Source organism: Salvelinus fontinalis, chromosome 20, assembly GCF_029448725.1.
Source record: "Salvelinus fontinalis isolate EN_2023a chromosome 20, ASM2944872v1, whole genome shotgun sequence".
NCBI classification, from domain to species: Eukaryota; Metazoa; Chordata; class Actinopteri; order Salmoniformes; family Salmonidae; genus Salvelinus; species Salvelinus fontinalis.
In genome coordinates, this window is record NC_074684.1 from 15485640 (window position 1) to 15557728 (window position 72089).

Sequence of the window (72089 nt, forward strand, 5' to 3'; positions counted from 1 at the left end):
TTACACGTGGTCGGCCACTGCGAGGACGATCAGCTGTCTGTCCTGTCTCCCTGTAGCGCTGTCTTAGGCGTCTCACATTACGGACATTGCAATTTATTGCCCTGGCCACATCTGCAGTCCTCATGCCTCCTTGCAGCATGCCTAAGGCACGTTCACGCAGATGAGCAGGGACCCTGGGCATCTTTCTTTTGGTGTTTTTCAGAGTCAGTAGAAAGGCCTCTTTAGTGTCCTAAGTTTTCATAACTGTGACCTTAATTGCCTACCGTCTGTAAGCTGTTAGTGTCTTAATGACTGTTCCACAGGTGCATGTTCATTAATTGTTCATGGAACAAACATGCAAAACAGTTTTTAAACCCTTTACAATGAAGATCTGTGAAGTTCTTTAGATTTTTACAAATTATCTTTGAAAGACAGGGTCCTGAAAAGGGGACGTTTCTTTTTTTGCTGAGTTTATGTACAAGAGCTAGCAATATCTATACCATAATGCAGTTGTGAGCATACTAGGCATTCTATATTATATTACAACATCAGTCTAACTGAATATGGATGTTGTGTTGGCTGAATGCCAGGCAGGTTCCAGAGTTTTCTTCAGCTGGTGAACCTCGTCTTGTCGGGTAATGGAAGCTGGTGTTGCAGACTTTCACGCTGTAGCGATGTTGGCAGGGATGTTGGGTTTGGGGAGCTGTGTCTCTGGCTCCTTGTAGACAACATCCTAAGTTGTTCTGCACTCCACAGACAGGTGGACAAGCCTCTCCCTGAAGTGGTGGGTTCTGGGCTCATACACTTTCTTCACCACCCACTGTGCCGACCTCTTGCAGAAGATGTGTTTGTACTGCAAATCTCCTGGAAAGACATGAATACTGATGAGGATGTGTAAAACAAAGACTGATCATGAGGATGTGTAACCATACAAGAAACCATGTTCATCTGTAAACGGCAGAAGAAATTTGGCATGCCGCCCTGGGTCCTCTCTAAATACTACCGCTGCACCATCGAGAGCGCCCTGACCGGTTGCATCACGGCCTGGTACGGAATTGCTCCGTCCACGACCGCAAGGCCCTCCAGCAGGTGGTGAAGACGGCCCAGTACATCACTGGGACCATGCTTCCACTCATCCAGGATATCTACCTCGAAACGGTGCTTGAGGAAGTCCCGCAGCATCATCAAGGACCCCACACACACCAGACGCAAGTTGTTCTCTCCCTTACCGTCAGGCAGATGGTATCGGAGAATGAGGTCTGATAGAAACTCTCTGAGCCTGTTGATATCTACAAGACTGCTGAACACCTAAACTTGACTGACCACCTGCTTTGATTCTCTGCACCTTTGCACACATCACAACTACTGCTACCAAACTCTTATTATACTGCTCAATGTATACACTTGCCCCTCACCCCCCCCCCCCTTCTCCAATACACATGTAAATATTGTACTATAAATTGTGCCTTCCTGTATAAGACTTATGGTAAAATGTTTATTATATTCTACTGCCATTTACTTTAGGTTTGTATTCTTATTTTTTTTTACAATTTCTCATGATTGTTGCATTATGGAACCTGCAAGTAAACATTTTGTTGGATGATTTATACCATGTGTATCCCGTACATACGACCAATAAAACTTGAACCAAAAAAGGATACAGTAGACTGGTACAGTATGTGTTCTGTTAGAGTCAATAATGGGGCATTGAGATGGACTGTTAGCAAACATGTGAAACGTTTGATGGGGGCTTGACTTGTAGACAGTCCAGTTGTGTATTGTTGTATATGAGTGCCTACAGTTGTGCTGTTGAGTAGACAAGCACTGCCAACAATACAGTAAATATGTTGGAAGAGTACACTAACAGCCCCTCTCACCCATGCCAAAGAATATGTAGGAAACTCAGTAGTCAGTGATTAGCCAACATTTTACAAATGTGTCCCCCATCAATACACACTCAAACAAGGTACTATATCCACCCACCCCCTCACGTCAATAGATTAACCTTCACACACACACACACACACACACACACACACACACACACACACACACACACACACACACACACACACACACACACACACACACACACACACACACACACACACACCATCCCCTCCATACTAATACCTAATTTTCTCCAATGTAGACTTCAAGCCTTGTATGAACAATCAACTAAGCCTCCACTACACAGAGAAAACGACAGTAGAAGTTGTAGCCTACTTGTAAACAAACTAGCCATGACAACAAGACGCGGACCATGTATAAGCCTAGCTCCAGAATATTTATTTACTCATCATGTTATCATTGAAAGATTTATCAAAGGTAACTTACACTAGTTCCTGGTGCTGAGCTTGATGTTGATGCCGCTGCAGATGTTGATGGGATCGAACACATAGTCACGTTCGCCTCTACGGTACTGTTAGTTAGCTAACTAGCTACGATCCGGTAGACTGTAGCTAACGTAACCTAATGTTGCTTGCAAAGTTACAAATCACTTTGCCAGATAGCAGCTAGATTATTACATTACTTTGGAATGTCTAGCCAGCGTATTATGAAAGCTAGCTAGTTAGATTTTGGTTTAGATAAACAAACGTAGTTGGCTAGTTAGCTACGCTATCTCAGCTCGATTTATTTTCTGCTGTGCTGATGGGTTACCTTTCCTCTTTGATGTGAAGGGGGAAATCAATGGAATAGCATCACTTTAAAACGTTCGATGTCATGGCAACCTCATCAGTTAAGACTTCAGGTCCATATCGAAATCCTTCGGCTGAAAGTGCTGGCTACAAACACAGACATTTAGACATTTCTCCACGGGAGTATTCAACTGGATGCAACTCCACTGAAATCGCTATGAATTCTGGATATTGTGGTTTGCTTACAACCAAGAAATGTAGATGACCCATTTATACCAATGAGATGCAGAAACACTCATATTTGCGTGTAGTGAGGAAATTCTCGATTGCTATGACACATAATATGTTAATAACATATTAATGGTCATCCACAGCGTAATTGAGCAGCGGTGAAATGTCCCTTTAACGATTTCTAACATGCATTGTTGCTGTATAGAGCGCAACATGGTAAATGTAGGAAACTTGGCTGAACCGTTTGCTGTTTTATCGGCCTCGAGAGAGAGAGAGTGGTGTGGTCAGCGAGATGTTCTGGACCAAACACAAATGACTAAACTCCAATTAATGACCAAACTCCAAGGGATCCACTTAAGCTCTCACAAAATTAACACAGCCAGTAAGATGTGCATATAGTCAGCCACAGTCCTCCATCCACAGAGAGAGAATACCACAGTTATTCAATCATTGAAATTATGGAGAATATGGAGAATAGACTTGAAGTGCTGTAGTATGTACAAGGTCAAGGCTGGAAATGAGTGACAGCATGGTTCAGTTTAGTTTTTAAAAATCCCCATTAACTTCTGCACATGCAGCAGCTACTCTTCCATGCACCAGCAAGGTGGTTGTCATGGCAAAGTGCTTGCTTATCCTGTGACATTCCCTGAGTAACCATAGTACCCTATTGCCTTAGGGTGTTACTTTATTATTGATGAGTTATATTGGTTGAATATGTCGGGGGAGAGTTATGCAAGGCTTTATTTTCGTAGATTGATTTATAACCACAGTGGTGCAAAGGTGAAAGTGTTTACTTTGAATCCAGTACCAAAGTTTTTGTGTATGTGTGACTGTGTGTGTTTGAGGTGATGTGTATGCATATATCGATTTGTAAGGGGCGAGGTGTGTGTGTGTGTGTGTGTGTGTGTGTGTGTGTGTGTGTGTGTGTGTGTGTGTGTGTGTGTGTGTGTGTGTGTGTGTGTGTGTGTGTGTGTGTGTGTGTGTGTGTGTGTGTGTGTCCAGGTCTATGCCCAAACAGTTCGAGCTTCTAATTTTAAAAATGAATCTCTCCAGAAACAAGTCTCTCACTGTTGCCGCCAGTTATAGACCCCCCTCAGCTCCCAGCTGTTCCCTGGACACCATATGTGAAATTATTGCACCCCATCTATCTTCAGAGTTCATTCTGCTATGTGACCTAAACTGGGATATACTTAACACCCCGGCAGTCCTACAATCTAAACTAGATGCCCTCAATCTCACACAAATGATCAAGGAACCCACCAGGTACAACCCTAAATCTGTAAACACGGGCACCCTCATAGATATTAGCCTGACCAACTTGCCCTCCAAATACACCTCTGCTGTCTTCAATCAGGATCTCAGTGATCACTGCCTCATTGCCTGCATCCGATATGGGTCCGCGGTCAAACAACGACCCCTCATCACTGTCAAACGTTCCCTAAAACACTTCTGCGAGCAGGCTTTTCTAATCGACCTGGCCCTGGTATCCTGGAAGGATATTGACCTCATCCCGTCAGTCAAAGATGCCTGGTCGTTCTTTAAAAGTAATTTCCTCACCATCTTAAATAAGCATGCCCCTTTCAAAAAATGTAGAACTAAGAACAGATATAGCCCTTGGTTCACTCCAGACCTGACTGCCCTCGACCAGCACAAAAACATCCTGTGGCAGACTGCACTAGCATCGAATAGTCCCTGCGATATGCAACTTTTCAGGAAAGTCAGGGACCAATACACGCAGTCAGTCAGGAAAGCAAAGGCTAGCTTTTTCAAACAGAAATTTGCATCCTGTAGCTCTAACTCCAAAAAGTTTTAGGACACTGTAAAGTCCATGGAGAATAAGAGCACTTCCTCCCAGCTGCCCACTGCACTGAGGCTAGGTAACACTGTCACCACCGATAAATCCACAATAATCGAGAATTTCAATAGGCATTTCTCTACGGCTGGCCATGCTTTCCTCCTGGCTACCCCAACCCCGGCCAACAGCTCCGCACCCCCCGCAGCTACTTGCCCAAGCCTCCCCAGCTTCTCCTTCACCCAAATAGCAGATGTTCTGAAAGAGCTGCAAAACCTGGACCCGTACAAAACAGCTGGGCTAGACAATCTGAACCCTCTCTTTCTAAAACTATCCGCCGCCATTGTTGCAACCCCTATTACCAGTCTGTTCAACCTCTCATTCGTATCGTCCGAGATCTCTAAAGATTGGAAAGCTGCCGCGGTCATCCCCCTCTTCAAATGGGGTGACACTCTAGACCCAAACTGTTATAGACCTATATCCATCCTGTTCTGCCTTTCTAAAGTCTTCGAAAGCCAAGTTAATAAACAGATCACTGACCATTTCGAATCCCAACGTACCTTCTCCGCTGTGCAATCCGGTTTCCGAGCTGGTCATGGGTGCACCTCAGTCACGCTCAAGGTCCTAAACGATATCATAACCGCCATCGATAAAAGACAGTACTGTGCAGCCATCTTCATCGACCTGGCCAAGGCTTTCGACTCTGTCAATCACCGTATCCTTATCGGCAGACTCAACAGCCTTGGTTTCTCAAATGACTGCCTCGCCTGGTTCACCAACTACTTCTCAGACAGAGTTCAGTGTGTCATATCGGAGCGTCTGTTCTCAGGCCGACTCGTTTCTCTTTATATATCAACGATGTCGCTCTTGCTGCGGGTGATTCCCTGATCCACCTCTACGCAGACGACACCATTCTGTATACATCTGACCCTTCTTTGGACACTGTGTTAACTAACCTCCAAATGAGCTTGAAAACACTCATTCTGTGGCCTCCAACTGCTCTTAAATGCTAGAAAAACCAAATGCATGCTCTTCAACCGATCGCTGCCCGCACCCGCTCGCCCGACTAGCATCACTACTCTGGACAGTTCTGACTTAGAATATGTGGACAACTACAAATACCTAGGTGTCTGGCTAGACTGTAAACTCTCCTTCCAGACTCATATTAAACATCTCCCATCCAAAATGAAATCTAGAATCGGCTTCCTATTTCGCAACAAAGCCTCCTTCACTCACGCCGCCAAACATACCCTCGTAAAATTGACCATCCGACCGATCCTCGACTTCGGCGATGTCATTTAAAAAATAGCTTCCAATACTCTACCCAGCAAGCTGGATGCAGTCTATCACAGTGCGATCCGTTTTGTCACCAAAGCCCCTTATACCACCCACCACTGCGACCTGTATGCTCTAGTCGGCTGGCCCTCACTACATATTCGTTGCCAGACCTACTGGCTCCAGGTCATCTATAAGTCTATGCTAGGTAAAGCTCTGCCTTATCTCAGCTCACTGGTCACGATAACAACACCCACCCATAGCACGCGCTACAGCAGGTATATCTCACTGGTCATCCCCAAAGCCAACACCTCCTTTGGCCGCCTTTCCTTCCAGTTCTCTACTGCCAATGCCTGGAACGAATTTCAAAAATCGCTGAAGCTGGAGACTTATGTTTCCCTCACTAACTTTAAACATCAGCCATCTGAGCAGCTGTACACAGCCCATCTGTAAATAGCCCACCCAATCTACTTACCTCATCCCCATATTGTTTTTATTTATTTTTCTGCTCTTTTGCACACCAGTATTTCTACTTGCACATTATCATCTGCTCATCTATCACTTCAGTGTTAATTTGCTAAAACTGTAATTACTTTGCTACTATGGCCTATTTATTGCCTTACCTCCTCACGCCATTTGCACACACTGTATATAGACTTTCTTTTTTTTCTATTGTGTTATTGACTGTACACTTGTTTATTCCATGTGTAACTCTGTGTTGTTGTTTGTGTCGCACTACTTTGCTTTATCTTGGCCAGGTACAGTTGTAAATGAGAACTTGTTCTCAACTAGCCTACCTGGTTAAATAAAAGTGAAAAACATTTTATTTTTAAATCATCCAAAACAATGTCATCCAAAACATCTATTTTTCTGTCTTCCCTCTGTCTCTCTCTCTCCTTTGCTGATTTTGCTCTTATTCTTTTACTTAGTTTTCTCTATTTTATTGGAAGCTCTACTGTGAGATAAACAAACTAACGAATTAAAGAAAATACACTATATATAAAAAAAGTATATGGACACTCCTTCAAATTAGTGGACTCAGCTATTTCAGCCACACCTGTTGCAATCTACATAGACAAACATTGGCAGTAGAATGGCCTCACTGAAGAGCTCAGTGACATTCAACCTGGCACCGTCATAAGATGCAACCTTTCCAACAAGTTCGTCAAATTTCTTTGACAAACTTTCTTTGACGAACTGGAAAGGTTGCATCATAAGATGCAACCTTTCCAGTTCGTCAAATTTCTGCCCTGCTAGAGCTGCTCTGGCCAACTGTAAGTGCTGTTATTGTTAAGTGGAAATGTCTAGGAGCAATAACGGCTCAACAGCAAAGTGGTAGGCCACACTAGCTCACACAATGGGAACGCCGAGTGCTGAAGCACATAGCTTTTGTCTTCAGTTGCAATACTCACTACCGATTTCCAAACTGCCTCTGGAAGCAATGTCAGCACAAGGACTGTTTGTCGGGAGATTCATGAAATTGGTTTCCATGGCCGAGTTTATTATTATACATTTTTTAGTTAACCTTTATTTAACTAGGCAAGTCAGTTTTAAGAACAAATTATTATTTACAATGACGGCCTACCAAAAGGCAAAAGGCCTCCTGCGTGGACGGGGGCCTGGGATTAAAAAATAATAATAAATACAATATAAATATAGGACAAAACACACATCACAACAAGAGAGACAACAAAACACTACATAAAGAGAGACCTAAGACAACAACATAGCAAGCCAGCAACACATGACAACACGGCATGGTGGCAACACAACATAGCAACAACATGGTAGCAACACAACATGGTAGCAGCACAAAACATGGTACAAACATTATTGGGCACAGTCAACAGCACAAAGGTCAAGAAGGTAGAGACAACAATACATCACACAAAGCAGCCACAACTGTCAGTAAGAGTGTCCATGATTGAGTCTTTGAATAAAGAGATTGATAAAACAGAACAGTTTGAGTGTTTGTTGCAGCTCGATCCAGTCGCTAGCTGCAGCGAACTTAGTGGAGGAGGAATAATGGTCTGGGCCTCTTTTTCATGGTTCGGACTAGGCCCCTTAGTTCTAGGGAAGGGAAATCTTAATGCTACAGCATACAATGATATTCTAGACGATTCTGTCCGAACAACTTTATGGCAACAGTTTGGGGAAGACCCTTTCCTGTTTCAGCATGACAATGCCCCCGTACACAAAGCGAGGTCCAAACAGAAATGTTTCTTCGAGATCAGTGTGGAAGAACTTGACTGACCTGCAAAAAGCCCTGACCTCAACCATATCAAACACCTTTGGGATTCATTTTTAACGCCAACTGCGAGCTAGTCATAATTGCCCAACATCAGTGCCCGACCTCACTAATGCACTTGCGGCTGAATGGAAGCAAGTCCTCGCAGCAATCTTCCAACATCTAGTGGAAAGTCTTCCCAGAAAAGTAGAGGCTGTTATAGCAGCATAGGGAGGGACCAACTCCATATTAATGCCCATGACTTTGGAATGAGATGTTCGACAATCAGGTGTCCACATACTTTTGGTCATGTAGTGTACCTCAAATTGGTGTGAGAAGAACTCATTCCTGACACACATGTTGTCTTAAAGCATTTCTCATGAACACCCGTATGCGTGTGTGTGAGCGATGAGACAGAGAGAAAGCAGGAGCAAGAGAGAAACTTGGAAGCTCATCTCTGAAGCCGCCTCCACACTTTGAAACAGCCAAGACGTCGTCAACAGTTTTTATTAGTTATATGGACTTTAGTTTACGAACACAATATTAGTGTTTACGGAATTGTTTTCACTGAGGACTTCATATTATTCTTCTCCAAGACACTAACAAATATTTAGAGATTTCATGGCCTTTGTGTTAGTTGCTGTCTTACAAATATTTTGTATGTTTATAGTCATATGGTTTCCTGTTCAGAGAAGATAGGCTTGGTTAATAACTCTTACCTCACAGACACAACACAAAGGATTGAATGAGAGCATTATCAACATTAAATTAGACAGATTGACTATGTGTTTGTGGGGTGTTGAGCCATGGGTGCATGGAACCATTCAGGGTTTGGATTACTCATTGTACGTTAACTAATATGGGGTGGAACAGGGTACCGTGGTTTGTTATGGGTGTACCCAGCACTCATGGGTACACCGGTAATTCAGAAACTGAGACCAGAGCTTAAGAAACGATGCACTATGAAAAACCAATCAGTGCAATGAACAGCTGGTGAACATCAGAGAGAATATTTCAGCCCTCTGGTTCATAGACAGAGAGCAGGTCAAAGTAGTTTATTTCAATATTAATTTGATTCATAAAGAGGGGAAATATGGATGGAATATGTTCTACGCCAGCACAATGATGGCAGAATTGCATATTAGTCACAACGCTGGTCCTGGTAAATGCATGTTATTTGGACTTGTAGATTGTGATCAACAGTGCGACTGGACTTCATGAATGTATTTTCTAAAGATCTTAGGCCAGTGACATGGGTTAGGGCTGGATTGGTACTGTAGTGTCACAAAAACAATATTTTGGTCATTTGTGAATTAGCTGACCACTGTACTATGTGAGGCCACAAAGAATACTTTTTTTCCCTCTCTCTCTCTCTCTGATGAATTGACATACTGTAATCTAAAAGAGTAACCATGACTTCACATCATTAAAGACTGAATATGACAGTGCCGTTGGACATTTACAGTCATCCTGCATTTGATAAAACGGGATATAAAAATGAGAATGCAAATGTAAACCGGGATTAAATAATCGATAGTGGAGGGGAATGTGATGACTTCATGTTAAGGAACTCCAAGCAGATTTGGGGGATAAATTACATTATTTGGGCATAAATGTTTTTACAGAAAGAAATGATGGATTTCCCTTCAGGTTTGGACAGAGAGAGATAATGTAAAAGAGATCCTGCATCTCCAGTTGTTTATGTGTTTACCAAATTGGCAGAGATGCTGCAGTTTGGTAAACACATAAACAGAGAGTGAAAGGAGGAGGACGGGGAGGAGAGGCAGAAAAGTAGTCCAGGATGTCTTGCTCCCAGACAGACTAAATAACTTCTTTGCTCGCTTTGAGGACAATACAGTGCCACTGACACGGCCCGCTACCAAAACCTGCGGACTCTCCTTCACTGCAGCCGACGTGAGTAAAACATTTAAACGTGTTAACCCTCGCAAGGCTGCAGTCCCAGACGGCATCCCCAGCCGCGTCCTCAGAGCATGCGCAGACCAGCTGGCTGGTGTGTTTACGGACATATTCAATCAATCCTTATCCCAGTCTGCTGTTCCCACATGCTTCAAGAGGGCCACCATTGTTCCTGTTGCCAAGAAAGCTAAGGTAACTGAGCTAAACGACTACCGCCCCGTAGCACTCACTTCCGTCATCATGAAGTGCTTTGAGAGACTAGTGAAGGACCATATCACCTCCACCCTACCTGACACCCTAGACCCACTCCAATTTGCTTACCGCCCCAATAGGTCCACAGACGACGCAATCGCAACCACACTGCACACTGCCCTAACCCATCTGGACAAGAGGGGGGCCGTCCCAGGTGGTGAGGGTAGGTAACAACATCTCCACCCCGCTAATCCTCAACACTGGGGCCCCACAAGGGTGCATTCTGAGCCCTCTCCTGTACTCCCTGTTCACCCACGACTGCGTGGCCATGCACGCCTCCAACTCAATCATCAAGTTTGCGGACGACACTACAGTGGTAGGCTTGATTACGAACAACGACAAGGCGGCCTACAGGGAGGAGGTGAGGGCCCTCGGAGTGTGGTGTCAGGAAAATAACCTCACACTCAACGTCATCAAAACAAAGGAGATGTTTGTGGACTTCAGGAAACAGCAGAGGGAGCACCCTCCTATCCACATCGACGGGACAGTAGTAGAGAGGGTAGTAAGTTTTAAGTTCCTCGGGGTACACATCCCGAACAAACTGAATTGGTCCACCCACACAGACCGCGTTGTGAAGAAGGCGCAGCAGCAGCCTCAGGAGGCTAAAGAAATTCGGCTTGTCACCAAAAGCACTCACAAACTTCTACAGATGCACAATCGAGAGCATCCTGTCGGGCTGTATCACCGCCTGGTATGGCAACTGCTGCGCCCACAACCGTAAGGCTCTCCAGATGGTAGTGAGGTCTGCACAACGCATCACTGGGGGGCCTCCAGACACCTACACCACCCAATGTCACAGGAAGGCCATAAAGATCATCAAGGACAACAACCACCCGAGCCACTGCCTGTTCACTCCACTATCATCCAGAAGGCGAGGTTAGTACAGGTGCATCAAAGCAGGGACCGAGAGACTGAAAAACAGCTTCTATCTCAAGGCCATCAGACTGTTAAACAGCCACCACTAACATCGAGTGGCTGCTGCCAACATACTGACTCAACTCCAGCTCACTTTAATAATGGAAATTGATGGAAATTGATCAAAAATGTATCACTAGCCACTTTAAACAATGCCACTTAATATAATGTATATACTGTACTCTATATCATCTACTGCATCTTCCCATCTTTATGTAATACATGTATCACTAGCCACTTTAAACTATGCACTTTTATATTTACATACCCTACATTACTCATCTCATATGTATATACTGTACTCGATACCTTCTACTGCATCTTGCCTATGCCGTTCTGTACCATCACTCATTCATATATCTTTATGTACATATTCTTTATCCCTTTACACTTGTGTGTATAAGGTAGTAGTTGTGGAATTGTTAGGTTAGATTACTCGTTGGCTATTACTGCATTTTCGGAACTAGAAGCACAAGCATTTCGCTACGCTCGCATTAACATCTGCTAACCATGTGTATGTGACAAATAAAATTTGATTTGATTTGAGTTGAATGATTTACCCCTGTCCTGATATTTCACTATGTGGGGTCAACAGTGCCAACTCTCTCCCACTGTCTGATTACACTGTGTTTTCCACTGCGCAGTTTTCCTCCCCCTTTGTCTCTGTCACGATCGTGTACTGGAGAGAATGAGGACCAAGGCGCAGCTGGATAAGAATACATCTTCTCTTTTAATGAAACGAACGAAGATGAACATGGAACGAAAAAACACTATTACAAACAAACAAAATAACAAAACGACCGTGAAGCTACAAACGTTGTGCATAGACAGACAGGCTACAAACGTTCTGACATAGACAATTACCCACAACCAATGAGAGCCTATGGCTACCCTAAATAAGGCTCCCAATCAGAGACAACCGAAATCAGCTGTCTCTAATTGGGAACTCATTCAGGTAACCATAGACTCTCCTAGATAACAAACCAACATAGACAACGCTAGACATATACACTCAACACAAAACCATATACTCCACCCCATAACCCCTTTACCAAATAAACACCCAAAACCAACAAAAACATAAACATTCCCCATGTCACACCCTGACCTAACTAAAATAATAAAGAAAACAAAGAATAATAAGGCCAGGGCGTGACATAACCCCCCCCTTGAGGCGCGAACTCCGGGCGCACCATACACAGTCTAAGGGAGGGTCTGGGTGGGCTCCCCTCCACGGTGGCGGCTCCGGCTCTGGTCGTAGTCCCCACGTCACCACAGTACCTAACCACCTCCTAGGCTTCCTCCAAACGACCCCCCTCCACCTTAACCCCATTGCATTCAGGGGCAGTTCCGGACTAAGGGGCAGCACCAGGATAAGAGGCAGTACCAGGGTCAGGGGCAGTACTAGGGTCAGGGACAGTACCAGGGTCAGGGGCAGTACCAGGGTCAGGGGCAGCACCAGGGTAAGGGGCAGCACCAGGGTAAGGGGCAGCACCAGGATAAGGGGCAGCTCCGGACTGAAGAATGGCAGCTCCGGACTGAGGGACTGCAGCTCCGGACTGAGGGATGGCCCATGGCTGGCTGACGGATCTGGCTGCTCATGGCTAGCTGACGGATCTGGCTGCTCATGGCTAGCTGACGGATCTGGCTGCTCATGGCTAGCTGACGGATCTGGCTGCTCATGGCTAGCTGACGGATCTGGCTGCTCATGGCTAGCTGACGGATCTGGCTGCTCATGGCTAGCTGACGGATCTGGCTGCTCATGGCTGGCTGACTGATCTGGCTGCTCATGGCTGGCTGACTGATCTGGCTGCTCCTGTCTGGTTGGCGGCTCTGGCAGATCCTGTCTGGTTGGCGGCTCTGGCAGATCCTGTCTGACGGACGGCTCTAGCGGCTCCTGTCTGGCTGGCGGCTCTAGCGGCTCCTGTCTGGCGGACGGCTCATTGGGCTCATGGCAGACGGGCGGCTTTGCAGGCTCATGGCAGACGGGCGGCTTTGCAGGCTCATTGCAGACGGATGGCTCAGATGGCGCTGGGGAGACGGATGGCTCAGATGGCGCTGGGGAGACGAGCAGTTCAGTCATCGCTGTGCAGACGGCAGACTCCTGCCGGCTGAGGCGCACTGTAGGCCTGGTGCGTGGTGCCGGGACTGGTGGCACCGGGCTGGGGACACGCATCTCAGGGCTAGTGCGGGGAGCAGGAACAGGGCATACTGGACCCTGGGGACGCACATTAGGCCTAGTGCGTGGGGCCGGAACTGGTGGTACCGGACTGGGGACACGCATCTCAGGGCTAATGCGGGGAGCAGCAACAGGATGCACAGGACTCTGGAGACGCACAAAAGGCTTAGTGCGTGGTGCCGGAATTGTTGATACCGGGCTGGAGACACGCACCATAGGACGAGTGCGTGGAGGAGGAACAGGGCTCTGGAGACACACTGGAAGCCTGATACGTGGTGTAGGCACTGGTGGCACTGAACTGGGGCGGGGAGGTGGCGCCGGAAATACCGGACCGTGCAGGCGTATTGGCTCCCTTGAGCATTGAGCCTGACCAACCTTACCTGGTTGAATGCTCCCCGTTGCCCGACTAGTGCGGGGAGGTGGAATAACCCGCACCGGGCTATGTAGGCGAACCGGGAACACCATGCGTAAGGCTGGTGCCATGTAAACCGGCCCGAGGAGACGCACTGGTGGCCAGATATGTAGGGCCGGCTTCATGACATCCGGCTCAATACTCAATCTAGCCCTGCCAGTGCGGGGAGGTGGAATAACCCGCACCGGGCTATGCACACGTACAGGAGACACCGTGCGCTCTACTGCGTAACACGGTGTCTGCCCGTACTCTCGCTCTCCACGGTAATTACAGGGAGTAGGCGCAGGTTTCCTACCTGACTTCGCCACTCTCCCTTTAAGCCCCCCCCAAAGAAATTTTTTGGGTTTTCCCACAGGCTTCCAGCCTTGTCTCCGTGCTGCCTCCTCATATCGCCTCCTCTCGGCTTTCGCTGCCTCCAGCTCTTCACGAGGGAGGCGATATTCTCCAAGTTGATCCCACGGCCCCTTACCATCCAGTATCTCCTCCCATGTCCAGAAATCCTTTATGGGTAGGTCCTGTTGCCGCCTTCCATGCCGCTTGGTCCTATGGTGGGTAATTCTGTCACGATCGTGTACTGGAGAGAATGAGGACCAAGGCGCAGCTGGATAAGAATACATCTTCTCTTTTAATGAAACGAACGAAGATGAACATGGAACGAAAAAACACTATTACAAACAAACAAAATAACAAAACGACCGTGAAGCTACAAACGTTGTGCATAGACAGACAGGCTACAAACGTTCTGACATAGACAATTACCCACAACCAATGAGAGCCTATGGCTACCCTAAATAAGGCTCCCAATCAGAGACAACCGAAATCAGCTGTCTCTAATTGGGAACTCATTCAGGTAACCATAGACTCTCCTAGATAACAAACCAACATAGACAACGCTAGACATATACACTCAACACAAAACCATATACTCCACCCCATAACCCCTTTACCAAATAAACACCCAAAACCAACAAAAACATAAACATTCCCCATGTCACACCCTGACCTAACTAAAATAATAAAGAAAACAAAGAATAATAAGGCCAGGGCGTGACAGTCTCTCTGTGGTATACTTGATGATAGTGTTGGCCTTACAGAGAATCCCTCTTTACCACACCTTTTGCATAGGAAAGTCAGAAGAGAAATAACTAGTAAACACTGGTAATTAAGCAGCACACGCAGTCGGTATTATCTAGGAGTTTGCCTTCTTTTCTGTGTTCTACCACTAATTACTTGATGTGATAACTGATCTGACTTGGATAGGTGAAATCATTATGGTAGAAAACAGGATTTAACCCATCTCTGATTCAAAGGATGCATATCTTAAAGTGATGTCCCAGAACTTTTGTATAATTTCAGCCAGTAGTTTTGAAAGTGGTGCTCACAAGCTATAATGGGTCCCTGTTTTCTTGTGTACTACATCATATTTCGTATGTTATTTCCTGTTTGTTTGTTGTAATTCGTATGATATGCTAATAATCCAATTCGTGGGGCCTCCCAAGCGGCGCAGTGGTCTAAGGCACTGCAGGACAGTGCTAAAGGCGTCACTACATATCTGGGTTCGATCGCAGGCTGTATCACAAATGGCTGTGATCGGAAGTCCCATAGGGCGGCGCACAAATTTCACTAGCGTTGTCTGAATTAGGGGAGGGTTTGGTCGGGGGGGCTTTACTTGGCTCATCACGCTCTAGCGACTCCTTGTGGCGGGCCGGGCGCCTGCAGGCTCGGTCTCAGTTGAACAGTGCTTCCGGGTTAAGAGGGCAGGTGTTAAGAAGCGCGGGTCATGTTTCGGAGGACTCATGACTCGACCTTCGTCTCCCGAGCGTGTTGGGGAGTTACAGCGATGAGACAAGATTTAAATTGGGGAGAAAAAGGGGGGTAATCTAATTCGTACAATATGTTACGAATTTGTTGTGCTTAATATCGCAAACTGCATCTTTCAGCGTGAGATCAAGACTCCAGATGACATTGTGGTCTGTGTGTATCTCATGGTTTACCCAAAAACATCTGGAGTTGATATAGAATAAAACTATTACGATATGTGATGACACATGACACTAACACACAAGAAGCTGTGTTTATACATATGCTGCCAGAACTGCTGAATGGTCCTATAATCTGAAGAAAACAACATGGCAGGTAGTAATATTTCAATGTAGTTGGACACACTTTTCAGTATAGTTGGACACACTGTTTAGTGTAGTTGGACACACTGTTAAGTGTAGTTGGACACACTGTTCAGTGGGGTTTTATGGCGATGCTTGAACAAGATCCGTCTCATTGGCTTTGGTAAAGGTATATGCTGTCTGTCTCCCTCCCTCCCTCTCTCTCTGTATATCACTTATCTTTGTATATCTCCTCTGAGGGTGTTTAATTCTGAATAAGTGGTGTGGGTTGTCAGTGTGGTCCCGATTAATAAAAAAATGACCTATAATCAATGCTAACACACAGAGTATCAGCTCCTTGCAAAATGCAGCATAGTTGTTATTCCAGGTTTTAGAGGGCAGGCACCTGTTAGGATCTCACAACTAGCTACGTTTGAGCGTTTCAACTAGACTCTAGAGCAGTAACAACTGGTTGTACGTAATAATGTACCATGTTGACCTGAGATGTCTATTTAAACAGTCAGACACTGATATGAACCACCTGACTCCTGCTTTTACTATATTAACTTATAGAGTAACACTTCAAACAAACATTCTATTTTCTATACTCAATGTGTACACGATCAAGAAAATGGCTGTTGGATGAATTCCAGTTTCTCTCTGGGCCGTGACAAGTTTCCAATAGTTTAAGAGGTGATTATGCACAACATTTAGGAGGTTGTGAGTTTTCTCCCCAGATGTTCCTAGGCTAGGCCTGGGTTTTCAATGGCTCAATCTCATTCCTGCAAGGATGACTACCCCTCTATTTGCAGTCTGTAATACAGCCAATATGCTTGGAATCAATTTTCTGTGTTTTATTTATTTACTATTATATTTTATATATTTTGTGTGTGTGTGTGTGTGCAAGTCCGTTTCTGCTAACATTTGTTTTTGTAAGACAGGAAGTGTAAGCCTGTGAACAAATATAGAGATGTCTCTCCCCACTCCTTTATTCTGGTAAATAAATAGATTTGAGTTTGGAGTGGGTTGTGTTTTCGCTGGACAGTAAGCAGCTCTAGGATCCTATATAACATCAGTAAGCACTTGTCTATTGTAGCAACCACATGGATTTACTCACTGATCCGATTAACAATTTACGAATCACTAAGTTTATTTTCCTTTCTGATCATTACTGTACCAATACACACTAACCCAGCTGTTTCATATACTGCACCAATACACACTAACCCAGCTGTTTCATATACTGTACCAATACACACTAACCCAGCTGTTTCATATACTGCACCAATACACACTAACCCAGCTGTTTCATATACTGTACCAATACACACTAACCCAGCTGTTTCATATACTGTACCAATACACACTAACCCAGCTGTTTCATATACTGTACCAATACACACTAACCCAGCTGTTTCATATACTGTACCAATACACACTAACCCAGCTGTTTCATATACTGTACCAATACACACTAACCCAGCTGTTTCATATACTGTACCAATACACACTAACCCAGCTGTTTCATATACTGTACCAATACACACTAACCCAGCTGTTTCATATACTGTTCCAATACACACTAACCCAGAAGTTTCAAAGACATTTAACACAGAACCAACATTGGCATGGTAGTCAGTATATTTAAGAACCATTTCATTGTTATTTGCATACATTTTTGTGTTGATTACTGATAAATATTTTGTTATTCTGAAATAGCACCACATGTTTTGATTTCACCACTTACTGTATGTCCAAAGCAGTATTGTTAATTGACATGAATGTTGAGTCAATCATTGTTTTAGCAATTATAATTACTTTAATGATGGCGGTAAGACCTAGTTGATTATGCAAGCACAGTGATGAGAATGTACTACTGTGGGTTAAATATGACAAAGCTGGAATGAGTATGAATGGATTCAGACAATGAAGTAGCAAGGTTTATGAATAAACACATACTGTAGGTTTGCTCTTAAACAAGGGTACACACGGTAGATGTCTTCTTACTGTCCTCTTCTGTTTGACATGAAGGCTTTACGCTCCAAATCACTAGTTAGGCTACAGTGAAAATGTAGAATGTGTGTATTGAACTCATCAAGACAGTGTTTATGATGTTAGACCCTTGTATGGTGGGGTTAGTGGAGTTGGACAGGGTGTGTGTGGTGGGATCCAGGCTGATAATGAGATTGAATTAGTTGTATTAATTTTGGTGGATAGATCTGGTTCCTAGGGGGCTAGTGATAATAGCACTATATTGCCTGTGTCTATGAGATGAGTCATCAACAGGACCTGTCATGCTCCTCTTCTCACTCTCTCACACTTATTTGTTGTGCTGCTGACCCTCTTCTCATCTCTCTGGTTCCTTCTTTCTCTTTTCATCTACCGCTTTCTGTTCTCTCTACTGCTCTGCTTTCTTCCCTTTCGATCGTACTATCATGGATCTACATTGCGACTTTTAATTTTTTTCATTCAATCATTCATTCTTCTTCTCTCCTCCATTTACTCTGTCTACCTCTGTCTCCATCCCTTTGTCCCTCTCATTGTTTCTTTTCCCCACTTCACCAGGTCTCTCGCAGGCCAGCTGGCAGAGGGGCAGAGGAACGTAAAGTGGAGTAGCTTTAGGAGAGAGATCTCGCCGAGGCCAAGTGCCGACAAGAGGAGGAGGAGAGGATTGGTTTGTCTTGGCTCTATACATCTCCCTGTGCCGTGTAACAGAGAGCTTTACAGTTTCCTGTCCACTTTTAATCTCCCCTTTATTGTTATGCGGAGCTAAATGGAACGTTCCCTTGGAGTGATAATCTAATCAATGTGCTCAGTGTTTTAGTAGTCAGATTTCTGATGTAGCCTTGAGCTGTTGATGACCAGCTGGCAAATGCTAACACAGGGACATTTTTAAATGTAATAGTCTATATCTGGTCTTGATTAACTTTCCACAGCCAAACACAAGCATACATAAACATGTTATCACTCACCTCTCTAAATAGGGAGGACTATTCACACTTTGAGACTGTACACACATCTGGGATTAACTGACATACATTGTAGAGGTGAGGTGTGTGTGGGGGAGTGGGAAGGTGTTTACATTCCAAATGATGTTGCTCTAGTCATAGGGTGTTTTTTTTTTTTTTTTTTTTTTTTTTTTTTTCACCTTTATTTAACCAGGTAGGCTAGTTGAGAACAAGTTCTCATTTGCAACTGCGACCTGGCCAAGATAAAGCATAGCAGTGTGAACAGACAACAACACAGAGTTACACATGGAGTAAACAATAAACAAGTCAATAACATGGTAGAAAAAAGAGAATCTATATACAATGTGTGCAAAAGGCATGAGGTAGGCAATAAATCGAATAATTACAATTTAGCAGATTAACACTGGAGTGATAAATCATCAGATGATCATGTGCAAGAAGAGATACTGGTGTGCAAAAGAGCAGAAAAGTAAATAAATAAAAGCAGTATGGGGGTGAGGTAGGTAAATTGGGTGGGTAGTTTACAGAAGGACTATGTACAGCTGCAGCGATCGGTTAGCTGCTCGGATAGCAGATTTTTAAAGTTGTTGAGGGAGATAAAAGTCTCCAACTTCAGAGATTTTTGCAATTCGTTCCAGTCGCAGGCAGCAGAGAACTGGAAGGAAAGGCGTCCAAATGAGGTTTTGGCTTTAGGGATGATCAGTGAGATACACCTGCTGGAGCGCGTGCTACGGGTGGGTGAAGCCATCGTGACCAGTGAACTGAGATAAGGCGGCACTTTACCTAGCATAGCCTTGTAGATGACCTGGAGCCAGTGGGTCTGACGACGAACATGTAGCGAGGGCCAGCCGACTAGGGCATACAGGTCGCAGTGGTGGGTCGTATAAGGTGCTTTAGTAACAAAACGGATGGCACTGTGATAAACTGCATCCAGTTTGCTGAGTAGAGTATTGGAAGCTATTTTGTAGATGACATCGCCGAAGTCGAGGATCGGTAGGATAGTTAGTTTTACTAGGGTAAGTTTGGCGGCGTGAGTGAAGGAGGCTTTGTTCCGGAATAGAAAGCCGACTCTAGATTTGATTTTGGATTGGAGATGTTTGATATGAGTCTGGAAGGAGAGTTTGCAGTCTAGCCAGACACCTAGGTACTTATAGATGTCCACATATTCTAGGTCGGAACCGTCCAGGGTGGTGATGCTAGTCGGGCGTGCGGGTGCAGGCAGCGAACGGTTGAAAAGCATGCATTTGGTTTTACTAGCGTTTAAGAGCAGTTGGAGGCCACGGAATGAGTGTTGTATGGCATTGAAGCTCGTTTGGAGGTTAGATAGCACAGTGTCCAGGGAAGGGCCGGAAGTATACAGAATGGTGTCGTCTGCGTAGAGGTGGATCAGGGAATCGCCCGCAGCAAGAGCAACATCATTGATGTATACAGAGAAAAGAGTCGGCCCGAGAATTGAACCCTGTGGTACCCCCATAGAGACTGCCAGAGGACCGGACAACATGCCCTCCGATTTGACACACTGAACTCTGTCTGCAAAGTAGTTGGTGAACCAGGCAAGGCAGTCATTAGAAAAACCGAGGCTATTGAGTCTGCCGATAAGAATATGGTGATTGACAGAGTCGAAAGCCTTGGCCAGGTCGATGAAGACGGCTGCACAGTAATGTCTTTTATCGATGGCGGTTATGATATCGTTTAGTACCTTGAGCGTGGCTGAGGTGCACCCGTGACCGGCTCGGAAACCGGATTGCACAGTGGAGAAGGTACGGTGGGATTCGAGATGGTCAGTGATCTGTTTGTTGACTTGGCTTTCGAAGACCTTAGCTAGGCAGGGCAGGATGGATATAGGTCTGTAACAGTTTGGGTCCAGGGTGTCTCCCCCTTTGAAGAGGGGGATGACAGCGGCAGCTTTCCAATCCTTGGGGATCTCAGATGATACGAAGGAGAGGTTGAACAGGCTGGCAATAGGGGGTGCGACAATGGCGGCGGACAGTTTCAGAAATAGGGGGGTCCAGATTGTAAAGCCCAGCTGATTTGTATGGGTCCAGGTTTTCCAGCTCTTTCAGAACATCTGCTATCTGGATATGGGTAAAGGAGAAGCTGGGGAGGCTTGGGCGAGTAGCAGCGGGGGGGGGGCGGAGCTGTTGGCCAAGGTTGGAGTCGCCAGGTGGAAGGCATGGCCAGCCATTAAGAAGTGTTTGTTGAAGTTTTCGATTATCACGGACTTATCAGTGGTGACCGTGTTATCTAGCCTCAGTGCAGTGGGCAGCTGGGAGGAGGTGCTCTTGTTTTCCATGGACTTTACAGTATCCCAGAACTTTTTGGAGTTAGAGCTACAGGATGCAAATTTCTGCTTGAAAAAGCTGGCCTTTGCATTCCTGACTGACTGCGTCTATTGGTTCCTGACTTCCCTGAACAGTTGCATATCGCGGGGGCTCTTCGATGCTATTGCAGTTCGCCACAGGATGTTTTTGTGCTGGTCGAGGGCAGTCAGGTCTGGAGTGAACCAAGGGCTATATCTGTTCTTGGTTCTGCATTTTTTGAACGGAGCATGCTTGTCTAATATGGTGAGGAAGTAACTTTTAAAGAATGACCAGGCATCCTCAACTGACGGGATGAGGTCAATATCCTTCCAGGGTACCCGGGCCAGGTCGATTAGAAAGGCCTGCTCGCAGAAGTGTTTTAGGGAGCGTTTGACAGTGATGAGGGGTGGTCGTTTGACCGTGGACCCGTGGCGGATACAGGCAATGAGGCAGTGATCGCTGAGATCTTGATTGAAGACAGCAGAGGTGTATTTGGAGGGCAAGTTGGTCAGGATAATGTCTATTAGGGTGCCCATGTTTACGGATTTAGGGTTGTACCTGGTGGGTTCCTTGATGATTTGTGTGAGATTGAGGGCATCAAGCTTAGATTGTAGGACTGCCGGGGTGTTAAGCATATCCCAGTTTAGGTCACCTAACAGAACAAACTCTGAAGCTAGATGGGGAGCGATCAATTCACAGATGGTGTCCAGGGCACAGCTGGGAGCTGAGGGGGGTCGGTAGCAGGCGGCAACAGTGAGAGACTTATTTCTGGAGAGATTAATTTTTAAAATTAGAAGTTCGAACTGTTTGGGCATAGACTTGGAAAGTATGACAGAACTTTGCAGGCTATCTCTGCAGTAGATTGCAACTCCTCCCCCTTTGGCAGTTCTATCTTGACGAAAAGTGTTATAGTTGGGTATGGAAATCTCAGAATTTTTGGTGGCCTTCCTAAGCCAGGATTCAGACACGGCAAGGACATCAGGGTTGGCAGAGTGTGCTAAAGCGGTGAGTAAGGCAAACTTAGGGAGGAGGCTTCTGATGTTGACATGCATGAGGCCAAGGCTTTTTCGATCACAGAAGTCAACAAATGAGGGTGACTGGGGACATGCAGGGCCTGAGTTTACCTCCACATCACCCGAGGAACAGAGGAGTAGTAGGATGAGGGTGCGGCTAAAGGCTATCAAAACTGGTCGCCTAGAGCGTTGGGGACAAGGAATAAAAGGAGCAGATTTATGGGCGTGGTAGAATAGATTCTGGGCATAATGTGCAGACCAGGGTATGGTGGGGCACGGGTACAGCGGAGGCAAGCCCAGGCACTGGGTGATGATAAGAGAGGTTGTATCTCTGGACATGCTGGTCTCAATGGGTGAGGTCACCGCATGTGTGGGGGGTGGGACAAAGGAGGTATCAGAGGTATGGAGAGTGGAACTACGGGGTCCATTGCAAACCAAAACAATGATAACTAGCCTGAACAACAGTATGCAAGGCATATTGATATTTGAGAGAGACATACAATAAGGCATAAAGTGATTGCAGGTCATGATTGGGAGAGCTAGCTAAAACAACAGGTGAGATAACAGCAGCTAGTCAGCTAACACAGCAACAAAGGTAAAAATGGCGACGACTGGGCAGAGAGGGTCGGATTAACTACACACAGATCCTGAGTTAAGGCACAGAGCCGACAGATAAAACACAAATAAACAGAATGGAGTACCATGAATTAATGGACAGTCAAGCAGGCATCAGCTATATAGCCAAGTGATCATAGTGTCCAGGGGGCAGCCGTAGATGGAGCAGTGAGGCCTCCACTAAGCTAGCACGCGTTTAAAGTTAGTAGCCCGGGGGGTGGTCTGCTCAGACGGAGGGGGTCTGCTCAGACGGAGGCCGGTTGAGGGCACCGGTTGAGGGCACGTCTGCAGACCAGACGTGGTCGTGTCGACAGAGAATCCAAGCCGGATAGCGATGGCGAAAGAGATGTTGTGAATTGTAGAATTGTGTTTGCTAACTGGTGCTAGCTTCCTGGCTGCGCTAGCTGCAAGATAAGCTAGCAGTTAGCAGACCGGGGCAGGCAAGTTAGCCTTTGGGGGACGTCGCGATGGGGGGGGAAGTCTGTTTTTTGCCTCTTCGTGCGGTGACGTCGATAGACCAGTCGTGGAATTAGTAGGGTTCCAGGTAGCTCTAGGTAGCTAACAGGCCTAGTAGGTTAGCAGAAAGGGCCTTCAGCGGGCGTCACGCCTGAGGGGCCTGTTGGAGTCCTCGGGCAGATTATGTCGGTATTCCAGTCGTAGAGGATCGGCGGGGTTCCGTGCTCCGCACCGGCAGTAAAGGGGTCCGGATATTGTAGCCCAGGAGTGGGCTTCAGTGGTAGCACAGGAGCCCTAGCCGGGCTAGCTTCAGGCTAATTGGTGCTTGCTCCGGGATGGAAACGCTAGCCAGGAGTGGTCACCCGGGATTGTGGTTAGCTAGTTGCGAAGATCCAGATGAAAATGTTCAGAGTTTGCGGTAGGAATCCGGGGATTTGGAGAGAAATAGGTCCGTTATGCTCTGGTTTTAGTCACGTTGTTCGAACTAGCGAGAGCTTTCCGAACTAAAGGTTAGCTGATGACCGCTAGCAATGGTTTGCTAACTGATAGCTGGTAGGCAGTTAGCTGGCTATCTTCAGTAGATGGATTCCAGATCAGAAGTAAATAGAAATACTTTAGAAAAAAGCAGATCCACGCCGCATTGGGTGAGGCGGGTTGCAGGAGAGTATTTAGAAGTTGAGGTTTAAGAAAGTATTTTTAAAAGATATGCGAAGAAAAAGATGTAAAAAGATATATACAAGGGACACGGGACACGACAGGACAAAGACGTCTACACTGCTACGCCATCTTGGATCAAGATACTTAACAGGTTGGAGGGTACAATTATACCATCGTATTAAATGCCAACTGGAATCGTCTAGGCAATTGGCATGGGCACATGTAAAACATACTCACACATTCATTTTATAAGTCTATTTTATTGCGTTACTCTTATGGGAATATTTCTGTTTTATGATGTGTCACGTCACTCGTAACCTCAACTCACCCTGGGGGAAATTGAAACATTATATATTCTCAGGGTTTGAAATGATAGAGTGAGTTGTGAAAGGATGTTTGGCCTGTGAAGATGTTGCCTTGAGAGAAGGTTCAGGATGGAGAGTCCTGTGAGATGTTGCCTTGAGAGAAGGTTCAGGATGGAGAGTCCTGTGAGATGTTGCCTTGAGAGAAGGTTCAGGATGGAGAGTCCTGTGAGATGTTGCCTTGAGAGAAGGTTCAGGATGGAGAGTCCTGTGAGATGTTGCCTTGAGAGAAGGTTCAGGATGGAGAGTCCTGTGAGATGTTGCCTTGAGAGAAGGTTCAGGATGGAGAGTCCTGTGAGATGTTGCCTTGAGAGAAGGTTCAGGATGGAGAGTCCTGTGAGATGTTGCCTTGAGAGAAGGTTCAGGATGGAGAGTCCTGTGAGATGTTGCCTTGAGAGAAGGTTCAGGATGGAGAGTCCTGTGAGATTTTGCCTTGGGAGAAGGTCCAGGATGGAGGGTCCAGTGAGATGTTGCTTCTGGAGTAATACCAGGATTGAAGGTCCTGTGAGATTTGTGCCTTTGGAGCAGATCCAGGATGGGAGTTCATGTTTAAGTGTTCAGACCCTTTGCTATGAGACTCGAAATTGAGCTCCACTGCATTCTGTTTCCATTGATCATCCTTGAAATGTTTCTACAACTTGATTGGAGTCCACCTGTGGTAAATTCAATTCATTGGACATAATTTGGAAAGGCACACACCTGTCTATATAAGGTCCCACAGTTGACAGTGCATGGCAGAGCAAAAACCAAGCCATTAGTTCAAAGAAAATGTCTGTAGAGCTCTGAGACAGGATTGTGTCGAGGGACAGATCTGGGGAAGGGAACCAAAACATTTCTGCAGCATTGAAGGTCCCCAAGAACACAGTGGCCTCCATCATTCGTAAATGGAAAAAGTTTGGAACCACAAAGACTCTTCCTAGAGCTGGCCGCCCGGCCAAACTGAACAATCGGGGGAGAAGGGCCTTGGTCAGGGAAGTCACCAAGAACCCGATGGTCACTCTAACAGAGCTCCAGTGTTCCTCTGTGGAGATTGGAGAACCTTCCAGAAGTACAACCATCTCTGCAGCACTCCACCAATCAGGCCTTTATGGTAGAGTGGCCAGACGAAAGCCACTCCTCAGTAAAAGGCACACGACAGCCCGCTTGGAGTTTGCCAGAAGGTACCTAAAGGACTCTCAGACCATGAGAAATAAGATTCTCTGGTCTGATGAAACCAAGATTGAACTCTTTGGCCTGAATGCCAAGCGTCACATTTGCAGGAAACCTGGCACCATCCCTACGGTGAAGAATGGTGGTGGCAGCATCCTTTTGTGTCCTCTCCAGTCAAACTGTAAGGTCTCAAATGGTAAGTAGGTTCTCTTCTGATGGTTGTCAAACAAAGCATTTTTATTTAAACAAAAGTTCAAACACAAATGAGAATCAGAATGTCAGTTTGTCATTATGGTGACTGAGACACATGCAAATAACTTCTCTAGTTGCATAACAAAAGTCATTTCTCCCATATCTGTTAGTAATTGATTGATTTCAGATATGTTTTAGTCTATAAGCAGCAGAAACAACAAACTGCTCTCCACACCCGTTTTGGTAAAAAGCTGAGTGATGTGGCTGGAGAAATGTAACCACACTCAAATTCATAGACAGAGCTATGGATGCAAGGTCTGACCAGCCATGATATTAAAATGATAGTTTTAACCATGTTTTGAGGCTATATGGTGTTTGTTTACGTTTACTTTGTTTACACACATTGAAGAAAACAAGCTTTGGGTTCTGATGGGGTATGACAGTTGAAAGAAGCTTATCAGGCATTTCTAAGTTATGTTCTTCAAGAATCAATGAGTACATATACTTCATTTCTAACAAGTCATACAATTATAAGGTACCGTTCTGCCATCTGCCGGACTAAACAGCACCAGGTCCATCAACTAGAGACTTTCTATCAATGGAGAATGCCTCCAAGGAGTCTGCCTCTTAGCTAACACTAGGTTGCAGTGTTTAGTTATTCACTGCATCCCAGCAAAGGCAGGAGGGGACAGAATGATCGAGTCCTTTTGTGTCTTCTCCAGTCAAACTGTAAGGTCTCAAATGGTAAGCAGGTTCTCTTCTGATGGTTGTCAAACACAGCGTTGTGATTTAAACAAAAGTTCAAACACAAATGAGAATCAGAAAGTCCGAGACACAGATGCACATTACTTTTTATGCAACTAGAGAAGTTATTTCTCCCATATCTGGCAGTAATTGATTGATTTCAGATGTGTTTTAGTCTATAAGCAGCAGAAACAACAAACTGCTCTCCACACCCGTTTCAGTAAAAAGCTGAGTGATGTGGCTGGAGAAATGTAACCACACTCAAATTCATAGACAGAGCTATGGATGCAAGGTCTGACCAGCCATGCTATTAAAATGATAGTTTTAACCATGTTTCCAGGCTATATAATGTTTGTTCACATTTACATTATTTACAAACATTGAAGAAAAACAAGCTTACATTTTTGGGTTCTGAGGGTTTATATCGTCCATTTTTCTGTAGCCTGGAGTATTGAATAGAATACAACTTTATTGTCACGTTTGTAAAGCAGTTCTGTTGTTATGGTTCTATGTTTGGTGTCTACAGGCTACTGGATTTGATACTACCTGTCAACCCCTCATTCACCTCCTACAGGGATTTCTCCCTGTGTAGCGGGGTGCGTAATTGGCGGCAGAGAAGTCAGGCGCAGGAGAGCAGAACTGGGTAATAACCGGAGATCGTTTAAGCAAAACCAACGGCATCCAGAACAACAAGATAAATGGGCACAAAATAACCCATTGTGCGCTCATGGGAAACGTGCAATAAACAATAAACAATCCCACACAAAGACATGGAGGGAACAGAGGGTTAAATACACAAGTAAATGAGGGAATTGAAACCAGGTGTGTGGAAACACAAGACAAAACAAATGGAAAATGAAATAGTGGATCGACGATGACTAGAAGACCGCCAAGTGCCGCCCGAACAAGTCGTGACACCCTGGTAACACCAACACTACAGAAACATACTGTGGGGTTAAATCAACATACAGTATCTGGGGTTTCCCACAGTATACGATCCTTCAGGGGCATCCCTGTAGGACCACTATCCAATCTTAATCTCACGCTCATAATTAAGATAGATACGTTTGTATTGCAGACCATTATATAACGCTGTAGTGTGTACTTTATGTCCATGGGCTATTATCTGGTTCAATGACCATACAGGAAGTTTTAAAAAATAACTCTGCTAAGGGCCCTATTAAATTCAAATAAATATTTATAAGAGACATTAGGAAATACAAATGTTGTCTTCTTGCATGGGAAGAATCCGATTTTGACTCATCCGGAAACATTTGATTGAAAAGGGCCCAAAGGTTTTATTTTTTCTCTCCAAATATCCATGATTTCAATCAAATATCCTTCTGTAAACATACTCTAATCCTCTCTCTGCTTATCCTGAGTTTATTTACGTTCCATTCTGTATCAATCACTGTTCTGATGGCTTTTGGGGGGAGAGAAAATGCTGACAGTGACCATACTTACTAACTCATGTGGTCATTATACAGTCAGTGAGTCTGAGACAGCTGGTTTGGAGTCAGCCTCTATAGTCGATGAGACCACGAGCGCACTGTCTCTGTCGCATGCACCGAAGGGTGAGTCACAGTCAGGCTTGAAGTGGTCATAACTACTATGTTATAATGTCACACGCACAAGTACAGTGAAATGCCTTAGTTGCAAGCTCCAAACCCAATAATGCATTGACAATGTGCAGGGATACTGGAGTGATAGAAGTACAGTGCCATCAGAAAGTATTCATACCCCTTGACATTCCACATTTTGCTGTGTTACAGACTGAATTCAAAATGGATTCAATTTATTTTTCTGACCGTTTGAGCAGACACATGCACATTTGTGGCCTGCTGGAGGTCATTTTGCAGGGCTCTGGCAGTGCACCTCCTTGCACAAAGGCGGAGGTAGCGGTCCTGCTGCTGGGTTGTTGCCCTCCTACGGCCTCCTCCACGTCTCCTGATGTACTGGCCTGTCTCCTGGTAGCGCCTCCATGCTCTGGACACTACGCTGACAGACATAACAAACCTTTTTGCCACAGCTCGCATTGATGTGTCATCCTGGATGAACTGCACTACCCGAGCCACTTGTGTGGGTTGTAGACTCCGTCTCATGCTACCACTAGAGTGAAAGCACCGCCAGCATTCAAAAGTGACCAAAACATCAGCCAGGAAGCATAGGAACTTAGAAGTGGTGTGTGGTCACCACCTGCAGAACCATTCCTTTTTTGGGGGTGTCTTACTAATTGCCTATAATTTCCACCTTTTGTCTATTCCATTTGCACAACAGCATGTGAAATGTATTGTCAATCAGTGTTGCTTCCTAAGTGGACAGTTTGATTTCACAGAAGTGTGATTGACTTGGAGTTACATTGTGTTGTTTAAGTGTTCCCTTTATTTTTTTGAGCAGTGTATAACGGACATTATCGAACAAATCAAGCATTTATTGTGGACCTGGGATTCCTGGGAGTGCTTTCTGATGAAGATCATCAAAGGTAAGGAAACATTTATCATGTAATTTCTGGTTTCTGTTGACTCCAACATGGTGGCTAATTTGACTATTGTTCTGAGCGCCGTCTCAGATTATTGCATGGTTTGCTTTTTCCGTAAAGTTTTTTTGAAATCTGACACAGCGGTAGCATTAAGGAGAGGTATATCTATAATTCCATGTGTATAACTTGTATTATCATCTCCATTTATGATGAGTATTTCTGTTGAAACGATGTGGCTATGCAAATCACTGGATGTTTTGGAACTAGTGAATGTAACGCGCCAATGTAAACTGAGTTTTTTTTATATAAATATGAACTTTATCAAACAAAACATACATATATTGTGTAACATGAAGTCATATGAGTGTCATCTGATGAAGATCATCAAAGGTTAGGGAGTAATTTTATCTCTATTTGTGCTTTTTGTGACTCCTATCTTTGGCTGTAAAAATGTCTGTGCTTATTGTGGTTTGGTGTGACCTAACATAATTGTTTGTGGTGCTTTCACAGAAAAGCATATTTGAAATCGGACACTTTGGTGGGATTAACAACAAGATTACCTTTAAAATAGTATAAGACACATGTATGTCCGAGGAATTTTAATTATGAGATTTCAGTTTTTGAATTTGGCGCACTGCACTTTCACTGGCTGTTGTCATATCGATCCCGTTACCGGGATTGCAGCCATAAGAAGTTTAAAACAGACGGAACCAGGTTTTCTTCCAGGATTTTGCCTGTGCTTAGCTCTATTCTGTTTCTTTTAATCCTACAACACTCCTTACTCCTTGCTAGGGCTGGGCGGAATACTGTATTTAACGATATACCGGTATTGATGCAGGGACCGGTTTGGGTTTCTACTTTACCTTCTATAATGGTATTTCAATGTTTTGTTAAATGTAATATGCCCTGTGTAACGTCCATTTTTATAGTTTACTACGCTACTTGAGTCACCTCTATATGCTCTCTCGCCATGCCACTTAACACAGACATAGCCCCGCCCCCTGTCACTCAAGTAGCGTGTTTTGTTGTTCCTCGACCACTAGACACTTGCGTTTAGTCTGCATGGTCAATGTAGAGCATGCAACAACGTTGATGACAATGATGCTGTTTTCACTTTACTTCTTAATATAAATCCACTAACGTTTTAGAATTACACAATTAGGCCTCCCGGGTGGCGCAGTGGTCTAGGGCACTGCATTGCAGTGCTAACTGCGCCACCAGAGTCTCTGGGTTCGCCCCCAGGCTCTGTCGCAGCCGGCCGCGACCGGGAGGTCCGTGGGGCGACGCACAATTGGGCTAGCGTCGTCCGGGCTAGGGAGGGTTTGGCCGGTAGGGATTTCCTTGTCTCATCGCGCTCCAGCGACTCCTGTGGCGGGCTGGGCGCAGTGCGCGCTAACCAAGGGGGCCAGGTGCACGGTGTTTCCTCCGACACATTGGTGCGGCTGGCTTCCGGGTTGGAGGCGCGCTGTGTTAAAGAAGCAGTGCGGCTTGGTTGGGTTGTGCCTCGGAGGACGCATGGCTTTCGACCTTCATCTCTCCCGAGCCCGTATGGGAGTTGTAGCGATGAGACAAGATGGTAATTACTAGCGATTGGATACCACGAAAATTGGGGAGAAAATTTAAGAAAAAAAGAAAAGAAAAAAAGAAAATAATTACACAATTAGTTTGTGTTTCTTACATCTGCAAACAGCGAGTTTGTCTTTACTTAACAAGTTGGGCCTTAATCCTGTTAGCCGCTAATCGCTAATACTAATCACTATTTAGCTGATAAAATGTACTGAGTCAGAGCAAACAATTACAGTACCAGTCAAAAGTTTGGATTCCCCCTACTCATTCAAGTTTTTATTTTATTTTTATTTGTACTGTTTTCTAATAACACATGGAATCATGTAGCAACCAAAAAAGTGTTAAAGAAATGTAAATAGATTTTTCAAAGTAGGCACCCTTTGCCTTGATGACAGCTTTGCACACTCTTGGCATTCTCTCAACCAGCTTCATGAGGAATGCATTTCCAACAGTCTTGAAGGAGTTCCCACATATGCTGAGCACTTATTGGCTGCTTTTCCTTCACTCTGCAGTCCAACTCATCCCTAACCATCTCAATTGGGTTGAGGTCGGGTGATTGTGGAGGCCAGGTCATCTGATACAGCACTCCATCACTCTCCTTCTTGGTAAAAGTAGCCCTTACCAAGCCTGGAGGTGTGTTGGGTCATTGTTCCGTTGAAAAACAAATGATAGTCCCACTACGCGCAGACCAGATGGGATGGCGTATCACTGCAGAATGCTGTGGTAGCCATGCTGGTTAAGTGTGCCTTAAATTCTAAATAAATCACTGACAGTGTCACCAGCAAAGCACCCACACACCTCCTCCTCCATGCTTCACAGTGGGAACCACGCATGCGGAGATCATCCGTTCACCTGCACTGCGTCTCACAGACGTCAGACCAAACGACAGATTTCCACCGGTCTAATATCAATTGCTCGTGTTTCTTGGCCCAAGCAAGTCTCTTCTTATTGGTTTCCTTTAGTAGTGCTTTCCTGCAGCAATTCAAACATGAAGGCCTGAATCACACAGCCTCCTCTGCACAGTTGATGTTGAGATGTGTCTATTATTTGAACTCTGTGAAGCATTTATTTCGGCTGCAATCTGAGGTGCAGTTAATTGCCGATTTCTGAGGCTGGTAACTCTAATGAACTTATCCTCTGCAGCAGAGGTAAGAAAGAGGTCTTCCTTTCCTGTGGCGGTCCTCATGAGAGGCAGTTTCATCAGCGCTTGATGGTTTTTGCGACTGCACTCAAAGAAACTTTAAAAGTTCTTGAAGTTTTTGGTATTGACTGACCTTCATGTCTTAAAGTAATGATGGATTGTCATTTTTCTTTGCTTATTTGAGCTGTTCTTGCCATAATATGGACTTGGTATTTTACCAAATAGGGCAATCTTCTGTATACCAACCTTACATTGTCACAACCCAACTGATTGGCTCAAATGCATTAAGAAGGAAAGAAATTCCACAAAATAACTTTTAACAAGGCACACCTGTTAATTAAAATGCATTCCAGGTGACTACCTCATGAGGCTGGTTGAGAAAATGTTAAGAGTGTGCAAAGCTGTCACCCAGGCAAAGGGTCACTACTTTGAAGAATCTAAAATCTAAAATATATTTTGATTTGTTTAACACTTTTTCGGTTACTACATGATTCCATATGTGTTATTTCATAGTTTTGATCTCTTCACTATTATTCTACAAAGTAGACAATAGTAAAAATAAAGAAAAAGCATTGAATGAGTAGGTGTGTCCAAACTTTGACTGGTACTGTAGCTACAGTGCCCTGCAAAAGTATTCATCCCCCTTGGTGTTTTTCCTTTTTGTTGCATTACAACCTATACTTTAAATAGATTTTTATTTGGATTTCATGTAATGGACATACACAAAATAGTCCAAATATGTGAAGTGAAATGAAAAAAATGACTACTAAAATGTATTTTTTAATGGAAAAGTGGTGCATGCATATGTATTCATCTCCTTTGCTACAAAGCCCCTAAATAAGATCTGGTGCAACCAATTACCTTCAGATGTCACATAGTTAGTTAAACAAAGTCCACCTGTGTGCAATCTAAGTGTCACATGATCTGTCACATGATCTCAGTATATAGCACTTGTTCTGAAAGGCCCCAGAGTCTGCAACACAACTAAGCAAGGGGTACCACGAAGACCAAGGAGCACTCCAAACAGGTCAGGGACAAATTTGTGGAGAAGTACAGATCAGGGTTGGGTTATAAAAAAATATCAGAAATTTTGAACATCCACAGAGCACCATTAAATCCATTATTAAAAAATGGAAAGAATATGGTGCCACAACAAACCTGCCAAGAGAGGGCTGCCCACCAAAACTCATGGACCAGGCAAGCAGGGCATTAATCAGAGAGGTAACAAAGAGACCAAAGATAACCCTGAAGGAGCTGCAAAGCTGCAAAGCTCCGTCAGCGGAGATTGGAGTATCTGTCCATAGGAGCACTTTAAGCCATACACTCCACAGAGCTGGGCTTTACAGACGATTGGCCAGAAAAAAAGCCATTGCTTAAAGAAAAACATAAGCAAACACGTTTGGTGTTTGCCAAAAGTCATGTGGGAGACTCTCCAAACTCTGTTCAGATAAGACAAAAATGTAGCTTTTTGACCATAAAGGAAAACGCTATGTCTGGCGCAAACCCAACACCTCTCATCACCCCGAGAACACAATCTCCATAGTGAAGCTTGGTGGTGGCAGCATCATGCTGTGGGGATGTTTTTCATCGGCAGGGACTGGGAAACTGGTCAGAATTGAAGGAATGATGGATTGCGCTAAATACAGGGAAATTCAAGAGGGAAACCTGTTTCAGTCTTCCAGAGATTTGAGACTGGGACGGAGGTTCACCTTCCAGTAGGACAATGACCCTAAGCATACTGCTAAAGCAACACTCAGGTGGTTTAAGGGGAAACATTTAAATGCCTTGGAATGGCCTAGTCAAAGCCCAGACCTCAATCCAATTGAGAATCTGTGGTATGACTTAAAGATCGCTGTACACCAGCGGAACCCATCCAACTTGAAGGAGCTGGAGCAGTTTTGCCTTGAAGAATGGGCAAAAATCCCAGTGGCTAGATGTGCCAAGCTTATAGAGACATAACCCGAAGAGACTTGCAGCTGTAATTGTTGCAGAAGGTGGCTCTACAATGTATTGACTTTGGGGGGTGAATAGTTATGCACGCTCAAGTTCTGTTTTTTTGTCATATTTCTTGTTTGTTTCACAATAAGAAAATACTTGGCATCTTCAAAGTGGTAGGCATGTTGTGTAAATCAAATAATACAACACCCCCAAAAATCTATTTGAATTCTAGGTTGTAAGGCAACAAAATAGGAAAAATGCCAAGGGGGTGAATAGTTTCACAAGCCTGATAATACAGCCTGATAATACCAGAAATGGTGTAGCCCTAAATCAACATGTTGTTTGTGCAATAGTATCTTTTAAATCAGGTATTCCCAAACTGGTGTACACATAGGGGTACGTGCAATGCCGTCGAGGGTACGCCAAATAAAAATGTGATTCACATGTTTTAATTGTTTTTAAAAAATGTGATTCACATTTTCAAACAGTTCATTTATACTTTCCATCGGGGCTATACATTTGGGTGAGGTTTTTGTCTCGACCTGTGTAGCCTCGTTTCACTGGCAAAAATACAATTAAACCATCTAGTGTTCAGCAAAATAACAACACAATATCAAATACAGGTAACCTAGTCAAATAATTAACATCAAATCACATTAACTGTTACTCTCTCGCGGGAATTCCACTAACGGTCCGTATGTAGCCAAACGTAGCTGCTGCTCATTCCGTTTGCTCAAAAATTGATAAATGGTTAAAAAAGGTAAGGCCCACGTCCATAGAGACACATACCAGCTCTACTGGTAGTACTGCTACTACCAGCAGTACTACACCTGCACCTGTCGACAATACAAGTTCTTCTGCTTCCACGAGCACATCCAATGCTAGCATCAGTAATTCTACATATGTTGTTAGCCTAGCTAGCATGGACACTGATATTTGTGAATATGATGCAGCTGAAGAGTTACTGCCCCCTTACCTAGCACCGAACAACAGACAGGGACGTTGGACCATCGAAGAGGCGCAAATATGATGAGAACTACATTGATTTGGGGTTCACTTATATTGGGAGTAGTGCCTTTCCTCAGCCACAGTGTGTTATATGTGCAAAAGTATTCTCACAACTCGATGAAACCTTCACTCTTGTATAGACATTTAGAAACAAAACATGCCAATTTGAAAAATAAGCCACGGGAGTTTTTTGAGCGAGAATTAACATGACTTTTGAGTAGTAAGACATGTATAAAAGCAACAGATACCATTTATAAGAAGGGGCTAGAAGTGTTTTATATGGTGAGCTACAGAGTGGCTAGGACAGGCAAGCCCCATACTATTGTGGAGGACTTAATTCTTCCTGCTGCCGTGGATATGGCTGGGACAATGCTGGGGGAAAAGGCTTTTTAAAAACCATACAGACAATGTCTTCATCAAACAACACTGTTTCACAATGTATCAGTGACATGGCAGTAGCTGTGTTGAAACAATTACTGCTTTGCATATAAGCCAGTGAATTATATGCGTTACAGCTGGATAAGTCAATAGATGTGGCGGGCCTTTCACAGCTCCTGGTATATGTCTGTTACTGTAACGGGCTTCCTCTTTCTCCTCATCCGAAGAGGAGTAGCAGGGATTTGACCAAAATGCAGCGGGTGTTGAATACATAATGATTTATTAAACAAGACGGGAAAAAACACGAAAACACTAGAACAAACTAAACTTGATAACCTACAAAATAATAAACGATAAAGACAGACCTAGACGACAAACTTACATATAACATGAAGAACGCACGAACAGGGAAAATAGGCTACACAAAAGAACGATGAACAAACAAACCGAAACAGTCCCATGTGGTGTACAGACATGGAAGAAAATCACCCACAAGCAAACAGTGAGAACAACCTACCTTAATATGACTCTCAATTAGAGGAAAACGCTAAACACCTGCCTCTAATTAAGAGCCATACCAGGCAACCCAAAACCAACATAGAAACAGAAAACATAGACTGCCCACCCAAAACTCATGCCCTGACCAATAAACACAACCAAACAACAGAAAACAGGTCAGGAACGTGACAGTTACGTTTATGGGGGTCAATTAAGGAAGACATCCTCTTCTGCAAACCACTGGAAACCAGGACAACAGGAGAGGATACTTTTTAAGTACTTGACAGCTTTATGACATAAAATGGACTTTGGTGGTCAAGATATGTTGGTATCTGTACTGATGGCGCAAAAGCCATGACAGGGAAACATAGTGGAGTGGTAACGCAAGCAGTTCTTCCTACGACACTTGGGTACACTTCAGCATCCACTGAGAGGCTCTTGCTGCCAAGGGAATGCCTGACAACTTGAAAGACGTTTTGGACACGACAGTGAAAATGGTTAACTCTGTCAAAGCAAGGCCCCTGAACTCTTGTGTATTTTCTGCACATCTAATGATATGGGCAGAGACCATGTCACACTTTTACAACATACAGAATTGCGCTGGTTATCATGGGGGCAAAGTATTGACACTTTTTTTTAAATTGAGAGACACGCTTAAAGTTTTCTTTACTGACCATCATTTTCAGTTGTCTGGCCGCTTGCATGATGACGAGTTTCTCACACGGCTGGCCTATCTGGGTGATGTTTTTTCTCGCCTGAATTATTTGAATCTAGGATTACAGGGATTCTCCGCAACTATATTCAACCTACGGGACAAGACTGAGGCTATGATTAAGAAGTTGGAGCTCTTCTCTGTCTGCATTAACAAGGACAACACACAGGTCTTTCCATCATTGTATGATTTTTTTGTGTGCAAATTAACTCAAGCTTACGGACAATGTCAAATGTGATATAGCGAAGTACCTGAGTGAGTTGGGTGCGCTTTTACGCAGGTACTGTCCAGAAACTGATGACACAAACAACTGGATTCGTTATCCCTTTCATGCCCTGTCTACAGTCCACTTACCGATATCTGAACAAGAGAGACTCATCGAAATTGCAACAAGCGGTTCTGTAAAAATTCAATTTAAATCAGAAGCCACTGCCAGATTTATGGATTGGGCTGCGCTCAGAGTATCCTGCCTTGGCAAATCGCGCTGTTAAGACACTGATGCACTTTGCAACCACATACCTATGTGAGAGTGGATTCTCAGCCCTCACTAGCAAGAAAACTAAATACAGGCAAATGATTTAAGACTGATTTAAGACTGAGACTCTTTCCAATACAACCCAACATTACAGAGTTATGTGCATCCTTTCAAGCACAACCTTCTCATTAACCTGTGGTGAGTTATTCACAATTTTCGATGAACAAATAAGCTTTTATATGTAAGATGGTTAAATAAAGAGCAACATTATTGATTATTATTATATTATTATTTGTGCTCTGGTCCTATAAGAGCACTCTGTCACTTCCCACGAGCTGGGTTGTGACAAACTCACATTCATTCTTATGTTTAATAAATGTATTGTATAGTGTGTGTGTGGCAGGTTTACAAGGACGGCATAAAACAACATTTGAGAGTGCACTGACCCTGGTGCTAGAGGGGGTACGAAGCTGGAAGTTGAATGTTTGAAGGGGTACGGGACAATAAAAAGTTTGGGAACCACTGTTCTAAATCAAAGGAATACGCGAAGCAAGAATATGTTAGCTACATGAAGTAGCTAAGAGAGAACATTCAAGGTAGCCAAATATTACAGGGTCCCCTAGGAAACACTTTTAAACACTTTGGTTCCTACCCTGTCACAATAACTCCTCCCTGGCATTTTCATTCGTAGTCATTTCGAACAACACTGTATTCACCATTATATTCTAACTATAGAATTAGAATAATCATTCTATTTCCATGATTCCAACAGTTTACCAAAGTGTTTTTCTCTAAATCACAAGTCAAATAGAATTGAACAGTATAAAACAATCAGAATGGAGAAATACCTATTGAAATCATGTAGACTGGATGTGTTGCCACCCTAGGGTCATGCACTACTCATAAAGAACATGTTGAACTTTTATTACTCAAAAACATAAAATACTGTCAAATACCCTCAATTTCTTTTTTTAAATACTGTGATGTGATATGATATTTTGGCCATATCGTCCAGCTCTTGCTGATGCTTGAAAATATGAAGAGTGGTACTCAGTGATGTGTTGTATTGGATTTGCCCCAAACATAACACTTTGTATTCAGGACATAAAGTTAATTTCTTTGACGCATTTTTTTGCAGTTTCACTTTATTGCAAACAGGATGCATGTTTTGGAATATGTTTTATTCTGTACATGCTTTGTTCTTTTCACTCTGTAATTGAGGATAGTATTGTGGAGTAAGTACAATGTTGTTGACCGTGCTGATGTACTGCTCGACTGAGGGACCTTACAGATAATGATGAGGTACAGAGATGAGGTAGTATTAAAAAAATTACACTGCTCAAAAAAATAAAGGGAACACTTAAACAACACAATGTAACTCCAAGTCAATCACACTTCTGTGGCCTGCTGGAGGTCATTTTGCAGGGCTCTGGCAGTGCACCTCCTTGCACTAAGGCGGAGGTAGCGGTCCTGCTGCTGGGTTGTTGCCCTCCTACGGCCTCCTCCACGTCTCCTGATGTACTGGCCTGTCTCCTGGTAGAGCCTGCATGCTCTGGACACTACGCTGACAGACACAGCAAACCTTTTTGCCACAGTTCGCATTGATGTGCCATCCTGGATGAACTGCACTACCTGAGCCACTTGTGTGGGTTGTAGACTCCGTCTCATGCTACCACTAGAGTGAGAGCACCGCCAGCATTCAAAAGTGACCAAAACATCAGCCAGGAAGCATAGGAACTGAGAAGTGGTCTGTGGTCACCACCTGCAGAATCACTCCTGTTTTGGGGGGTGTCTTGCTAATTGGCTATAATTTCCACCTTTTGTCTATTCCATTTGCACAACAGCATGTGAAATTTATTGTCAATCAGTGTTGCTTCCTAAGTGGACAGTTTGATTTCACAGAAGTGTGATTGACTTGGAGTTACATTGTGTTGTTTAAGTGTTCCCTTTATTTTTTTGAGCAGTGTATGTTAAACACTAGTATTGTGTCCATGTAACTTATGTGACACATTTTTACTCCTGAACTTATTTAGGCTTGACATAACAAAGGGGTTGTATACTTACTGACTCAAGACATTTCAGCTTTTCATTTTTTATTCATTTGTAAAAAAAAATCTAAAAACATAATTCCACTTTGACATAATGAGGTAGTGAGTGTAGGCCTGTGACACCAAATCTAAATGTAATCCATTTTAAATTCCGCTGTAACACAACAACATTTGGAAAAAGCAAAGGGGTGTGAATACTTTCTGAAGGCACTGTAGATATGTATAGCGGAAAGGTGACTAGGCATCAGAATATATGATAAATAGGGTAGAAACCGCATAAATTATAATTGTATTTGAGTGTGTGTCTAGAGTCAGTATACTGTTAATGTGAGTGAATGTTACAGCATGTGTGTGTTGGGAGTGTCAGTGTGCGTGAGTGTGTGGAGGCTGTGAGTGTGCATAGAGACCATGCAAAATAAAAAATAAATACAAGGGTTAACTCAGACTATGGTATATTATGATGTCTATAGGAATTATCTAGTTACATATCAAATACTATTTTCGATGTCGTACTATGGGATGCGCCTGAGCGTGTCCATAAACTCAAAGTATCCAATCACACAGAGTCTGTTGGAGACAGACAGGTCAAGTGGCGAATGGGATGAGCCCCTATCCTCCATAAGGGGAGCCACTCGCCCGCCAAACTGGTAATTCTCACCTCTCATCCTTGCTTTAGAGAATACCTTCACTAAACTCTACTCAGCTTGACTCAATTCCTGGTTTCCTACTGAACTGTTCACGCGAACCGTGAGGTTAACGCTGCGAAACATAGGACTTCAGCTCCTGTAGATAGTTGTGTGCCGATCGAAATGTTTTCGTTTTGAAAATAATTAATTTTCTAATCTTCATCTAGCTAGCTGCACATGGCTAGCTATCGAGGTTCGGTTATCCCTCGCCATTAGGCTTCGGCTGACCAGGTTAGCACACGCCTTCGACCAACACGGTGCTAGCTACAGTGCGCCTTAGCAAGGGTAGCTGATAGCTTGCTAATGCATCACTATCTTCACGGTTGTAGCTAGCTTTAGTTGTAAGGCTTCTACTAGTTAGCTTATGCCCAACTAAAGCTCAGAGCTTACATTATATTTTTGTTCAGTATAAAAACAAATGCAACATGTAAAGTGACTCAGCAAAATCTTTGAAATTGTTGCATGTTGTGTTTAGATTTTTATTCCGTATACAACATCCGTTTTCATCACGGCTCTATTTGACACCATGGCCACTTCTGCCCCATCCCTAGATGAGCCTAGCGCCCAAACCACCACGTTGTTGTCGTAGCGGGGAAGGATTTTCACGCTCTATGCATCAATTGTCTGGGAAGAGAACATGCTCAGGAAGCAGCCGATAACCCAGAGTCGTGTAAGCATTGTAAATTGATCTCTAGAGCAGGTTTGAAAAGGAGGCTAAAACTCTCCGCTATTACTACCCCCTCCCTCCCCTCTCAGCCACCGGCCGAGGTGGAGGCTCAACTCCCCACAGCCGAGCCCAGTTGATTCCCTACTCTCGGGTTAAGGCCCCGTTTTTTCCCCATCTTAAGTCCCCGAGGTCCCCCCGCCCCCAAGACTGAGGAGCCGATGATATCCCCTTGGAGTACGGGCTACTCAACATTTGCAAGCGAACCGCGGGCAGACTTGATATTGTGTGGCAAGCTCTTTTGGGGAGCCAAGACCCTGGAAGGGACCTATATGATTGGAAAGGACTACCATCCCGCATAGCCCCTGCTAAGTGTAACGGATGTGAAATAGCTAGCTGGTTGGCGGTGGTGTGCCCTAATAGCGTTTCAATCGGTTACGTCACTTGCTCTGAGATTTGAAGTAGGGTTTCCCCTTGCTCTGCAAGGGCCGTGGCTTTTGTGGAGCGATGGGTAACGACGCTTCGTGGGTGTCAGTTGTTGATGTGTGCAGAGGGGAGGGTCTAAAGTTATACTGTTACATAAGCAACTACTTCTTGCGGTCCCATCCTGTCTCAAAGAGGCTAGGAGCTCATGGGGTAAGCCCCCTTACCAGCAATATCCTGGATAGTGGTTGGACATGCACAATATGGTAGAATCTGGGTGTTGCAACCCTCTCATGGTGGAGCCGTCAATGGCGGACCACCTCCACCCCACATGCAGTGCTGCTAGCACTACTGGCACTTCTCTCCCTGGAAAGACAGAGCACTTTTCTGCCTCCATTTTTCATAAGACGTACAAAGCCTTGGCCTTATCAATCAGAGCACCTAACGTGTTGGCTTACCAGGCATAGTTACTGGAGGATGTGGGGAAGCAACTGAATCAACTGGACCCTGAATCAGGATGCTTGGGATGAGATCTGTATGATTACGGATCTAAACCTCCAGGCCTCCCATAATCCCATCCGTCTGTGGTCGCACCATGAGCCTGATGGTGGTGGAAGAAAGGGCACTTTGTCTGTTAAGCTGGACAAGCTTAGCCAAAGAGAAAGTGGAGCTCCTGGATGTCCCTGTGACACCCAAAGAGTTGTTCGGCCCTGATGTCATGTGATGTGTAAAGAAAGAAGTCGCCCGTTGGTAAATGCAACTCACCCTAGCCTCACAGCAGGGAGGGGGCAACAAGCTGGCTTTGGGGGCCCAAGACCCCCGGCGACTCAGCAGACTACAATCTTAGAAAAAGGGTTCTGCGGCTGTCCCCATAGGTGAACCCTTTTTGGAACCCTCTGTGGAAAGAATTCTACATGGAACCCAAAAGGGTTCTACCATCAACCAAAAGCACTGCAAAAATTGAAATCTAAGTAAGATTAAATATATCAAGGCAATATATACTTGTTTTTTGTCTGACAAGATATTTCTTCTTACCAGGAAGTTTTTATGTTGGAGCATTTCACTTGTTTCAAGCTTTTTTGTCCTTAATGATCTTATTAAGATAATATAACTTGTTACTGAGATTGTATTACTGGTTCTGAGTAACTTAATGCTCGAAACTAGAATTACCAGAATTATAAAGCTGTTTGATCAACACTGACAAGTACAAAACTGCTTTGTCAAAGTCAGAATTTCTTATTTCAAGCATCTCATCCTTTTCATCTCTTCACATATTAAGAACAGATAATGACCAAATGGAATTCACTGTTTTATTGTCAATCACAGCACAGAAATCACGTAGACAAAATATAGTACAGAACAAAGACAGTACACTTTTCATATCTGGGGAACACAATGAGTCATTTGAACTGTTGTACAATTCTATTACATCCCCAAGATGGTATTTTACTTGTACATATGTTTGGCTCTTGTTGCTAATTGTGTAATAAGAGGTCAAATCAAACAGCTTCTCAGCCTCCACTAACTCAGTGGCCTGTGCAAGGTGTGGGACCTCAACTAACTCAGTGGCCTGTGCAAGGTGTGGGACCTCAACTAACTCAGTGGCCTGTGCAAGGTGTGGGACCTCCACTAACTCAGTGGCCTGTGCAAGGTGTGGGACCTCCACTAACTCAGTGGCCTGTGCAGGGTGTGGGACCTCCACTAACTCAGTGGCTTGTGCAAGGTGTGGGCCCTCCACTAACTCAGTGGCTTGTGCAAGGTGTGGGACCTCCACTAACTCAGTGGCCTGTGCAGGGTGTGGGACCTCCACTAACTCAGTGGCTTGTGCAAGGTGTGGAACCTCCACTAACTCAGTGGCTTGTGCAAGGTGTGGGACCTCAACTAACTCAGTGGCCTGTGCAAGGTGTGGGACCTCCACTAACTCAGTGGCCTGTGCAAGGTGTGGGACCTCCACTAACTCAGTGGCCTGTGCAAGGTGTGGGACCTCCACTAACTCAGTGGCCTGTGCAACGTGTGGGACCTCCACTTACTCAGTGGCCTGTGCAAGGTGTGGGACCTCAACTTGATAAGCCATGGCGTTTCTATCAAAGCGTATATTTTGAAATGGTTGATATTCCAAACAATAAAGCCTAGAATAAACAATAAATATGTTTTTGACAAGTCCAAATTCTGGCATATTACCATTCAGTACTTTGGCAAAGATCATGGACTTCTGAGTTATGTATTTATTACAAGTCATTTGACTGATACAGCATGGTTTACTTAATTGAAAACTAGGAAGTCCCTAAATTTTCCACATAAATATTGTAGATCTTTAACCTCTGATACAGGTCTCATCTCCCTTTCATTTGAAAAAAATGGGTGGATTGAACTGTCAACATTCTGGCAGCTTTCATATATTTGGTTCTAATTGATCAAAGACTTTTTTAAATTGAGCTTGGAAGCCCGTTGTTTAAAAAAATAATTTTAGACTCGAACCGCATTCACATCAAATCAAATCAAAGTTTATTTGTCACGTGCACCGAATACAACAGGTGTAGACCTTACAGTGAAATGCTTACTTACAGGCTCTAACCAATAGTGCAAAAAAGGTGTTAGGTGAACAATAGGTAAGTAAAGAAATAAAACAACAGTAAAAAGACAGGCTATATACAGTAGCGAGGCTATAAAAGTAGCGAGGCTACATACAGACTCCGGTTAGTCAGGCTGATTGAGGTAGTATGTACATGTAGATATGGTTCAAGTGACTATGCATATATGATGAACAGAGAGTAGCAGTAGCTAACCATTGGACCCAATGACTTTATCTGTGATGGCAAATGTATCATATAATGCTGTTTAGGTGTAACATTGCGGTCTGGAAAAAGCTCCTTCCAATGCTTCAAATGATTTTCAATGAGTAACTTCAACCTAGACACAGTCGCAATGGAAAGAACAGGTGCAAATACTATCTGTACAATCTCTATTAGCTCAATTATCAGTCGTATATATGCATTGACTTCCAAACTCTCCAAAACAAATGACAATATCCTTAGCAGGACAAACATTTGCCCAGATGACTGTTTTAGTTTACCATCACTTGACGTTAATGTACTAACAGAAATTGGGGATGGCCGATCTCTAACATCTAGAGGGGAATAAGGGAAACCAAGAATAGCAGAATTCACTGAGTCCAGATCAATCTGTCCTGACACAACAAGATGATTCAAAACACATTTCTTTTCCAATGGTGCTATGCCCTCCAGAATTACATGCATAATGTCTTGTGGAGTTTGTTGTATGACATCAAAGGCTGGGAATTCAACCAACTTGCTCCTTCTAGTGATCCCATATGTTGTTTTTAGGCTGTTGCGAAGCAAGTCCGCCTGTGCCTTTTTTATTTCATCACACTGTCTGACATGCTTCTCCAGTGTCCTTTTAGTATATGCTTCCTCATTGAAGTGTGTCTGCATGTCCTCAAGAGAACACTCAGTGTCTGCACTTCCTGTAGGCAAAGCCCACACCCTCTGAGCCCTGCTAGTTCATGTTGTGCCAGGGGGTCTCCACAGAGAGAAACCATGGCACCATATATCATTTTCTCTCCGTTAATAGTTAGCATTTTAACCCCACTGTACAATGCAATGCATCCATGTCTTCCTTGATTCTATTCAATATTACATCTCCACCAGATTGACGTCTGGTTGAGGTCTGCTGATCTGGTCATGGCAAGTAGCCTGATAGCAGCCAGTTTAGACCTGAATTTTGGATGTATATTTCCTAGGGTGTAGTACACCATTAACAACTTGTTTTTTGATGCAAAGTATCCTAGTAGATTACATAGCTCTATTTCATCCGCGTACAGAACAATCTGCAATGCCTTTGGTTTCTCTGAAAATAAGGAATGTGATTTTAGAAGGTCAGCATCAACAATGTCATGAAAACTTTCTCTGCACATCTGGGGTCCTTTTTCAACCATAGACAAAATCATTGGGTGTGATAAGAACTGTTCTAGACTTTTGACTAATGGTACATAATGAAATCATTTGTCTTTGATGAAAATGTCTTTTGATCCTCCACATTTCATCCTTCCTATGGTTCGAGCAATGTGAATTTCCTCTGCGTCCAAACAGCTAAACTGCTTCTTAATAACACTGTCCTGTCTAAATGGTGCTGCAACACCAGCAAAAGGCCCAATGAAATTGTCAAATATATCCATTGCATCTTTTTCAAGTTGACCTGATGTGCTTCCTAAATGCTTCTTTAGCACTGCCTCCATCTGCTTCCTGAGGTTGTCCAATAGTGATGATTGATACTGTTGTACCCCAGCAACAATGTCATTCACACCTTTCTGAAAATGAGAGAGAGAGAGATCCCTATGATATTCATGTATACCTATGATATTCAGATTTTTCTTATGACATATTCATTAACATAAGAACATAAGGGATCAACAATAGTAAGGTGAACAACCTAGCGCTAACAATGAACTCAACCATCACTGAACCACTGCAGAATGCTCTGCATAATGCAACTAACCAAATGCTGTGCTCTGTTCAGAAAAAGCATATTACCTGTGAGAGACGATGCTTGGCTCAGATCATTAAAGAATGTTGACATTGAATGTAGTATCCTGACATTTACATTTAAGTCATTTAGCAGACGCTCTTATCCAGAGCGACTTACAAGTACATACATTCATACTTTTTTTGTACTGGCCCCCCGTGGGAATCGAACCCACAACCATGGCGTTGCAAGCGCCGTGCTCTACCAACTGAGCCACACGGGGCCCCTGACATGTGCAGGCTGGACATTACTAGTTCATGACAAGTATAATGTTTGTGACAGGGGAAGGGGTTGTGAAGACTGACTATGAATGCCACCAACCGAGTAACTTACTTGTTGCATTGTGACAGCTTCATGTTGGTCAACGAAGGGTTGCCCTTCATCTGAGTCAGATGTATGGAGTTGCTGATCAGTGATGCTGGAGTTAGCTAGAAGCTGATCGGGTTGAATGTTGTCCTGTGTACAACACATCAAAGAAACAGATTGTTATTTGAAATTGTATTTAGTTTCACCAATAGAGCTATTTAAGTGATTTGTTCCTATTTATCATTGATCATTTTCACATTAACCCAGCTTTAGCCATTAGAGTCATTATAGCTAAAATTATCGAATCGGAGTTTGGTCCGTGTATCGTCCGTTCATTAAATCATTTTTTTAAATCAAGAAAACAAAAAAAAAAAATGCTAGCTAGCTACTTGCTCCGGTGGTACTTGGCTTTCCTCCGGTGGCTGTTCATCTGGTCGGGTGCCTTCAAGTAGGTGTTGAAGGTGGCTTCTCTTTACATGATGATAGAAGGAATTGTACACTCTATATTCCTCAGTGCATCCGTCAATACCACAGAGCAACCAGAAATCAGGGCTGCGACTTTTCAATCTATTGATATGGCTCAATTACAGTTTCAATGAAAAAGTAATACAAACGCAGCAGATAACACACCGCCAAAGCATCTTTAACGTTACTAAAAGCAAATGCAAGTAAAACGTTCCCACTGCTTTCGATGAAAAGGGCAGAAGGAACTGAAAATGATGTTCACAAGTATTTATAATACGACCAAGTAATTTGATTGGAGTAGAGTACAACAGCACTGGAACTTTTAACTATACATGTATCACTCCGCTTTACAGGTGTTCTAATAACCGTTAATTACATTAACGATCGTTCAAATAACATTTGAGCCTTATATTTGATTTCACCTTTATTTAACCAGGTAGGCTAGTTGAGAACAAGTTCTCATTTACAACTGCGACCTGGCCAAGATAAAGCAAAGCAGTTCGACACATACTACAACAACACAGAGTTACACATGGAATAAACAAACAAAACAAAAAAGTATATATACAGTGTGTGCAAATGAGGTAGGATAAGGGAGGTAAGGCAATAAATAGGCCATGGTGGCGAAGTAATTACAGTATAGCAATTAAACACTGGAATGGGAGATGTGCAGAAGGTGAATGTGCAAGTAGAGATACTGGGGTGCAAAGGAGCAAGATAAATAAATAAATACAGTATGGGGATGAGGTAGTTGGATGGGCTATTTACAGATGGGCTATATACAAGTGCAGTGATCTGTGAGCTGCTCTGACAGCTGGTGCTTAAAGCTAGTGAGGGAGCTATGAATCTCCAGCTTCAGTGATTTTGCAGTTCATTCCAGTCATTGGCAGCAGAGAACTGGAAGGAAAGGCGGACAAAGGAAGAATTGGCTTTGGGGGTGACCTGTGAGATATACCTGCTGGAGCGCGTGCTACGGGTGGGTGCTGCTATGTTGACCAGTGAGCTGAGATAGGGCGGGGCCTTACCTAGCAGAGACTTGAAAATGACCTGGAGCCAGTGGGTTTGGCGACGAGTATGAAGCGAGAGCCAACCAACGAGAGCGTACAGGTCGCAGTGGTGGGTAGTATTTGGGGCTTTGGTGACAAAACGGATGGCATTGTGATAGACTGCATCCAATTTGTTGAGTAGAGTGTTGCAGGCTATTTTGTAAATGTCATCGCCGAAGTCGAGGATCGGTAGGATGGTCAGTTTTACGAGGGTATATTTGGCAGCATGAGTGAAGGATGCTTTGTTGCGAAATAGGAAGCCGATTCTAGATTTAATTTTGGATTGGAGATGCTAAATGTGAGTCTGGAAGGAGAGTTTACAATCTAACCAGACACCTAGGTATTTGTAGTTATCCAAATATTATAAGTCAGAACCGTCCAGAGTAGTGATGCTGGACGGGCGGGCAGGTGCGGGCAGTGATTGGTTGAAGAGCATGCATTTAGTTTTACTTGCATTTAAGAGCAGTTGGAGGCCACGGAAGAAGAGTTGTATGGCATTGAAGCTCGTCTGGAGGTTAGTTAACACAGTGTCCAAAGAAGGGCCAGAAGTATACAGAATGGTGTCATCTGCGTAGAGGTGGATCAGAGAATGACCAGCAGCAAGAGCGACATCATTGATGTATACAGAGAAGAGAGTCGGCCCGAGAATTGAACCCTGTGGCACCCCCATAGAGACTGGTAGTTAAATTATGAATGGTTGTCAGGAGAGGACGATAACGTGTAGACCCACACAAAGTAGCAAGCTAGTGTGTAGGAAAAGGTTTATGTGGTGCTTGGCAACAGTCCAGTCCAGTTGTGGAACTCTGTGTCCCAGTCCAGTTGTGGAACTATGTGTCCCAGTCCAGTTGTGGAACTCTGTGTCCCAGTCCAGTTGTGGAACTATGTGTCCCAGTCCAGTTGTGGAACTCTGTGTCCCAGTCCAGTTGTGGAACTATGTGTGTTGGCAGAGCCAAATAAATGATTAAATAAACAAATCATAATGTGTTGTCGCTTATTACTGTTAACTAATAAATGGCGCTTGTAGAACTGTTGTCTAAAAGCAATATCACACTCGAGGTCGTGCTGTTATACTGAATATTATTATCTGCGGCCTCGTACCTACCACCGAATCACAGCCATGCTCATATTCAGCACTCCCTCTTGTGTGATATTGCTTAACTGACGTACGTTCATTACATTATCTAGCTACATAAGGGAGGCCTATAACTAAAAAGTCAAAGATGGTCCAAATCTTTGAGTCATCTAACACCATGAATGAAGATGGAATGGATGACACATATCCGGGAATGGATCATATGTCAACCGCAGTATTAAAAGTTAATTTCATTTGTTTATACCCATCTACCTTTCTCCTTAGCAAGGTAACATTAGCTAACGTTCATTTGAATTGGAAAGTTGGCAAACCAAGTTAGCATGCTAATTTTAACTAGGTAACGTTACATGTTAGCAGTTAATAACTGCGCGAACGGCCATTCGTTGAAAACACTTGAACTTTGGTTAGATTGATAGTGCTTTATTGTCAGAAATAGTGTTAATGGTTGAGTTCATTCTTAGTGCTAGGTTGTCCACCTTACTATTGTTGATCCCTTATGTCTTTATGTTAATGAATATGTCATAAGAAAAATCTGAATATCATAGGTATACATGATTGATGACATCCCCACCTCTCTCTCTCTCTCTCTCTCTCTCTCTCTCTCTCTCTCTCTCAATCATCACTATTGGACAACCTCAGGAAGCAGATGGAGGCAGTGCTAAAGAAGCATTCAGGAAGCACATCAGGTCAACTTGAAAAAGATGCAATGGATATACACTGCTCAAAAAAATAAAGGGAACACTTAAACAACACAATGTAACTCCAAGTCAATCACACTTCTGTGAAATCAAACTGTCCACTTAGGAAGCAACACTGATTGACAATAAATTTCACATGCTGTTGTGCAAATGGAATAGACAAAAGGTGGAAATTATAGGCAATTAGTAAGACACCCCCAAAAAAGGAATGGTTCTGCAGGTGGTGACCACAGACCACTTCTCAGTTCCTATGCTTCCTGGCTGATGTTTTGGTCACTTTTGAATGCTGGCGGTGCTTTCACTCTAGTGGTAGCATGAGACGGAGTCTACAACCCACACAAGTGGCTCAGGTAGTGCAGTTCATCCAGGATGGCACATCAATGCGAGCTGTGGCAAAAAGGTTTGTTGTGTCTGTCAGTGTAGTGTCCAGAGCATGGAGGCGCTACCAGGAGACAGGCCAGTACATCAGGAGACGTGGAGGTGGCCGTAGGAGGGCAACAACCCAGCAGCAGGACCGCTACCTCCGCCTTTGTGCAAGGAGGTGCACTGCCAGAGCCCTGCAAAATGACCTCCAGCAGGCCACAAATGTGTTGTTTAAGTGTTCCCTTTATTTTTTTGAGCAGTGTATTTGACAATTTCATTGGGCCTTTTGCTGGTGTTGCAGCACCATTTAGACAGGACAGTGTTATTAAGAAGCAGTTTAGCTGTTTGGACGCAGAGGAAATTCACATTGCTCGAACCATATGTAGGATCAAATGTGGAGGATCAAAAGACATTTTCATCAAAGACAAATGATTTCATTATGTACCATTAGTCAAAAGTCTAGAACAGTTCTTATCACACCCAAGGATTTTGTCTATGGTTGAAAAAGGACCCCAGATGTGCAGAGAAAGTTTTCATGACATTGTTGATGGTGCACTTCTAAAATCACATTCCTTATTTTCAGAGAAACCAAAGGCATTGCAGATTGTTCTGTACGCGGATGAAATAGAGATCTGTAATCTACTAGGATCCTTTGCATCAAAAAACAAGTTGTTAATGGTGTACTATACCCTAGGAAATATACATCCAAAATTCAGGTCTAAACTGGCTGCTATCAGGCTACTTGCCATGACCAGATCAGCAGACCTCAACCAGACGTCAATCTGGTGGAGATGTAATATTGAATAGAATCAAGGAAGACATGGATGCATTGCATTGTACAGTGGGGTTAAAATGCTAACTATTAACGGAGAGAAAAGGATATATGGTGCCATGGTTTCTCTCTGTGGAGACACCCTGACACAACATGAACTAGCAGGGTTCAGAGGGTGTGGGCTTTGCCTCCAGTAAGTGCAGACACTGTGAGTGTTCTCTTGAGGACATACAGTCACTCTTCAATGAGGAAGCATATACTAAAAGGACATTGGAGAAGCATGTCAGACAGTGTGAGGAAATAGAAAAGGCACAGACAGACTTGCTTCGCAACAGCCTGAGAACAACATATGGGATCACTAGAAGGAGCAAGTTGGTTGAATTCCCAGCCTTTGATGTCATACAACAAACTCCACAAGACATTTTGCATGTAATTCTGGAGGGCAAAGCCCCATTGGAAATCAAATGTGTTTTGAATCATCTTGTTGTGTCAGGACAGATTGATCTGGACTCAGTGAATTCTGCTATTCTTGGTTTCCCTTATTTCCCTCTAGATGTTAGAGATCGGCCATCCCCAATTTCTGTTAGTCCATTAACGTCAAGTGATGGTAAACTAAAACAGTCATCTGGGCAAATGTTTGTCCTGCTAAGGATATTGCCATTTGTTTTGGAGAGTTTGGAAGTCAATGCATATATACGACTGATAATTGAGCTAATAGAGATTGTACAGATAGTATTTGCACCTGTTCTTTCCATTGCGACTGTGTCTAGGTTGAAGTTACTCATTGAAAATCATTTGAACCATTGGATGGAGCTTTTTCCAGACCGCAATGTTACACCTAAACAGCATTATATGATATAATTGCCATCACAGATAAAGTCATTGGGTCCAATGGTTAGACATATGTGTATGCGGTTCGAGTCTAAACATTGTTTCTTTAAACAATGGGCTTCCAAGCTCAATTTAAAAAATATTTGCAAGTCTTTGATCAATCAGAACCAAATATATGAAAGCTGCCAGAAGGTTGACAGTTCAATGCACCCAACTTTTTCAAATGAAAGGGAGATGGGACCTATATCAGAGGATAAAGATCTACAATATTTATGTGGAAAATTTAGGGACCTCCTAGGTTTCAATGAAGTAAACCATGCTGTATCAGTCAAATGACTTGTAATAAATACATAACTCAGAAGTCCATGATCTTTGCCAAAGTACTGAATGGTAATATGCCAGAATTTGGACAGGTCAAAAACATGTTTTTTGTTGATTCTAGGCTTTATTGTTTGGAATATCAACCATTTCAAACTATATGCTTTGATAGAAACGTCATGGCTTATCAAGTTGAGGTCCCACACCTTGCACAGGCCACTGAGTTAGTGGAGGCTGAAAAGCTGGTTGATTTGACCTCTTATTACACAATTTGCAACAAGAGCCAAACATATGTACAAGTCAAATACCGTCTTGGAGATGTAATAGAATTGTACAACAGTTCAAATGACTCATTGTGTTCCCCAAATATGAAAAGTGTACTGTCTTTGTTCTGTACTATATTTTGTCTACGTGATTTCTGTGCTGTGATTGACAATAAAACAGTGAATTCAATTTGGTCATTATCTGTTCTTAATATGTGAAGAGATGAAAAGGATGAGATGCTTGAAATCAGAAATTCTGACTTTGACAAAGCAGCTTTGTACTTGTCAGTGTTGATCAAACAGCTTTATAATTCTGCTAATTCTAGTTTTGAGCATTAAGTTACTCAGAATCAGTAATACAATCTCAGTGACAAGTTATATTATCTTATTAGGATCATTAAGGACAAACAATGGGGAGGCACATCTGCATTGGGGGGGTAATATTTCCTGTGTAGCAGTGCTTTTTCAGGTCTTCGCTCACATGGCAAAATGGGGGATGTGCACTCTTAACCCCAAGTGCCATACCCCCTCCAGCTATGCCCTTGTCACCTTCTCAGGTTGAGCCAGGACGAAACTCAACATGTCCGCTCTCCCTCTGGTCTTGTGACTTACGGAGCTGGATGACAGATTGCCATTTGTCATAACCATGGCTTCCACTCTAGGTGGGTAAGGCAAGGAAGAGAGCTGACACAATTCCATTTTCATATGATAAACTGGAAAACAGGTTTCCGGGGTTCCCTTTTTTGGGAAATCTTATGGCAACTTAGCTCTATTAATTGAAAAATAGAAAACAGTCAATACAGAATTCCATTATTCATACTTTACTGGGAAGCCACAAACAGCCATCTCAAGTCTACCACACTCTGACATTTTTTCCTTGTCCCATTCTTACCTGCACTTGGTTCACACAGTCGGGCACTTGTAAGCTGCTGAGGACATTTTTGCTCATCAGCCCTTTCCTCCGGGGTAGGGCTAAGACAGACCAGACACATAGGATTAGGACATCTGGGTTACCAGCATGGTTCCTTCTTCCTTTAAGCTACACCTATTGGTGCCTTATTTCATTCCGTTGGCCACTCTCATGCAAAATCCCTGCTCAGTGACATTGTATAGCCATACCCATTGCCATCTGCTAGGGACGCAGTCCAAGGGGATCAGGCATGTTTTTAAATAAATATTATGCCCATATGCATTATGAGGATATCTCAGCAATGGGACACTCTCTGCCCTGTGCCACCCTGTGACGTTCTCACACCCTGGGGTGTGCATGACACGCACGTACTAGCACTTCAAACCTGTTCCTGAGAGCTCGCCATCCGCATCTATCCAGACTGACTCAAAAGACAGACTGTTAGAAAGCGACAACCCTGAGGGTTTTGGAGAACCCCGTCCCTATATGGTGGTTACACACCACTATGGGTGGAAGCACCGGCACCCCCTCTCAAGAGTAATGCCTTAAGCTTTCCCCTCTCCTAGACCTGACACCCTCCACTCTAAGTGAGCGAGGTAACAGTCTTATCCCTCATCTTCGAGCCCCTCTATGACCAAGGTCTTTACTGACTGGATGTGACTGCACATTTTTTGGGGCATACTCCCTCACGTTCGCAACCTCTGAGAGGTGATGCTGTTGGAACTAGACTGTCTTCAGGTTACTCACGTAACCCCGGTTCTAAGAGAATATGAGTGAGATGTCGTACCTAGAGTTACAAAATTCTGGGAACTTTCAATAAATTCTCTGGTATTCCCAGGATACCAGAGAATTTTCCTCTGATAATTCCTCTTTCCAAGAGCTGGACGACAAAACATATTTTTTATGTTATTTTACAAAGGAACATACATACATGAACAGGAATACACAGAAGAGTAGTTGAGACAGTGAGAAAAAGAATAGTGAGACCAGCAAGCAGGGCAAATGACAAACCAGTAAGTTGTTTTGGTGTCGGCAGCTAGCTAGCTAGCAACATAAGCTCTCTTTTTACACAAGCCAGTGTTGTTTCGTACAGTACAATTCCGTGATCGATTCGGCTATAACGGGGCTTGCTAGTACCACTACAAGCCAAGCTAGCCAAGTTTGGCTAGCTAGCTTTGTTTGCTATACCTATTAGTCTTGGAGTAACTATACCTGTGTGTTATAGCTAGCTAGCTAACATGTGTCTGTGAGATGTCTCATATTCTACACCATGCTGCTACAGTAGGAACAGACAGTACACAGCAATTGCCCATGAATGTCTTATAGCGTTTTTGTCTTTCTCAGACAATACCGCTTGGATACAAAGAAGTTAATGATTCTCAAGAGGAGATGTGAAAGGATCCAGAAAACAATCTGCCCATTTATCAAAGTGACTCTGAACCACCCAAAAACACCATATGCAAGTATTCCCACTGTAGAACTGTAGTATTTATTATAGACATTAGTAGTATATTTTTCTTCTACTGTATATACAGTATGTCATACATTGCCATAACTATTCCTGCATACTGCTGTGCTAATTCACCGCGGTCTCCAGAGAAAATAAACTTTTTCTTAAATAGAAGCCATGTCTACTTATTTGCTATATTGATAGACTAATCTACTGTTTTATTGAAACATGTTTACTTGCCAACAAATGAAAGTTGAAATGATACACCAACTCACTGCATCACTTGTTTTAGAATTAAGATTGTAGCTAGTTTATCCAAATACAGGTACATTTAATGAATATCACAATTAATAGATCCAGAAGTTGAAGACAACACTTTATTGCTTTCTGGTGCAGCTGTAATCATCTAGTCACTACACTTTAAAACTTCTTCAGGATTGGTGGGTCCCCTGCGCGACGGTTGAGCTAACGTGGGCTAATGCGATTAGCATGAGGTGGTAAGTAACAAGAAAATTTCCCAGGACATAGACATATCTGATATGGGTAAAAAGCTTAAATTCTTGTTAATCTAACTGCACTGTCCAATTTACAGTAACTATTACAGGTGAAAGAATACCATGCTATTGTTTGAAGAGAGTGCACCGCTTGGAACATGAAAAGTTATTAATAAACAAATTAGGCACATTTGGGCAGTCTTGATACTAAATTTTGAACAGAAATACAATGGTTCATTGGATCAGTCCAAAACTGTGCACATACACTGCTGCCATCTAGTGGCCAAAATCTAAATTGCAGCTGGGCTGGAATACATTATGGCATTTCTCTTGCATTTCACCAATGATACAACAAAAAAAGTTGTTTTTTTCTTTGTAGTAATCTTTATCCAGATATAAAGTGTTATATTCTCCTACATTCCTTTCACATTTCCACAAACGTCAAAGTGTTTCCTTTCAAATGGTACCAAGAATATGCATATCCTTGCTTTAGGGCCTGAGCTACAGGCAGTTAGATTTGGGTATGTCATTTTAGGCGAAAATTGGAAAAAAGGGGACAATCCTTAAGAGGTTTAAAAATGTATTATATAAAACTTTTGATCAAACACCATTATATCCATAAACTAAACAAAAAAATGAATGTCCTCTCACTGTCAACTGCGTTTATTTTCAGCAAACTTAACATGTGTAAATATTTGTATGAACATTAGATTCAACAACTGAGACAAACTGAACAAGTTCCACCAACATGTGACTAACAGAAACGGAATAACGTGTCCCTGAACAAAGGGGGGGTCAAAATCAAAAGTCAGTCAGTATCTGGTGTGGCCACCAGCTGCATTAAGTACTGCAGTGCATCTCCTCCTCATGGACTGCACCAAATTTTCCAGTTCTTGCTGCGATATGTTACCCCACTCTTCCACCAAGGCACCTGCAAGTTCTCGGACATTTCTGGGGGGAATGGCCCTAGCACTCACCTTCCGATCCAACAGGTCCCAGAAGTGCTCAATGGGATTGAGATCCGGGCTCTTCTCTGGCCAAGGCAGAACACTGACATTCCTGTCTTGCAGGAAATCACGCACAGAACGAGCAGTATGGCTGGTGGCATTGTCATGCTGGAGGGTCATGTCAGGATGAGCCTGCAGGAAGGGTACCACATGAGGGAGGAGGATGTCTTCCCTGTAACGCACAGCGTTGCGATTGCCTGCAATGACAACAAGCTCAGTCCGATGATGCTGTGACACACCGCCCCAGACCATGACGGACGCTCCACCTCCAAATCGATTCCGCTCCAGACTACAGGCCTCGGTGTAACGCTCATTCCTTCGACGATAAACGTGAATCTGACCATCACCCCTGGTGAGACAAAACCGCGACTCGTCAGTGAAGAGCACTTTTTGCCAGTCCTGTGTTGTCCAGCGACGGTGAGTTTGTGCCCATAGGCGACGTTGTTGCCGGTGATGTCTGGTGAGGACCTGCCTTACAACAGGCCTACAAGCCCTCAGTCCAGCCTCTCTCAGCCTATTGCGGACAGTCTGAGCACTGATGGAGGGATTGTGCGTTCCTGGTATAACTCGGGCAGTTGTTGTTGCCATCATGTACCTGTCCTGCAGGTGTGATGTTCGGATGTACTGATCCTGTGCAGGTGTTGTTACACGTGGTCTGCCACTGCGAGGACGATCAGCTGTCTGTCCTGTCTCCCTGTTGCGCTGTCTTAGGCGTCTCACAGTACGGACATTACAATTTATTGCTTTGGCCACATCTGCAGTCCTCATGCCTCCTTGCAGCATGCCTAAGGCACGTTCACGCAGATGAGCAGGGACCCTTGGCATTTTTCTTTTTGTGTTTTTCAGAGTCAGTAGAAAGGCCTCTTTAGTGTCCTAAGTTTTCATAACTGTGACCTTAATTGCCTACCGTCTGTAAGCTGTTAGTGTCTTAACGACCGTTCCACAGGTGCATGTTCATTAATTGTTTATGGTTAATTGAACAAGCATGGGAAACAGTGTTTAAACCCTTTACAATGAAGATCTGTGAAGTTCTTTGGATTTTTACGAATTTTCTTTGAAAGACAGGGTTCTGAAAAGGGGACGTTTCTCTTTTTGCTGAGTTTATGTACAAGAGCTATCAATATCTATACCACAATGCAGTTGTGAGCATACTAGGCATTCTATATTATATTACAACATCAGTCTAACTGAATATGGATGTTGTGTTGGCTGAATGCCAGGCAGGTTCCAGAGTGTTCTTCAGCTGGTGAACCTCGTCTTGTCGGGTAATGGAAGCTGGTGTTGCAGACTTTCACGCTGTAGCGATGTTGGCAGGGATGTTGGGTTTGGGGAGCTGCGTCTCTGGCTCCTTGTAGACAACATCCTAAGTTGTTCTGCACTCCACAGACAGGTGGACAAGCCTCTCCCTGAAGTGGTGGGTTCTGGGCTCATACACTTTCTTCACCACTCACTGTGCCGACCTCTTGCAGAAGATGTGTTTGTACTGCAAGTCTCCTGGAAAGACATGAATACTGATGAGGATGTGTAAAACAAAGACTGATCATGAGGATGTGTAACCATACAAGAAACCATGTTTATCTGTAAACAGCAGAAGAAATTTGGCATGCCGCCCTGGGTCCTCTCTAAATATTACCGCTACACCGTCGAGAGCGCCCTGACCGGTTGCATCGCGGCCTGGTACGGGAATTGCTCCGTCCACAACCGCAAGGCCCTCCAGCAGGTGGTGAAGACGGCCCAGTACATCACTGGGACCATGCTTCCACTCATCCAGGATATCTACTCGAAACGGTGCTTGAGGAAGTACCGCAGCATCATTAAGGACCCCACACACACCAGACGCAAGCTGTTCTCTCCCTTACCGTCAGGCAGATGGTATCGGAGAATGAGGTCTGATAGAAACTCTGAGCCTGTTGATATCTACAAGACTGCTGAACACTTGAACTTGACTGACCACCTGCTTTGATTCTCTGCACCTTAGCACACATCACAACTACTGCTACCAAACTCTTATTATACTGCTCAATGTATACACTTGCCCCTCACCCCCCCTTCTCCAATACACATGTACATATTGTACTATACATTGTGCCTTCCTGTATAATACTTATGGTAAAATGTTTATTATATCCTACTGCCATTTACCTTATGTTTGTATTCTTATCTTTTACAATTTCTCATTGTTGTTGCATTATCGGGAAGGAACCTGCAAGTAAGAATTTTTTTGGGATGATGTGTACCATGTGTATCCCGTACATACGACCAATAAAACTTGAACCAAAAAAGGATACAGTAGACTGGTACAGTATGTGTTCTGTTAGAGTCAATAATGGGGCATTGAGATGGACTGTTAGCAAACATGTGAAACGTTTGATGGGGGCTTGACTTGTAGACAGTCCAGTTGTGTATTGTTGTATATGAGTGCCTACAGTTGTGCTGTTGAGTAGACAAGCACTGCCAACAATACAGTAAATATGTTGGAAGAGTACACTAACAGCCCCTCTCACCCATGCCAAAGAATATGTAGGACACTCAGTATTGGTGATTAGCCAACATTTTACAAATGTGTCCCCCATCAATACACACTCAAACAAGGTACTATATCCACCCACCCCATCACGTCAATAGATTAACCTTCACACACACACACCAGTCACCTACACCATCCCCTCCATACTAATACCTCATTTTCTCCAATGTAGACTTCAAGCCTTGTATGAACAATCAACTAAGCCTCCACTACACAGAGAAAACGACAATAGAAGTTGTAGCCTACTTGTAAACACACCAGCTATGACAACAAGACGCGGACCATGTATAAGCCTAGCTCCAGAATATTTATTTACTCATCATGTTATCATTGAAAGATTTAGCAAAGGTAACTTACATTAGTTCCTGGTGCTGAGCTTGGTGTTGATGCCGCTGCAGATGTTGATGGGATCGAAAACATTGTCACGTTCGCCTCTACGGTACTGTTAGTTAGCTAACTAGCTACGATCCGGTAGACTGTAGCTAACGTAACCTAATGTAGCTAATGTTAGCTTGCAAACTTACAAATCACTTTGCCAGATAGCTGCTAGCTAATTGCATTGATTTGCTTTGGAATGTCTAGCCAGCGTATTATGAAAGCTAGCTAGTTAGATTTTGGTTTAGATAAACAAACGTAGTTAGCTACGCTATCTCAGCTCGATTTATTTTCTGCTGTGCTGATGGGTTACCTTTCCTCTTTGATGTGAAGGGGGAAATCAATGGAATAGCATCACTTTAAAACGTTCGATGTCATGGCAACCTCATCAGTTAAGACTTCAGGTCCATATCGAAATCCTCCGGCTGAAAGTGCTGGCTACAAACACAGACATTTAGACATTTCTCCACGGGAGTATTCAACTGGATGCAACTCCACTGAAATCGCTATGAATTCTGGATATTGTGGTTTGCTTACAACCAAGAAATGTAGATGACCCATTTATACCAATGAGATGCAGAAACACTCATATTTGCGTGTAGTGAGGAAATTCTCGATTGCTATGACACATAATATGTTAATAACATATTAATGGTCATACACAGCGTAATTGAGCAGCGGTGAAATGTCCCTTTAACGATTTCTAACATGCATTGTTGCTGTATAGAGCGCAACATGGTAAATGTAGGAAACTTGGCTGAACAGTTTGCTGTTTTATCGGCCTCGAGAGAGAGTGGTGTGGTCAGCGAGATGTTCTGGACCAAACACAAATGACTAAACTCCAATTAATGACCAAACTCCAAGGGAACCACTTAAGCTCTCACAAAATTAACACAGCCAGTAAGATGTGCATTTAGTCAGCCACAGTCCTCCATCCACAGAGAGAGAATACCACAGGTATTCAATCATTGAAATTATGGAGAATATGGAGAATAGACTTGAAGTGCTGTAGTATGTACAAGGTCAAGGCTGGAAATGAGTGACAGCATGGTTCAGTTTAGTTTTTTAAAATCCCCGTTAACTTCTGCACATGCAGCAGCTACTCTTCCATGCACTAGCATGGTGTTTTTTTAAAATTTGATTTATTTAACCTTTATTTAACCAGGTAGGCTGGTTGAGAACAAGTTCTCATTTGCAACTGCGACCTGGCCAAGATAAAGCATAGCAATTCGACACATACAACAACACAGAGTAACACATGGAATAAACAAAACATACAGTCAATAATACAGTAGAAAAATAAGTCTATATACAATGTGAACAAATGAGGTGAGATAAGGGAGGTAAAGGCAAAAAAAAGGCCATGGTGGCGAGGTAAATACAATAAAGCAAGTAAAACACTGGAATGGTAGATTTGCAGTGGAAGAATGTGCAAAGTAGAATGGGGTCGTGGACGGAGCAATTCCCGTACCAGGCCGCGATGCAACCGGTCAGGGCGCTCTCGATGGTGCAGCAGTAGTATTTAGAGAGGACCCAGGGCGGCATGCCAAATTTCTTCTGCCGTTTACAGATGAACATGGTTTCTTGTATGGTTACACATCCTCATGATCGGTCTTTGTTTTACACATCCTCATCAGTATTCATGTCTTTCCAGGAGACTTGCAGTACAAACACATATTCTGCAAGAGGTCGGCACAGTGGGTGGTGAAGAAAGTGTATGAGCCCAGAACCCACCAGTTCAGGGAGAGGCTTGTCCACCTGTCTGTGGAGTGTAGAACAACTTAGGATGTTGTCTACAAGGAGCCAGAGACACAGCTCCCCAAACCCAACATCCCTGCCAACATCGCTACAGCGTGAAAGTCTGCAACACCAGCTTCCATTACCCGACAAGACGAGGTTCACCAGCTGAAGATGGGGTGCAAAAATAATGGGGTGCAAAGGAGGAAAATAAATAAATAAATACAGTAGGGAAAGAGGTAGTTGTTTGGGCTAAATTATAGATGGGCTATGTACAGGTGCAGTACTCTGTGAGCTGCTCTGACAGCTGGTGCTTAAAGCTAGTGAGGGAGATAAGTGTTTCCAGCTTCAAAGATTTTTGCAGTTCCAGTCATTGGCAGCAGAGAACTGGAAGGAAAGACGACCAAAGGAGGAATTGGCTTAGGGGGTGGCCAGTGAGATATACCTGCTGGAGCGCGTGCTACGAGTGGGTGCTGCTATGGTGACCAGTGAGCTGAGATAAGACGGGGCTTTACCTAGCAGAGACTTGTAGATAACCTGTAGCCAGTGGGTTTGGCGACGAGTATGAAGCGAGGGCCAACCAACGAGAGCGTACAGGTCGCAATGGTGGGTAGTGTATGGGGCTTTGGTGACAAAACGGATGGCACTGTGATAGACTGCATCCAGTTTGTTGAGTAGAGTGTTGGAGGCGATTTTATAGATGACATCCCAGAAGTCGAGGATCAGTAGGATGGTCAGTTTTACAAGGGTATGTTTGGCAGCATGAGTGAAGGATGCTTTGTTGCGAAATAGGAAGCCGATTCTAGATTTAATTTTGGATTGGAGATGCTTAATGTGAGTCTGGAAGGAGAATTTACAGTCTAACCAGACACCTAGGTATTTGTAGTTGTCCACGTACTCTAAGTCAGAGCCGTCCAGAGTAGTGATGCTGGATGGGCGAGCAGGTGCGGGCAGTGATCGGTTGAATACTATGCATTTAGTTTTACTTGCATTTAAGAGCAGTTGGAGGCCACGGAAGGAGAGTTGTATGGCATTGAAGCTCGTCTGGAGGTTAGTTAACACAGTGTCCAAAGAGGGGCCAGAAGTGTACAGAATGGTGTCGTCTGCGTAGAGGTGTATCAGAGAATCACCAGCAGCAAGAGCAACATCATTGATGTATACAGAGAAGAGAGTCGGCTCGAGGATTGAACCCTGTGGCACCCCCATAGAGACTGCCAGAGGTCCGGACAACAGGCCCTCCGATTTGACACACTGAACTCTATCAGAGAAGTAGTTGGTAAACCAGGCGAGGCAATCAATTGAGAAACCAAGGCTGTTGAGTTTGCCAATAAGAATGTGGTGATTGACAGAGTCGAAAGCCTTGGCCAGGTCGATGAATACGGCTGTGCAGTAATGTCTCTTATCGATGGCGGTTATGATGTCGTTTAGGACCTTGCGCGTGGCTGAGGTGCACCCATGACCAGCTCTGAAACCAGATTGCATAGCGGAGAAGGTACGGTGGGATTAGAAATGGTCGGTATGTCAGTTGGGCTATATAAATACATTTGATTTGATTTGAATCCAGTGCCCAAGTTGTGTGTGTGTGTTTAAGTTGATTGTGTGTATGCATATCTCGGTTTGTATGTAAGGGGTCAGGAGTGTATGTGTGTGTGTGTGTGTGTGTGTGCGTGCATGTCTGTGTGTGTGAGAGAGAGAGAGAGAGAGAGAGAGTGTGCATGCGTGGCTGCATGTGGGTTTCATGTGTGTAGGCATGTGAATGTATGTATGAATGTGATTGTCCGTGACAGAGCATGTAATATGAATAATAGTCTATATCTCTATGTGTATACAAGTGTGTGGGTGTATCCTGACATTTCCATGTGTTCCTTAAACTGAGTGAAAGCTGATATTTTCCACAGTGCTCACTGACAGTGCTCTGTGTTGGCTGCAGTCAGACCTGCTCCAAGCAGCACACATCTGTAACCTGTTAACAGGTCTCCCATGTTCAGGAGAGTAGACTGCCAGAGAGGAGGAGGAGGAATGCACTCGCTGTCTGCAGGCATGTTCAGAGTTGACACAAAAATACACAAACCCACACAGCTGAGTCTCAGCTATGTCTCTCTCCCCTCCCTGCTCTCCAGAGATAAGTCCACTGCCACCCACGGTATGGATGTTCAGTCAGTGGCAGTATGGATATTCTAATGCAGTGTTTCCAAACTCCAGGTCCACGAGTACCCCCAACAGGACACATTTTTGTTGTCTCCTCGAGGACTGGAGTTGGGAAACACTGTTCCAATGTATGTAAACTCCCTAATTTGAAATGTTATATTAGTGTGGAAGGTCTAGACTAGGTCCCTTTCTTCCTCTGCTTTCTGCTTGCTTGGTTTATGTGTACAGGGTGATTTAGGGAGATGCTTGTCTACTGATGAGTGTGTAGGAAACAAAGGAGAGGGGGAAGAGAGAGCTCTCTGGGTTGTGGTCAGTTCGCCTTTCTTCGCTTGGCTAGGGTTATCCACATCTGCCTTAAGCCAGGTCTAGTCTTGTGGAGGAGGGGGGAGAAGAAGAGAAGGACAGGGTGGGAGAAGGAGAAGGAAAAGTAACAGGATGGGGGAGAATGACGAGGTGGAGAGAGCGCCTAAAGTAGGTGGAAGAGGAGATGGAGGAGAATAAGGGGAATAACTAGAGGGAAAAAGGTGCTTGGTAAAATAGAAGATAATGCAATCAAATGATCAGCGCTCTGAGCCATTATCCCATCGATCAGATCCAACAGTCTAAGATCATCCAAAACATCTATTTTTCTCATTTCCCTCTGTCTCTCTCCTTTGCTGACTTTGCTCTCATTATTTTACTTTGTTTTCTCAATTTTATTGGAAGCTCCCGTGTGGAAAAACAAACTAACTAATTAAAGTAAATACACTATATATATAAAAAGAGTATATGGACACCCCTTCAAATTAGTGGATTTCGCTATTTCAGCCACACCCGTTAGCTGACAGATGTATAAAATTGAGCACACAGCCATGCAAACTACATAGACAAACATTGGCAGTAGAATGGCCTTACTGAAGAGCTCAGTGACTTTCAACGTGGCATCGTCATAAAATTCCACCTTTACAACAAATCAGTTCAGCAAATTTCTGCCCTGCTAGAGCTGCTCTGGTCAACTGTAAGGGCTGTTATTGTTAAGTGGAAACGCCTAGGAGCAACAACGGCTCAACCGCAAAGTGGTAGGCCACACTAGCTCACAGAATGGGACTGCCGAGTGTTGAAGCGCATAGCTTATGTTCTCAGTTGCAACACTCACTACCGAGTTCCAAACTGCCTCTGGAAGCAACGTCAGCACAAGAACTGTTTGTTGGGAGATTCATGAAATGGGTTTCCATGGCCGAGTTAATGTATTTATTTTACTAGGCAAGTCAGTTAAGAACAAATTCTTATTTAAAAAGAAGGCCTACCAAAAGGCAAAATGCCTCCTGTGTCACGTTCGTTGTAATAATGAATGTCGTACCAAGGCGCAGCCTACGTAGAGTTACACATCATTTTAATGAATAAAGTGAAACTTAAGCAAAGACAAAACAAATAAAGAATAAACGAACCGTGACGAACAAATGCAGTGCGAACAGGCAACTAAACATAAACAATATCCCATAACCCACAGGTGGAAAAAATGATACTTAAGTATGATCCCCAATTAGAGACAACGATAACCAGCTGCCTTTAATTGGGAATCATACAAATCACCAACATAGAAAATAAACCAAGAACCCCACATAGAAAATATAAATTACAACAACCACCCAGTCACGCCCTGACCTACTCTTTCATAGAAAATAAAAGCTTTCTATGGTCAGGACGTGACAGTACCCCCCCCAAAGGTGCAGACTCCGACTGCAAAACCTGAAACAAAAAGGGAGGGTGTCTAGTGCCGGTGGCGGCTCTGGTACGGGACGAAGAACCCGCTCAGCTCTCGGATCCACCACCTTTGGTGGTGGCTCTGGTGCGGGCCGAAGAATCCGCTCATCCCGCGGACCCAGGCTGAATACTGTGCCTGGATTGGACCTAGATGCCGAGGAAGGCTCCTGCCTTGGAGCGGGACTGGACACTGTGCCTGGACTGGGCACCAACGCAGAAGAAGACTCTGGCCTTGGAGCTGCACTGGACGTCGTGCTTAGACTGGGCATCAGCGCAGAGGAAGGCTCCGGCCATGGAGCTGGAGGTTCCGGACCGTTGACCGTCGCAGGAGGTTCCGGACCGGGGACCGTCTCAGGAGGTTCCGGACCGGGAACCGTCGCCGGAAGCTCCAGACTGGGGATCATCGCAGGAAGCCTGGTGCGTGGGGCCGGTACAGGTGGCACCGGACTGGGGACACACACTTCAGGGCGAGTGCGAGGAGCAGGCACAGGACGTACTGGACTGGGGAGGCGCACTGGAGGGCTGATGCGTGGGGCCGGTACAGGTGGCACCGGACTAGTGACACACACTTCAGGGCGAGTGCGGGGAGAAGGAACAGGACGTACTGGACTGGGGACACACACTTGAGGGAGAGTGCGAAGAGCAGGCACAGGACGTACTGGGCTGTGAAGGCGCACTGGAGACCTGATGCGTATAGCCGCCATCAATTGTACCGGAACTTTAACACACTTCTCAGGACGAGTACGGGGAGCTGACTCAGATGGCATCGGACAGCTAACACGCTCCTCAGGGCGAATGCCGTGCATTCTACGCCAAACCAACAGCTCTCTCGCTTCTCTCTCCTCCAATTTTATCAACAACTCCTCGAAGGTCTCTAAATCTCCCCTCCATTCACTCTCCTCCAATTTGTCCAATAACTCCGACGGTCTCAGACTCACCCCTCAACTTCGCCGACCACTCTGTGTGCCCCCTCCAAAAAACCATTTTGAGGCTGCCTCTTGGGCTTGCGTCGTGGCCCGAACCCTGGCGTCGTCGCTGTTCTCCATTATCTCCTTCCGTCTGCTGTGACGCCTGCCAAGGAAGGATCTCCTGTCCTTCCATTATTTCCTCCCAGGTCCAACTTATTTTCCCCATTGTAGCACGCTGCTTGGTCCTGGTGTGATGGGATATTCTGTCACGTTCGTTGTAATAATGAATATTGGACCAAGGCGAAGCGTACGTAGAGTTACACATCATTTTAATGAATAAAGTGAAACTTAAGCAAAGACAAAACAAATAAAGAATAAACGAACCGTGACGAACAAATGCAGTGCTAACAGACAACTAAGCATAAACAATATCCCATAACCCACAGGTGGAAAAAAAATGCTACTTAAGTATGATCCCCAATTAGAGACAACGATAACCAGCTGCCTTTAATTGGGAATCATACAAATCACCAACATACAAAATAAACCAAGAACCCCACATAGAAAATATAAACTAGAACAACCCCCCAGTTACGCTCTGACCTACTCTTTCATAGAAAATAAAAGCTTTCTATGGTCAGGATGTGACAACCTGCGTGGACGGGAGCCTAGGATGAAAATAAATAAATAAATAAATACAATATAATTTTCAGGACAAAACACACATCACAACAAGAGAGACAACAAAACACTACATAAAGAAAGACCTAAGACAACAACATAGCAAGGCAGCAACACATGACCACACGGCCTGGTAGCAACACAACATGGTAGCAGCACAAAACATGGTACAAACATTATTGGGCACAGTCAACAGCACAAAGGTCAAGAAGGTAGAGACAACAATATATCACACAAAGCAGCCACAACTGTCAGTAAGAGTGTCCATGATTGAGTCTTTGAATGAAGAGATTGAGATAAAACTGTCCAGTTTGAGTGTTTGTTGCATCTTGTTCTAGCCGCTAGTTGCAGTGAACTTAGTGGAGGAGGAATAATGGTCTGGGGTTGTTTTTCATGGATCGGACTAGGCCCCAGTTCTAAGGAAGGGAAATCTTAATGCCACAGCATACAATGATATTCATTCCATATTAATGCCCATGACTTTGGAATGAGATGCTCGACAATCAGGTGTCCACATACTTTTGGTCATGTAGTGTACCTCAAATGGGTGTGAGAAGTTAAGAACTCATTCCTGACACACACATGTTGTCTTTAAGCATTTCTCATGAACACCCGTATGCGTGTGTGTGAGCGATGAGACAGAGAGAAAGCAGGAGCAAGAGAGAACCTTGGAAGCTCATCTCTGAAGCCGCCTCCACACTTTGAAACAGCCAAGACGTCGTCAACAGTTTTTATTAGTTATATGGATTTTAGTTTACGAGCACAATATTAGTGTTTACAGAATTGTTTTCACCGAGGACTTCCTATTATTCTTCTCCAAGACACTAACAAATATTTAGAGATTTCATGGCCTTTGTGTTAGTTGCTGTCTTACAAATATTTTGTATGTTTATAGTCATATGGTTTCCTGTTCAGAGAAGATAGGCTTGGTTAATAACTCTTACCTCACAGACACAACACAAAGGATTGAATGAGAGCATTATCAACATTAAGTCAGACAGATTGACTATGTGTTTGTGGGGTGTTGAGCCATGGGTGCATGGAACCATTCAGGGTTTGGATTACTCATTGTACGTTAACTAATATGGGGTGGAACAGGGTGCCGTGGTTTGTTATGGGTGTACCCAGCACTCATGGGTACACCGGTAATTCAGAAACAGACCAGAGCTTAAGAAACGATGCACTATGAAAAACCAATCAGTGCAATGAACAGCTGGTGAACATCAGAGAGAATATTTCAGCCCTCTGGTTCATAGACAGAGAGCAGGTCAAAGTAGTTTATTTCAATAATAATTAGATATGGATATAATGGAAATATGGATTTAATATGTTCTACGCCAGCACAATGATGGCAGAATTGCATAATAGTCACAACGCTGGTCCTGGTAAATGCATGTTATTTGGACTTGTAGATTGTGATCAACAGTGCGACTGGACTTCATGAATGTATTTTCTAAAGATCTTAGGCCAGTGACATGGGTTAGGGCTGGATTGGTACTGTAGTGTCACAAGAACAATATTTTGGTCATTTGTGAATTAGCTGACCACTGTACTATGTGAGGCCACAAAGAATACTTTTTTCTCTCTCTCTCTCTCTGATGAATTGACATACTGTAATCTAAAAGAGTAACCATGACTTCACATCATTAAAGACTGAATATGACAGTGACGTTGGACATTTACAGTCATCCTGCATTTGATAAAAAGGGATATAAAAATGAGAATGCAAATGTAAACCGGGATTAAATAATCGATAGTGGAGGGGAATGTGATGACTTCATGTTAAGGAACTCCAAGCAGATTTGGGGGATAAATTACAGTATTTTGGCATAAATGTTTTAACAGAAAGAAATGATGGATTTCCCTTCAGGTTTGGACAGAGAGAGATAATGTAAAAGAGATCCCGCATCTCCAGTTGTTTATGTGTTTACCAAATTGGCAGAGATGCTGCAGTTTGGTAAACTCATAAACAGAGAGTGAAAGGAGGAGGACTGGGAGGAGGCAGAAAGGTAGGAAAACAGTAGAGAGTTGAATGATTTACCCCTGTCCTGATATTTCACTATGTGGGGTCAACAGTGCCAACTCTCTCCCACTGTCTGATTACACTGTGTTTTCCACTGCGCAGTTTTCCTCCCCCTTTGTCTCTCTGTGCTATACTTGATGATAGTGTTGGCCTTGCAGAGAATCCCTCTTTACCACACCTTTTGCATAGGAAAGTCAGAAGAGAAGGAACTAGTAAACACTGGTAATTAAGCAGCACACACAGTCGGTATTATCTAGGAGTTTGCCTTCTTTTCTGTGTTCTACCATTAATTACTTGATGTGATAACTGATCTGACTTGGATAGGTGAAATCATTATGGTAGAAAACAGGATTTAACCCATCTCTGATTCAAAGGATGCATATCTTAAAGTGATGTTCCAGAACTTTTGTATAATTTCAGCCAGTAGTTTTGAAAGTGGTGCTCACAAGCTATAATGGGTCCCTGTTTTTTTGTGTACTACATCATATTTCGAATATGTTATTGTTATAACAAATATGTTATTTGTTTGTTTGTTGTAATTCGTATGATATGCTAATAATCCAATTCGTGGGGCATCCCAAGTGGCGCAGCGGTCTAAGGCACTGCAGGGCAGTGCTAAAGGCGTCACTACATATCTGGGTTCGATCCCAGGCTGTATCACAAATGGCTGTGATCGGAAGTCCCATAGGGCTTGGTCGGGGGGGCTTGGTCGGGGGGGCTTTACTTAGGGTTTGGTTAGGGTTTGGTCGGGGGGGCTTTACTTGGCTCATCACGCTCTAGCGACTCCTTGTGGCGGGCCGGGCGCCTGCAGGCTCGATCTCAGTTGAACAGTGCTTCCGGGTTGAGCGGGCAGGTGTTAAGAAGCGCGGGTCATGTTTCAGAGGACTCATGACTCGACCTTCGTCTCCCGAGCGTGTTGGGGAGTTACAGCGATGAGACAAGATCGAAATTGGGGAGGAAAAGGTGGGTAATCTAATTCGTACAATATGTTACGAATTTGTTGTGCTTAATATCGCAAACTGCATCTTTCAGCGTGAGATCAAGACTCCAGATGACATGGTGGTCTGTGTGTATCTCATGGTTTACAGGCCAGAGAGATTGAGGACAGTAAATACAACAACACTCCAAACGAGTGAGCATTACCATAATAACAAATAAGTAAACAGGCAATATGGTCCACACACAGAATGTAGAGATGGAATCCCAAAAACATCTGGAGTTGATATAGAATAAAACTATTACGATATGTGATGACACATGACACTAACACACAAGAAGCTGTGTTTATACATATGCTGCCAGAACTGCTGAATAGTACTATAATCTGAAGAAAACAACATGGCAGGTAGTAATATTTCAGTGTAGTTGGACACACTGTTCAGTGTAGTTGGACACACTGTTCAGTGTAGTTGGACACACTGTTTAGTGTAGTTGGACACACTGTTTAGTGTAGTTGGACACACTGTTCAGTGTAGTTGGACACACTGTTCAGTGGGGTTTTGTGGCGATGCTTGAACAAGATCCGTCTCATTGGCTTTGGTAAAGGTATATGCTCTCTGTCTCCCTCCCTCACTCTCTCTCTGTATATCACTTATCTTTGTATATCTCCTCTGAGGGTGTTTAATTCTGAATAAGTGGTGTGGGTTGTCAGTGTGGTCCCGATTAATAAAAAAATGACCTATAATCAATGCTAACACACAGAGTATCAGCTCCTTGCAAAATGCAGCATAGTTGTTATTCCAGGTTTTAGAGGGCAGGCACCTGTTAGGATCTCACAACTAGCTACGTTTCAACGTTTCAACTAGACTCTAGAGCAGTAACAACTGGTTGTACGTAATAATGTACCATGTTGACCTGAGATGTCTATTTAAACAGTCAGACACTGATATGAACTACCTGACCGCTGCTTTTACTATATTAGCTTATAGAGTAACACTTCAAACAAACATTCTATACTCAACGTGTACACAATCAAGAAAATGGCTGTTGGATGAATTCCAGTTTCTCTCTGGCCCGTGACTAGTTTATGAGGTGATTATGCACAACATTTATTATTGGAAATATGAATTCACAAGAAATTCACTGCAGTTCCAGAGTAGTATTTCATAGAGGAAAATGGCATGTGTGTGTATGTGTACGTACTCAACAGACCCATACTCTGTGCTATTGTTCTCTTTCATCTCTACAACACATACACATCAAATCTAATCTACCAAAACAAAGTGTCTCTCTCTCATAACCCTGTGCTCTCTCTCTAGACACACATGCCACTATTAACACAACTGATACAATAAGGGCCACAATGAAAAATACTGTGTGTGTGTGTGTGTGTGTGTGTGTGTGTGTGTGTGTGTGTGTGTGTGTGTGTGTGTGTGTGTGTGTGTGTGTGTGTGTGTGTGTGTGTGTGTGTGTGTGTGTGTGTGTGTGTTTTCAATGGCTCAATCTCATTCCTACAAGGGTGTGTGTGGTGGGATCCAGGCTGATAATAAGATTGAATTAGTTGTATTAATTTTGGTGGATAGGTCTGGTTCCTAGGGGGCTAGTGATAATAGCACTATATTGCCTGTGTCTATGAGATGAGTCATCAACAGGACCTGTCATGCTCCTCTTCTCACTCTCTCACACTTATTTGTTGTGCTGCTGACCCTCTTCTCATCTCTCTGGTTCCTTCTTTCTCTTTTCATCTACCGCTTTCTGTTCTCTCTACTGCTCTGCTTTCTTCCCTTTCGATCGTACTATCATGGATCTACATTGCGACTTTTAATTTTTTCATTCAATCATTCATTCTTCTTCTCTCCTCCATTTACTCTGTCTACCTCTGTCTCCATCCCTTTGTCCCTCTCATTGTTTCTTTTCCCCACTTCACCAGGTCTCTCGCAGGCCAGCTGGCAGAGGGGCAGAGGAACGTAAAGTGGAGTAGCTTTAGGAGAGAGATCTCGCCGAGGCCAAGTGCCGACGAGAGGAGGAGGAGAGGATTGGTTTGTCTTGGCTCTATACATCTCCCTGTGCCGTGTAACAGAGAGCTTTACAGTTTCCTGTCCACTTTTAATCCCCCCTTTATTGTTATGCGGAGCTAAATGGAACGTTCCCTTGGAGTGATAATCTAATCAATGTGCTCAGTGTTTTAGTAGTCAGATTTCTGATGTAGCCTTGAGCTGTTGATGACCAGCTGGCAAATGCTAACACAGGGACATTTTTAGATTTAATAGTCTATATCTGGTCTTGATTAACTTTTCACAGCTCAACACAAGCATACATAAACATGTTATCACTCACCTCTCTAAATAGGGAGGACTATTCACACTTTGAGACTGTACACACATCTGGGATTAACTGACATACATTGTAGAGGTGAGGTGTGTGTGGGGGAGGGGGAAGGTGTTTACTTTCCAAATGATGTTGCTCAAGTTACAGGGTGTGCAATATACTTAACAAGACAGGTTGGAGGGTACAATTATACCATCATATTAAATGCCAACTGGAATCCTATGGGCTCTAGGCAATTGGCATCGGCACATGTAAAACATGCTCACACATTCATTTTATAAGTCTATTTTATTGTGTTACTTTTATAGGAATATTTCTGTTTTATGTGTCACGTCATTTGTAACCTGAACTCACCCCCGGGGAAATTAAAACATGATTTATTCTCAGGGTTTGAATTGATAGAGTGTGGTGGAAGGATATTTGGCCTGTGAAGATGTTGCCTTGGGAGAAGGTCCATGATTGAAGGTCATGTGAGATTTTGCCTTGGGAGAATGTCCAGGATGGGAGTTAATGTGAGACCAATGAAGCATGGACACTCAGACATAGTTCTTACCATGTGTGACTGAGCTTACATACAGTGCATTCGGAAAGTATTCAGATCCTTTGACTTTTCACATTACAGCCTTATTCTAAAATTGATTAAATACATATTTTTTTTAAGTATTCAGGGCCTTTGCTATGAGACTCGAGCTGGCCGCCCGGCCAAACTGAGCAATCGGGGGAGAAGGGCCTTGGTCAGGGAGGTGACCAAGAACCCAATGGACACACTGACAGAGCTCCAGTGTTCCTCTGTGGAGATGGGAGAACCTTGCAGAAGTACAACCATCTCTGCTGCACTCTACCAATCAGGCCTTTATAGTAGAGTGGTCAGACATAAGCCACTCCTCAGTAAAAGGCACATGACAGCCCGCTTGGAGTTTACCAGAAGGTACCTAAAGACTCTCAGACCATGAGAAACAAGATTCTCTGGTCTGATGAAACCAAGATTGAACTCTTTGGCCTGAATGCCAAGCGTCACATCTGCAGGAAACCTGGCACCATCCCTATGGTGAAGCATGGTGGTGGCCTCATGCTATGGGGATGTTTTTTCAGCGGCAGGGACTGGGAGACTAGTCAGGATCAAGGGAAAGAGGAATGGAGCAAAGTACAGAGAGATCCTTGATGAAAACCTGCTCCAGAGCACTCAGGACCTCAGAGTGGGGCAAAGGTTCACCTTCCAACTAGACAACGACCCTAAGCACACAGCCAAGACAACACAGGAGTGGCTCCAGGACAAGTCTCTGAATGTCCTTGAGTGGCACAGCCAGAGCCCAGACTTGAACCCCATCGAACATCTCTAGAGAGACTGTAAAATAGATGTGCAGTGACGCTCCCCATCCAACCTGACAGAACTTGAAGATCTGCAGAGAAAAACAGGAGAAACTTCTCAAATACAGGTGTGCCAAGCTTGTAGCGTCACACCTAAGAAGACTCGAGGCTGTAATCACTGCCAAAGGTGCTTCAAAGTACTGAGTAAAGGGTCTGAATACTTGTGTAAATGTGATCAATTTTTATTTGTAATACAGCAGCATACCACCCTGCATACCACTGCTGGCTTGCTTCTGAAGCTAAGCAGGGTTGGTCCTGGTCAGTCCCTGGATGGGAGACCAGATGCTGCTGGAAGTGGTGTTGGAGGGCCAGTAGGAGGCACTCTTTCCTCTGGTCTAAAAAATATCCCAATGCCCCAGGG

At 43.8% G+C, this 72089-nt stretch overlaps 1 long non-coding RNA gene across 1 annotated transcript; it reads right to left on the reverse strand.

Moving 5' to 3' along the window:
• Positions 1-42875: 42875 nt before the first annotated feature.
• LOC129817368 (uncharacterized) lies at positions 42876-58391 on the reverse strand. Its single transcript, XR_008753700.1, has 3 exons — positions 58167-58391; positions 45269-45391; positions 42876-44720 (listed from the first exon to the last, which is right to left on the reverse strand). It is a non-coding gene; the product is annotated as an uncharacterized LOC129817368 (long non-coding RNA).
• Positions 58392-72089: the final 13698 nt, after the last annotated feature.